The sequence below is a fragment of the Lampetra planeri genome, chromosome 64 (genome assembly GCF_965212315.1).
Source record: "Lampetra planeri chromosome 64, kcLamPlan1.2.h2, whole genome shotgun sequence".
Lineage (NCBI taxonomy): Eukaryota > Metazoa > Chordata > Hyperoartia > Petromyzontiformes > Petromyzontidae > Lampetra > Lampetra planeri.
In genome coordinates this window covers 4,030,897-4,102,985 of record NC_136170.1, presented here as the reverse complement: position 1 = coordinate 4,102,985, position 72,089 = coordinate 4,030,897, and the positions used below count along the sequence as shown (strand labels likewise).

Here is a 72,089-nt window from a genome sequence, read left to right as displayed (position 1 = left end):
CCCTTCCCGCCAAAACTGTATGGAGTGGCGGGAATGACGGGGCGCAATCTTCAACTACGGACGCCGCGTTACAGCAGCGATTACCACCTCTCAAGGAGTTCGTGGGGGAAGACGGTGACTGGGGAGGCTTCCGAAGACGCTTCCTCGCTCACCAAGAAATGGCACAATGGACGGATGACGAGGCGCTACGCGCGCTACCGGCGATGCTCGACAGTGACGCCCTCGCTACCCTCACCTCGGCGCCAAGGGCGAAGCGCGCCATGCTGCAAATGGCGCTTCAACTCCTGTCTGCAGTCTATGGACCACCTTCGGACTGCAGGCAGTTGTTCTACAATCACCAGCGGGGTGCCAAGGAATCGCCTCTGGCATACCGCACAGCTCTCCTGGCCCTAGCGAAGGCGGCTTTTCCTCGGATGGACGAGGAAGGGGTGGATGCCATGGTGGCAGAGAAGATACTGCTGTTGGCGGATGATTTGGACATTGTCGTCTTGGCGCAAGACGACACGGAGATGTGTTCCCTGCGGGCCGCGCGGCACATCCACGCTAACTTGCTGTCCCAGCGTCGCAAGGCCAGCAAGGCGGCGGCCGGGCATACCGTGGCTGCAACCACGCTCCCATCGGAAGAGGTCTGCGCTGTGGATCGCCCGATGGAGTGGAGAGCCGGGGGACGACCGGCTCGGGATGGACCGAGCCGCCAGGATCAGCCCAACACGTCTGGGGCGCTCACGCGCTGCTACAACTGTGGCCTCCGGGGCCATGTGGCTTCGGGATGCCGGGCTCCTCGACAGCGCGGGGCGACGCCTCGGCCGGACGTCGCGCCTCTACCCAAGCCTCACCAGCAAACTCCGGCGAGTCGTGGCACCCCACATGTTTGGCCTACGCACACACCTGTGACACACTCCCGCACTGCAACGAACGGGGGTCAAAAATTGCCTGTCGTCGCGCCGAAACGTGCCACAGTGGGGAGTGCGTTCCAACCGGGCCAGTGGTCCGAGTTGGCCCATCGCGTTGTCGCCGCATCGTCAGGGTCGTCAGTCGTTGTGGGGCATATTGATGGGGTTGAGGTGCGGGTCTTAGTTGATACGGGAGCATCGGCAACTATTGTGTCCGATTTGATTCATAACATTCTCCCCGTTCAAAGCCGCCCTTTGCTCCCCGTTGATGTTCCATGCTACGCTGCTAACGGGGGCTCGCTGGGCATTATCGGACATATCTGCGTGCAAATTTGTATTGGGGACATCAAATTATCCGGCCCAATATTGGTCTCCTCCTCGCTGGGTTTGCATCGAACTCCCATTGGGCTGACGTATGATGTTTTTAATACTCCCCCGCTACTGTCCGTATGGCATTTGCGACGGTACGGGCGCTGGTTGCGAGGACGGTACGCGTACCGCCGGGAGCTCAGATGCTCGTGCCTCTTAGGCTGCGGTGACCATTTGCCCAGGGTGTTGGGGATCGGGGGGTTCTGTTGGGACCATCTAGGGCCGGGGTCAACGGACCCGATTTGATAGCGGCCCAGACCATTGTGAAAGGGGACGGGGACCCCTTTATCGCGGTCCTCAATGTAGGATCGCGAACGGCTGTGGTTCCTCAAGGGACCGTGCTTGCGCACGCGACGCCGGTACCCTGTGAGGAACCGGTCATTGGTCAGGTGAGCGCCGCTCCACCGGCGCGACCTTATTCGGACCGTGATGAGGGGTGGCTGGATGCGCTTTGTGCGGGATCATCGGACCTGTCCGACTCACAGCATGAGAGGCTTCGAATCCTCCTGCGCGAGTTTTCCGACGTTTTTAGTCAAAACAAATACGATATTGGGTGTACTAAATTGCTGCGACACCATATTGACACGGGTGACAGCGCGCCTATCCGCCAAAATTATTTTCGGTTGAGTCCCGCCGAAAAGGATCATGTCAAATCGGCCGTAGACGACATGCTAGCTGCGGATATTATATCCCCTTCTACCAGCCCCTGGGGTGCGCCGATCGTCTTAGTTAAAAAACACGACGGCTCATTGCGGTTTTGTGTCGATTTTCGTCGGCTAAACAAGATTTCTGTAGCCGACGCATACCCGCTTCCTCGGATGGATGAATCGCTTGATGCCCTGGCGGGGGCGCGGTTCTTCTCCACATTGGATTTATTGTCCGGGTTCTGGCAGCTCCCTCTGGATGATGAATCTAAACCGAAAACTGCTTTCCGTACGCCGCACGGCCTTTTCCAATTTAACCGCTTGCCGATGGGGCTGCATTCAGCGCCGGCAACTTTTCAGCGATTAATGGCATTGGTCCTGGCTGGGTTGCAATGGGATTCATGTTTAATTTACTTAGACGATGTCATCGTCTTTAGTAAAACATTCGATGAACACCTCCAGAGGTTGCGTGCCGTTTTTCTCAAAATGCGGGCTGCTAATTTGAAATTCAAGCCCCAGAAGTGTCATTTGCTCCGCGAATCGGTGCGGTATTTGGGTCACATTGTCGGACGTTCAGGTATTGCCACAGATCCCGCCAAAACGCAATGTGTCAGCTCCTGGCCGACTCCCACCTTGGTGGGGGAGGTCAGGAGTTTCATTGGATTCGCGTCATATTACCGACGATTTGTCGCTGATTTCGCTACGATTGCGAAACCGTTACATGCCTTTACATCCAAGGGGGTCAAGTTTCATTGGGGTCAGGAGGAGGAGGCTGCTTTTCGCTCCCTCCGGGACGCCCTAGTGGGGGCTCCGCTATTGAGTTACCCTGACTTTACAAAACCCTTCTTGCTCGATACAGACGCAAGCAACACGGGCATTGGGGGCGTGCTTTCGCAGGTTGTTGGGGGCGTAGAGCATGTGGTTGCGTACGGCAGTCGGGTGTTGTCTCCGGCGGAACAAAGGTACTGTGTTACCCGTCGGGAACTATTGGCAATCGTTTACTTCATTCAGCAATATCGCCCATATCTGTACGGTCAACATTTCACCGTCCGCACAGATCATGCGGCGCTGCAGTACGCCTTGCGGGTTCAACAGCCATCGGGACAATTGTCTCGATGGTTGGAGATTCTCCAAGATTTCGATTTTTAAACTATTTATCGTAAGGGCGTTCGCCACACGAACGCAGATGCTCTGTCGCGTTTGCCGCCCACCTCCGAGTGCGCTTGCCTCCTGGGTTTGGGGCGTTGCAGACCTCCAAATATGATCTCTGATTCGGTCCTTGCGGCCGCCGCTGATGCGCCTTCGATTGCCGGTCCTATTGAGCAAGAAGAGAGGGATTCTTTGCTGGGGTTGTCTGTTGTGGAGTGGGGGCGCCTCCAAATGGAGGACACCTCCCTCCTCGCTTTGCGCTGTCGCATCGGGGGAGTTGGTCAAGGGGCGGACAATGTCGACTCGTGGGGGTTATTTCAGGGTCTTTTGATGCATTAGGACGGGAGATCCCGCCGCCACCGGCTGGTGGTGCCTTCCGCATTGAGGGGTAGAGTGGTGTGGGCTGCGCACGAGCGACTCCTTCACCTGGGGACTCACAAAACCCTTGCCATGCTCCAGCTGGATTTTTCTTGGCCGGGCATGGCAAGGGACGTGGATGAGCTTTTAGGGTCGTGTACTCAGTGCGCGCAACGGAAGCCACCAGCGCGGGGGTCCAACCCACCATTGCAGTCTATCAAAGTTTCCCGGGTTAACGAGCTCGTTGCGCTTGATATTCTGGGCCCATTCCCCGCTACACCTAGGGGAAATAGATACCTATTGACCAGGGTAGAATATTTTACGCGATGGCCTATGGCCTGGCCCCTCGCCAATCAGTCGGCAGCAGCCATCGCGGAGGCCTTTGTCCAGGGCTAGGTCCTCGACAAAGGTGCTCCGAAGCGGCTGCTGACCGACCAGGGTAAAACATTTTCGGGTAAACTTCTTCACGAAGTATGCGAGCTCCTGGGAACGAAAAAAATTCGTACCTCCCCATATCATCCGCAAACTGACGGGATGGTGGAGCGTCTGCATCGGACTATCACGTCCATGCTGTCCCAACAGGTCTCTGAATCCCAGACCGATTGGGACCTTCATATTCCGGGGGTTTTGGCGGCATACAGAATGGCTCCGCATGCGGCGACCGGATTTTCGCCCTTTTCCTAATGTATGGCCGCGAGGCTAACCCACCTGTCGCGACTCAGCTGCAGATCTCCATGCCGCATGCTAAATCTAAATTGACCGACCATGTCAAATTCAACATCGCTAAATTGACAGAGGCGCGGGAGGCGGCCATCCAGAATTCAGAACTTCGCCAAAAGGCGAATGAGAGGCTCAGGCTGGGTCGGGCACATGTGCTCCAGTGGAAACCGGGTGACAAGGCGTGGTTGCATTGTCCCCAAATACCACTGGCGACCTCGTCTAAGCTGGTGCGGCCGTGGCGGGGGCCCGTGGAAGTGGTGCAGGTCTTGCGGCCACAATGCGTGCGTATCCGGTGGGGGAAGCGTCGGTGGTTCGTGCACCCCTCCAGGTTGAAACCGTTCGTTGCGCCCCATGTTCCTACCACACACACGCGTGGCCAAACATGTGAGGGGTCCACCGACTCCCGGAGTCCGACTTTGCTGCTTTCGCCTAACTTGCCACCAACTGTTCCACCTCCAGGTGCACCAGGATTGACGTGCTCACGACCGCCAACCCCTCCCGGGGGGGTCGGGGGTCGCTCAGCAGCGAAGCCAGACACTCTCGCACCCGGACTGTTGACAACCACCACTGGGCCAACCGGGGTTGCCCCTTGTGACGGCCCCGCTGCAAGAACGCGCGCCAAAACGCGCAGACTTTTGTGAGGTCGCCCGCTTGTGCGGCCCTTGCGGGGGGGTCGCGGAGTGGGGGGGGGGGTCCTGGAAATTATATATATGTTGCGCTTTTTACGGGATGCGGTATTTATTCGGGGGGGGGGTGCATCGGGTTATTTTTCTCTTTCTTATTGTTGTTGTTCATTGTTGTTGTTAAATTACGCGAGGCACACACGGATTTGGGGGGATGCATCTTTATTGAGATTTTGTTGCAGCCGGGACGGCTGCGGGCTGTACAGGGGGGGGGGGGGGGTGATGTAGAGGTGTTACAGAGGGCTTAACAAACACACTGGGCGTGGTTATGCCCGTACGCCGAGAGGCGCTTACGTCGACGTCCGCACCGTTCAGCCTGGGGGGCTGACACGGAGCTGGGATCCCCCACGGCCCCACCCCTCAGTGGGGGAGTTGCTATATAAGGCGGTGAGCTGGAGGGCTCGGGGTTCAGTGTTCAGCCTTAACCAGTGAAGCAAGAAGACCTGCTAGATAGGCCCTGAGGCTCCCCTGGATCGCTGTCCTTCTCAGGACCGACCAGTGCAAGCCAGTGGCGTGGGCCCGAGAGCCCAGAGCCGATGCTCTTGTAAGAGCCGGCCTGGGGACTCAGGGTGCCGTAATCCCAGCTTAACCAGGGCTGGGTTAGCTAGCCTCCCCTAGCCTGGTAGTGGAGGACCTAGGAGTAGGCTAGCTGTGACATAGAGTGTTGATCTCCCAGTTAGACGGGTGAAGGGGCCGATACCCCTTCAAGTGTTGTACATCTCGGCCTGTTATGTACTTTGTGCTTAATAAATAAGTGTGCCTCCAACTACGTCGTCCAAGTCTCCTGGAACCTACTACAAATGCAATCCTTCCGAGACGCCATTAACCATGTGGCTGGTTTACACGTGCGGTTATTCATTCACCCTTTCTCTTAAACCCAATTCTACTACTTATAAACCATTCTTGTCTTTGACAATCACATTTGCACATCACTATTCGACTATTACTTTAATCCTAAGCTGTATGTCTATCTATACCATCCACTTACATCGGTATATTAGACCCACTATATGTACTGTATGTGTATAGTATACATACTGTATCTCACCATTGTACAGCTTACTACTTTACATGTGTTCTATTCTCAATAGCATTGCAAGTAGTCATACTATGGATACATGGGCATGGTTATAGACTAAACAGTATTAGAGTTAGAGAATTAAAATGACAGTAAATAATTACAGTGCGTCATCCCTTTACAATGCACAGTGCTAAAACGCCTCTAATTGCATATATCACAAACGAACAATTCAAAGCCAAGCTTAAAGTCTAGAACAAGTCTAGAACAAGTCTAGAACAAGTCTAGAACATTTATATAACGATCAAAAACAACCTTTGGGTCCTTTACCTGTAAAATGCAACAGCGCGAGTTACACGCTGCAATCCTTCCGAGACGCCATTAACCATGTGGCTGGTGTACACGTGCGGTTAACCCTGCCAGCCACCTACAGGCCCGACTCAGTCATCACATGCTGCTGTACACACATGCGTTGATGCACTGCACAGCACATCAGGACCTTCACATAACCACACTTTACTCCCTTGCTGTACAAGGACATATTTAAAAGTGATCTATTCCTAATGTGCCACATGTGCAAACGGTTAAAGTTATTTTTTATTAAGCTAGTTTTGCACAAAATTTCAACATTATCAAAGTCAATTGAATGTCCTTGTTTGCACGCGTGTTCTGCTACTGCTGACAGTTGCATTTGGGAGAATTTTATATTTCTCTGATGTTCTTTTAGTCTCGTGCTGATCATTCGTCCTGTTTGCCAAACATAACATTTTCCACACGTGCAGTTAATCCTGTACACACCTTCTGTTGATAGCTTCGGTAATACATATTTTGTACCAGATATTAATTTCTGTATTTTATGTACCGTGCCAAAACTGACTCAGACGTTTTGTTTTTCAAAACACCTGGCTAGAACGAAACAGGTGGACTTCTCCACAAATCTAGCTGTCGCCTGATGAAGCTAGTTGTAATTACTGGCGAAACGTCGTACTCAGATTGTAAATGTTGTAGCTTGGCTCTCCAACACACTGGTTAGTGCTGTACTGGTGACGAATTGACATGTTCTGTTTACGTCACAAACCTTACGAGTTGGCTGTGTCGGGTGGTGGCGGGTTTTAATGACACATTTATATATTTACGCGAACTAACCCCCTCCCAAACAACCTCTATTATGGATGACATTGGTCGCGAAAGCCTGCGTGTTAAAATCATCTCCCCTGTTGCTATTTGAGGGTGAGGGTGGCGAGGAGGTGGGGGGAAGGGGAGGGTGGGGGGTGAGGGGAGGGTTAATTGGGGGATGTAGCGAGGGGGGTGGCGAGGAGGGGGGGGGAGTTGGAGGAGAGGGAGGAAGGTGACAAAGGGGGAGGGTTCTGGTGACTCACGGTAGAGAGAGAGGGGGGGTCAATCCCTGAGTGACTCACGCGGTGAGGAGGGAGGGGTGAGAGGGGAACCCCAATGAGTGACCTCACGGGGGTGCCGCGCGCCTCGGGCAGTCGTCGTCATTGTCGACGTTGGAGGCCACGACACGCTATGGATTGTCGACAGCTTATTTTGTAAATACGTATTTAATAAATATATTTCCATTCCCAATTTATCGCCGGTGTTCTGTAACTTCCTTAATAATTTCCCTCAATTAACGAGAGGACGTTAAATTATGTTAAAGAATAAGAAGAATAAATTAAATATATAAATGCCCACAAATTTTATTATTACATTACGTAAATGAGCTGCATTTTAATGCGGTGTGAGTTTTTAGGTTGCTTCTGTCGACTTCATAAAAAATACCCAGCTATGTTATATATATAACAATATAAGTAAATCCTACATATATATCCACCATATATATACACTTTGTATAGCGGAGTCACGGTGGCTAGATGTTAACTACTTCGCCTGGTGTATAGGTCGTGGGTTCGATCCCGACCCTGACGCCTGCTGTGTATTTGGAGTTTGCGCGTCTCTATTTCTCTGTGGTCGTGTGGATTTTTCTCCGGGTCCTCTGATTTTTCCCCTCCACATTTAGAATCAACATCACGTATTTAGAGTTATTTAGTTGCTGCTACACATTTCCACACGATGATGATAATGATAAGCCCACTTTGATGAGCTAAAATTTATGGCTACACCACCCAAGTCAGACACTCGTCCACGCACCAAACTCATGCCCTGTATGTGTGTGTATGTTGAACTTCTTTCGCACCGTACCTAGCCAACCGTGCTAAGCGGAGGTGTGGGGGAAGGCAAAAAAACTACACACAACTACAGGCAGCTCTAATGAAATGGGATTCTCGATGGCATCACAACAACAACACCCGCCATTCGCCACTCAGTGGCAGTGACGTCACCACGTCGCCTATGCCAGGCCAGGTGCACTTTGAGGCCTTGCTGCTGATAGTAGGTCACGGGACAGACCCAGCAGGTGCCATGGGTTGCCTGATTGAGATGTCTGGTAGATGTGTAGTGAGTCCAACTGAGTCGCAAACATTGTCTTTAGGAGCAGCACATTTATGAACTGTTAACACAACATATACCTAGGGCGGTGACCACCCGACTAACCCACACTACTGCGTTAACACCCTCTGTTACGCGATCCCGGTCCAGACCACAAGCTGGGTCCCGGACCGTGTGGCTGGAGGCTTCTTCAGCTTGACGTGGAACTCCTTGCCTCTCCAACACGAAGAACCCCTCTCAGGGACCCCCTTATATATGTCCGGGCTGGGTCTAGCTCTGTTTCTCACCCCGCCCACCTTCTCGATCTTTCTCACCATTACCCGAAGGCTCTCGCAAGCTCTTCCCAGACCATGTGACCACCTTTTGGCCCCCTCCATCTGTGCCCCCCCTCCGGTAACGACCCGTCACGTGGCCTAGGCCTCGGCAAGGTAAGGTAAAAACAACGAGCCTACCTTTACCCTACCTTGTAACTTACCCCAATACAATCACTCTACCCTTATCTTTTACCCTTTAGCAAGGTAAGGTAAAAGATAAAAGGTCAAAAGCAACGATCCTACCTTTATCCTATCTTTTACCCTTACCCCATACAAATTACCCGATTACAGGGTAATTACTGGGGTACTACACATGAAAAAGGTTTATAACAGGTAAATGCTAGGTAGAGCGCTCTATTCATATATATATATAAAGGGAAATTTGTGAATATGTGTGTCTGTTCGAAATGTTTAGCATACTTCTCAACATACAACAAACTTGAAATTTGGCATGGGGGCAGCTTCCAGACTGTACACAATGCAAAAAGTATAAAAATAGACTTTCGTATTTTGTGGGGGGGAGGGGGGGCGCAATAATGGATATATTTTGCACGGCAAGTGAGCGGTCACGTCACATCTGTGATGTAATCTGCATGCGGCAGCGTCACGCAGTGTGCCTGCTGACGTCACGCATCCCCCCCACCCTCCGCGTAGGCCGTGTATTATTACAAGACAAGAATCCAAGTCTTGGGCGAAGCCGGGTAGTAAAATTAGTGTAGAATACTCTCGACGATTCCAATTTTAAATGGAGGCCACGGACTGCGCCATGGAGCTTTTAGAGAGCGGTAAACAAGGTATTTACCGGGTAATATTTTGCGCTACCTATACCTTACCAGCTAATTCTTCCACGCTACCTTTACCCTCCTCTTTACCTTATCCCTTGGCATGTCGACACCTTTACCCTTTAACCTTTTACCCGGTAAAAATTGTAAATTACCTTACCTTGCCGAGGCCTAACATGGCCACAGGTCAACAAGAGTAGCATCACCTGATGTTACCCTGGCTGAGCTGATGCTCTCTGGCTCCCTCAAGTGGGAGCCCGCACTTCGCACAGGGCGTGGTGTCATCACGCTAACCAGCGCTCTCCCAAACCCCCACTAAGGTTGGTACTGCACCTCGTGTCTGGGGTGTATGCGATGACGGTGCATCTTCCGCCGTGGCCTCGCAGGCCCGGCACCACACAGTGACCTATCCTGTCACTACAAATGCACCATTTGCCCCCTTCTGTGCCAACTTGCTGTGTTTTAGCCACCCGGCGCTCCGCTCGTTGTTGTGAGCGTCGCTCCACTGCCATCCGTTGTCGTTGCTGGATGGCGACTGCCTCTAACTGCCCAGTAGCGAACATCACGATCCTCCTCCACAGAGGCCGATCTTGACAGCGTTGGTACAGGACACCGGCAAGCTAAATACTCTGGACGCGTGACATTCATTCTGAACGTGGAGGGGAAACAGCGGAGGACTCAGAGAAAAATCCACGTGACCACCAGTGGAGAAAGACGCACACTCCAAATATACAGCAGTCACAACCTCCTGTGTACCAGGCAAGGTAGTTAACATCTCCTAGCCACCGTGATATTCCTCCTCCTGCTGCAGCTGTTGAGGCTCTGGGTTTGCAGCACCACATTTCTGGCTCGTCGTGGATTAAAGAGCCGCGTGTGGTGGATTAAAAAGTCGCGTGTGGTGCATTAAAGAGCCCCATGTGGTGGATAAAAAAAGTCGCGTGTGGTGGATTAAAGCGCCCAATGTGGTGGATTAAATAGTTGCGTGCGGTGAATTAAAGAGCCGCATGGGGTTGATTAAATAGCCCTGTGCAGTGGATTAAAGAGTCGCATGCAGTAGATTAAAAAGTAACGTCTGGTGGATTAAAGAACCGTGTCTGGTGGATTAAAGAGTCACGTGCGGTGGATTAAAAAGTCGAGTGTGATGGATTAAAGAGCCACGTGTGGATTAAAGAGCTGCGTGCGGTGAATTAAAGAGTAGAGTGAAGTGGATTACAGAGCCCCGTGTGCTGGATTAAAGAGTCGAGTCTGGCTGATTAAAGAGCCGAGTCTTGTGGATTAAAGAGCCACTTGCGGTGGATTAAAATGTCGTGTGTGGTGGATTACAAAGCCCTGTGCGGTGGAATAAAGAGCCACATGCACTGGATTGGAGAACCCCGTGTGGTGGATTAAAGAGCCGTGTGCAGTGGATTAAAAAGTCGAGTGTCCTGGATTAAAGAGACGTGTGTGGTGGATTAAAGAGCCGTGTGCAGTGTATTAAAGAGCCGTGTTTGGTGGATTAGAAAGCCGCATGTGGTGGATTAAAAAGTCAAGTGTCGTGGATTAAAGAGCTGTATGTGGTGGATTAAATAGCTGTGTGCGGTGGATTAAAGAGTCACTACTGGTGGATTAAAGAGCCCTGTGCGGTGGAATAAAGCGCCCCATGTGGTGGATTATAGAGTTGAGTGCGGTGAATTAAAGAGCCGCATGGGGTTGATTAAAAAGTCACATCTGTTGGATTAAAGAGCCGCATGCGGTGGATTGGAGAGCCTCACGTGGTGGATTAAAGAGCCCCATGTAGTGTTTTTAAAAGCCCTGTGTGGTGGATTATAGAGTCGAAGGTGTCGAATTAAAGGGTATCGTGCAGTGGATTGCAGAGCCCCTTGTGGTGGATTAAATAGCCCCGTGTGCTGGACTAAAGAGCCGCGTGTGGTGGATTAGAAAGCCGCGTGTGGTGGATTAGAAAGCCGCATGTGGTGGATTAAAGAGTCGAAAGTGGTGGATTAAAGAGCTGTGTCTTTTGATTAAAGAACCACATGTGGTGGATTAGAAAGCCCCATATGGTGGATTAAAGAGTCGAATGCGGTGGATTAAAGAGCCCCATATGGTGGATTAAAGAGTCGCGTGTGATTGATTAATGAGCCCCGGATGGTGGATTAAAGAGCCCCACGTGGTGGATTAAATAGCAATGCTTGGTAGATTAAAAATCCGCATGTGGTGGATTAAAGAGCCCCGCGCGATGGATTAAAGAGTCCCACGAGGTGGATTAAAGAGTCCCACGAGGTGGATTAAAGATACGCAATGTGGTGGATTAAATAGCCACGGGTGGTGGATTAAAGCACCGCATGCGGTGGATTTAAGAATGTTGCGTGGTGCATTATAAAGCCCCATGTGGTGTATTAAAAAGTCGAACGTGGTGAATTAAAGAGCACAGCATGGTGGATTAAAGATCCCCTTGTGGTGGATTAAAAATCCCCGTACGGTGGATTAAAGAGCCACTTGCAGTGGATTGGAGAGCCGCACGTGGTGGATTAAAGAGACACACGCTGTGGTTCAAAGAGCCCCGTATGGTGGATTAAAGAGCCGCTTGCAAGTGGATTAAAGAGTCACGTGTGGTGGATTAAAGAGCTGCTTGCAAGTGGATTAAAGAGTCACGTATGGTGGATTAAAAAGCCCTGCATGATGGATTAAAGAGTCGAGTGCGGTGGGTTACAGAGCCCCGTATGGTGGATTAAAGAGCCGCTTGCAAGTGGATTGAAGAGTCACGTGTGGTGGATTAAAGAGCCCTGCATGGTGGATTAAAGAGCCGCGTGCGGTGAATTAAAGAGCCCCACGTGGTCTATAAAAAACCGCATGAGGTAGATGAAAGAGATGTGTGAGGTGATTTGAAGCATCGCGGGTGGTGGATTACAAAGCCCCATGTGGTTAATTAAATAGCTCCATGCGATAGATTATGAAGTCACGTGTGGTGGATTGAAGAGTCGTTTGCAGTGGATCCAAGAGCCGCATGCGGTGAATGAAAGCGACCCATGTGTCGTAATGAACTGCGTGCTGTGCATTAAAGAGCCGCTTGCAAGTGGATTAAAGAGCTGCGTGTGGTGGATTAAAGAGCCCCGCATGGTGGATTAGAGAGCCTCACATGGTGGATGAAAGAGCCTCACATGGTGGATTAAAGAGCCGCATACGGTGGATTAAAAAGTCGAGTGTGGCGGATTAAAAAGTCGTGTGTGGTGGATTAAAGAACCCCGAGTGATGGATTAAAAGTCCCACGTGGTGGATTAAAGATTTGCAGTGTGGTGGATTAAAAAGCCACGTGCGGTGGATTAAAGCACAGCATGTGGTGGATTTAAGAGTGCTGCATGGTGCATTAAAATCCCCATGTGGTGGATTAAAAAGTCGCGTGTGGTGGATTAATAATCCGTGTGTTGTAGATTAAAGAGCCACGTGCGGTGGATTTAAGAGCCCCGCATGGGGGATTAAAAAGCCACATGCGGTGGATTTAAGAGCCCAGCGTGGTGTATTAAAAAGTCGTGTGTGGTGGATTAAAGAGTTGCGTCTGGTGGATTAAAGAGATGCGTGCGGTGGTTTAAAGTCTCGCGTGTGGTGCATTACAAAGCCTCATGCGGTGGATTAGAAAGCTGCACGTGGTGGATTGAAGAGTCGCTTGCAGTGGATTCAAGAGCCGCATGTGGTGGATTAAAGAACCACGTCTGGTGGATTAAAGAGTCGCGTGCGGTGGATTAGAAAGCTGCACGTGGTGGATTAAAGATTCGTGTGTGGTGGATTAAAGAGCACCTTGTGGTGAACTAAAGAGCCACATGTGTAGTGGGTTCTTTATGACGGCGTAGACGGATCGGTAGAGGCAACGCTATTTATTACACAAGGGGCTAATACAGCACAATGCAGCCGAACACTCTGGACTGGCTCGCCCTATCCCTGGGGCTAGGGTCTCAGAATCCTCCGGCTAAGGGGGGTCCTAGGGGAGGCTAGTCTGACCTGACCTGACCCAGCCAAGGTACAGGTCTCGACCACCGGCCACACGGACCCGGCCCTGATAAGGACGTCGGGCTCCGAGGCTTCCAGGGTCGCACCACTGGCCCACTCTGGCCCGGCCCTGACAAGGATCAGGGTCAGGTGAGTCCCAGGGTCCTGGCTAGCTGGTCTTGTCTTCAGCTGGCTCTTCTCTGGAGCTGGGCAGCACTGCCCGGACCCTCCCAGGGTCCTGGCTAGCTGGTCTTGTCTTCAGCTGGCTCTTCTCTGGAGCTGGGCAGCACTGCCCAGACCCTCCCAGGGTCCAGCCTTCTATCCTGCTCTGTGGCTTGCTCCGCCCTAGCCACGCCTCCCTTCCCGAACCTTCCACCAGGTTCTGGAAAGGTGACATCATTCCCCCACAGCCCCCTACCTGGGGGTTGGGGTCTTCGTTCCAGGATCAGTTTCCCCGGCTGACTGTTGGCCCCTTGGGCCATAGTCCCCTGGTACTGGCTCAGCCCGTTGACTGCCCCCTATTGGTAAGTAGTGGGTACCACCCGGAGACGGTGTACGTTCGCCCAATAACAACCGTTACACATGGATTTAATAAAATATCCGCGGTTGGTGGATTAAAGACCCCCACATGGTGGATTAAAGAGCCCCGCATGATGGATTAAAAAGCCCCATGTGGTAGATTAAAGAGCAATGCGTGGTGGTATAAGAGTCGCACGGGGTGCATTATTGAGCCGCGTGTGGTGAATTAAAGAGCCCTGTGTGCTGTATTAAGGAGTCGCGTGTGATGGATTACAGAGCCCCGTGCAGAGGATTAAAGAGCCCCGCCTGGTTATTAAAGTGCAGCGTGTGTTGGATTAAAGATCCGCGTGTGGTGGATTAAAAAGTCGCGTATGGTATATTAAAGAGCCCTGCATGGTGGATGAAAGAACTGCGTGCTGTGAATTAATGAGCCGAATCCGGTGGAATTAAGAGTCTTGTGCGGTGGATTAAAGAGCCGCTTCTGGTGGGTTAAAGAGCCACGTGCGGTGGATTATAGAGCCCTGTGCGGTGGATTAAAGAGCCCTGCGTGGTTGTTTAAAAGAGCCACGTGCGGTGGATTAGAGAGCCGTGCGTGGTGGATGAAAGGGTCGCACGTAGTGGATTAAAAATCTGCGTGCGGTGAAATAAAGAGCTGCAAGTGGTGGATTAAAGAGTAGTGTGTGGTTGATTAAAGAGCCCCGCGTGTTGTATTATAGAGCCCCGTGTGGTGGATTAAAGAACCGCGTGTGGTGGATTAGAGCCGCGTGCGTCATGACTGGTTTCCCTGTTAGGAATCTGGATCCTCCAAAACTCTGCAACAGGACTCGGCTCAATGTGAAACAAGCTACTTCCACGTGTCACTGAGGCAACTATAATGGCAGGGTGCGCTATGGGGCCGTCCATAAATGACGTCACGCACCTAGGGGGGGGGATCAGACATTTGTCACGATGTGTGACAAGGGGGGGGGGGGGAGCGGATTGAAAAATGTGACGTCACATCAAAATTCGCAATGCGCAACTTTAAATAAATATAGACAACACGTTCTACTTTATTAAATAACTTTTTATAAATGGTTTCTCCTAGTGCAGCGCCACATTAAATACGCACAACAACGACAATAGTTCAAAGCGATTTGAAGCATGTTTTATTTTGGGGGGGGGGGGGGGCAGAGCTTTGTGACGTCATATTTGAGGGGGGGGGGGTCTGACTTTTTGTGAAGCCGTGTGACGAAGGGGGGGGGGTCAAAAATCGTCCAAAATCGCGTGACGTAATTTATGGACGGCCCCTAAGGCAGAAGATGTATTTATTCCTCGCATGCCACTCATACCCACTGATGTCCGTTATGAGTCCAAATGGTTACAGTTTTCCTGTCTGGCTGTCCTTTGTAATATCCATCAACATGGCACAAAGACAGTCGCTACAGGTTGCAGGGGGTAGACCTTCTAACTCCCTCTTTCGCCCATGGGCAGCTTTACATTGCATGCTAAATCGGCTCACATCCAGCGACTCACATTTGAAATCAGAGGATAGACAGCCACATAGAGATTAAAGCTGAGATATTGGAAATGTTGTGGGTTTACTGTCCAACACACACACTGGTTAGTTCTGAACTAGTAAACTAATTGGTCACGTTTTGTGTTACTTTACAAACCCCTTACTCATTGGCTGTGTTGGGTGGTTATGGTGGTGGGTTTAATGACACAACATTTCTCCTTTACGCAATCTATCCCCCACCAAAAATACAACAGAAACCTCTTTTGTGTCAATTCATTTTTTCCTGGGAAGAGGCGTTTCCGGGACTCTCTTAAGTGGGTTGCGACAGAACCGTGATAAATGCCATGATGGATGTGAAGGATGGAGGAGGGGGGGAGAAGGTCCGGGTTGAAACTGGATGGGATGACGAAGGGTCACCACCTATTTCCCAGCATCGGTGCCACGCGTTCTGGGAAGCAGCAGGGAATACCCATGGTGGCGTTTGCATGTGTGTGTGCATGTGTCTGTGTGGATGTGTGTATGTGGCCTGGCACAAGCGTCGTGGTGACGTCACCGCCACTTAGTGGCGAATGGCGGTTGTTATTGTGTGTGTTAGTTCTGAACTAGTAAAAAACAACTCCCTACCTCCTCGTTGGTGCCGGACGGCAACGTTGTGGTGGGCAGTGCCGTAGGGGGAGGGCTCATTTAGATTGGCCTTCCGTTCATGGCGTTTGTAACCACTACAGCAGTCAAATGGGGGCTCTGGACCAGTGCGAGGGGTTGGTAACCCTTCCACCAAACCACGATTTTAAAAAAAACTTAATTAAGTTTGTGCCGGAGGCTCCGGGGTGACAGACGTCTATGACGTCTCCTGGCCAAACCCCATTTGGCAGAGCCAGGAGACTGAATCCTTACCCACGGGGCTCCTCCATAAACAATAAAAAGCCATACTCAATTTGGAGCTTTCGTGACTGCATGAATTACTCTTTGGTTTTTTCGGTAAAGTCACGTATAAAAATAAAATAATAAATTAAATACTAGCATACGACGTTTCGATTGCAACACAAGCAATCATCAGGTATAAATGAAATAGAAACAGAAATCTAGTATGCTTAGAAATGCACGTGTTTGACAGATCGCCTGCCCACACTGAGCCGACATAAGTATGTTGTGAAATATAAACAGGACGGTTAGTCATAGGTTTGTCTGAGTCTGCGTGTGAGTATATGGGTTTCTCTATCAGTATGGGGTTCGGTGTCTGTCTATGGGTCTCTGTGTGTGTTTATGGGCCTCTATGTGAGTCTGTAAGTCTCTGTGTAAGTTTATGGGTCTCTTTGTGAATATATGAGTTTCTGTTAGAGTCTAAGGGGCTTTGTGTGGGTCTCTAGGTCTCTGTGTGAGTGTTTATGGGTCTCTGTCTGAGTCTGTGGCGCTCTGTGTGAGTCTATGGATCTCTGTGTGAGTGTCTATGGGTCTTTCTGTGAGTCTCTGGGCCTCGGTGTGGGTATATAGGCATCTGTGTGAGTCGATGCGTCTTTGTGACTCTATGTGTCTCTGTATGAGTATGAGGGGCTCTGTGTGAGTGTCTATGGGTATCTGTGTGACTCTATGGGTCTCTGTATGAGTATATGGGTTTCTGTGTTCTTCACCTGAGGACGGCTGCTTGCGTTGTGGGCGAAACGTCGTGATAATTGTATTTTATTATGTTTTATTTGTATTATTTTATTATTTCCCTTCTACGTGACTTTACCGAAAGAACCACGAAAGCTTTAAATCCACGTGCATACTGTTTTAACACACAAACACTGTACTGTCGTGGCTCGCACAGAGACCCAGAGGGCACGCATTCTCAGACTTACACCACAAACACGTCCCACGTGTACACATGTAGCAGAGGTCACAAACGGGTTTTGATTCCTTACCCGTACCCGTACCCGGCCGCACCAGGATCGCAAACGGGTACCCTACCCGATACCCGGCCGGGTACGGGTAGCCGGGTTTCGGGTAGGGTACGGGTATCGGGTACCCGATTGCGACCTCTGGGATGAAGCCATGTTGCAGGCGCGGGTGGGTTGATTCTAAGAACTTGAATTGTGAGAAGAGACAAGATGTTGGGAAATGAGTGACAAACGGTGACTCACCAGTGACTCACGGCCTTCTCATTCATTGGTTGGGGTGAGTTACGTCCGGCTACCCGTACCCGGCCGCACCAGGGTCGCAAACGGGTACCCGTACACGGCCGGGTACGGGTAGCCGGGTATCGGGTAGGGTACGGGTATCGGGTACCCGATTGCGACCTCTGACATGTAGTGACGCCGAGACACGTTATTAATTCGCTAAGAGCCTTTACAACGCTGCTGCTAGGCCTGGGCTTCGATTCTTTATACTTGGACTTTGTCTTAATCTCCAAGCGTCCCTTCCCCTCGTGCTCGCCCCTTTCATTTTCCTCGAGGACCCCTTCCTCGAAGGTTTACTCACCCCATTTCCCTCAGCTAATTCTTGTCCTTCTTCTCTAACGGTTGTCAACCGTTAGGGGCCGTCCATAAATGACGTCACGTGATTTCGGACGATTTATTACCCCCCCTCGTCACACGGCGTTACAAAAAGTCAACCCCCCCCCCTCAAATATGACGTCACAAAGCTCTGCCCCCCCCCCAAAAAAAATAAAACATGCTTCAAATCGCTTTAAACTATTGTAATTATAGTGCGTGTTTAATGTGGCGCTGTACTCTGATGTTGTAGGAGAAATATTTTATTAAAAAGTATATTTAATTAAGTAGAACGTGTTGTCTATATTTATTTAAAGTTGCGCATTTTGATGTGACGTCACATTTCTCAACCCCCCCCCCCCCCATCGTCACAAATGTCTGACCCCCCCCCCCACGTGCGTGACGTCATTTATGGACGGCCCCTAAGGCCTCTAATGTTGACATGGACAATTCCAATATACTATCTGTTTTTGAAATCTACGGAGTTAAGGGTGAGTGATGGAGAAGATGTGGCAGTAATGGGACATCTGACGTAATCAATGTTTACGGTGTATTTTGTAATAGAGTGGCTGTCCTTAAAGTCGTTTTCTGACATGTAGTGAGACATGTCAATGAGTAATCTTTACGCTGCAGGTGACCGGTGGAGAGCAACACAGATACTCATAGATGCACACAAACACCCAAAGACCCTACAGATATCCAGACTCACACAGAAACCCACAGACCCTATAGAGACCCATAGATTTACACAGAGACCCATAGACCCCCTCAGAGACCTATAGACCCACACAGAGACCTATAGACTTACATAGAGACCCATAGACCCCCACATAGACCCATAGACCCCCCCCAGAGACCCATAGACCCCCACAGAGACCCATAAACCCCCCCAGAGACCCACAGACTCCCACAGAGACCCATAGACCCACACAGAGACCCATAGACTCCCACAGAGACCCATAGACTCCCACATAGACCCATAGACCCACACAAAGACCTATAGACCCCCCAGAGACCCATAGACTCCCACAGAGACCCATAGACCCACACAGAGACCCATAGACCCCCCCCAGAGACCCATAGACTCCCACAGAGACCCATAGACCCACACAGAGACCCATAGACCCCCACATAGACCCATAGACCCCCCCCCCCCAGAGACCCATAGACCCCCCCCCCAGAGACCCATAGACTCCCACAGAGACCCATAGACCCCCCAGAGACCCATAGACTCCCACAGAGACCCATAGACCCACATAGAGACCCACACAGAGACCTATAGACTCCCACAGAGACCCATAGACCCACACAGAGACCTATAAACACCACCACTCACCACCACGTATGGTGACGGCTCATCCGGGGGGAAGCGTGGGAGAGAGGTCAGAGAGGTCGTCTCTTTCTCCCCCATCGTTCGCCACTCCTCCCTCTCCTCCCTATCGCGTCGTTATCGGCCACTCGAGGCGGATGCACAGTTTCGAACTGCGAGAGACACAATGGACCCGCGCGATGCAGACAACTTTTTTTAGGCAACTCAGCAAGCGACGTGAGTCACGCACTCTGCTATAAATTTATACTCCGTTCTCCCAGTCATGGACCATCATCATCACCATCCTCCTCGTGCAGAGCAGCGCTCCTCGACTCATCGTCGTCATCTGCAGCAGCAGCGACTCTTCCCCGGTTGCCCGCTACCCGTGAGTAACCCCAACGGAGGAAACTCGCGCTTTGGGAAAACTCACTTCTTGAAGAATTACATGTGAGCATGGATTTCTGTGAGTCTATGTGTGACTCTGTGGTTCTAAATGAGTATGGGTTTCTGTGGGTCTCTGTGGGACTCTGTGGTTTTAAATGAGTATGGGTTTCTGTGGGACTCTGTGGGACTCTATGGTTCTAAATGAGTATGGGTTTCTACGGGTCTCTGTGGGACTCTGTCGTTCTAAATGAGCATGGGTTTCTGTGGGTCTCTGTGGGACTATGGTTCTAAATGAGTATGGGTTTCTGTGGGTCTCTGTGGGACTCTGTCGTTCTAAATGAGTATGGGTTTCTGTGGGTCTCTGTGGGACTCTATGGTTCTAAATGAGTATGGGTTTCTGTGGGTCTCTGTGGGACTTTGTCGTTCTAAATGAGTATGGGTTTCTACGGGTCTCTGTGGGACTCTGTCGTTCTAAATGAGTATGGGTTTCTGTGGGTCTCTGTGGGACTCTGTCGTTCTAAATGAGTATGGGTTTCTGTGGGTCTCTGTGGGACTCTATGGTTCTAAATGAGTATGGGTTTCTGTGGGTCTCTGTGGGACTCTGTGGTTCTAAATGAGTATGGGTTTCTGTAGGTTTCTGTGGGACTCTGTCGTTCTAAATGAGTATGGGTTTCTGTGGGTCTCTGTGGGACTCTGTCGTTCTAAATGAGCATGGGTTTCTGTGGGTCTCTGTGGGACTCTATGGTTCTAAATGAGTATGGGTTTCTGTGGGTCTCTGTGGTTCTAAATGAGTATGGGTTTCTGTGGGTCTCTGTGTGACTCTGTGGTTCTAAATGAGCATGGGTTTCTGTGGGTCTCTGTGGGACTCTGTGGTTCTAAATGAGTATGGGTTTCTGTGGGTCTCTGTGGGACTGTGGTTCTAAATGAGTATGGGTTTCTGTGGGTCTCTGTGGTTCTAAATGAGTATGGGTTTCTGTGGGTCTCTGTGGGACTCTGTGGTTCTAAATGAGTATGGGTTTCTGTGGGTTTCTGTGGGACTCTGTCGTTCTAAATGAGCATGGGTTTCTGTGGGTCTCTGTGGGACTCTATGGTTCTAAATGAGTATGGGTTTCTGTGGGTCTCTGTGGGACTGTGTGGTTCTATGTGACCATGGGTTTCTACGGGTCTCTATGAGACTCTATGGTTCTATATGAGTATCTGGATCTCCGTGGGTCTCTACGAATCTCTTCCTTCCGATATTAGGAAGCCACTGGGAGCGATGCTGCACTTTTAAATCATCATCGAGATGACAAACTCATTTCATTACGAACTGCGTGTTGTTGTGTTTGGTTTGTTGTCCTACCCCCCGCACCTCCGATTGGGATGGTTGACTACGTACGGTGTGAAGGAAGTTCAACATACATAATACTGCACGCTACATATATACTACACTATACACTACACTATAAACTACACCACTATACTACAGTGAGAAGTCATTTCTTTAGAACTTGCTTTTTGTGTTTAAATTGTTGACCCCCCCCCCCCGCACCTCCGATTAGCTACGCAGGGTGTGAAGGAAGTTCATACGTACATGCCTGGGGTCATCGGGGGAGCCACGGTGGCTAGGAGATGTTAACTACCTTGCCTGGTATGCAGGAGGGCGTGGCGTCGATCCTGATCCCGACGCCTGCTCCTGCTGTATATTTTGAGTTTGGCCTTGTGGATTTTTCTCCGGGCCCTCCGAGGTTTTTCCCCCTCCACATTTAGCTGATACTATAAATGTCCACGTGATGATAAGCCACTTCGTTGAGGTATCATTTATGATAGGCGGGTCGCCTCTGAAAAAGGGCTGCACAGTTCAATGGGGCTTACCTGGTAAAATAAAAAAAATAGTTTCGTTGAATTTGATGACGATGCTGATGATGTTGCGGATGCTGCTGATGATAATACTGCTGATGATGCTGATGCTGTTGATAATGATGGTGATGATGCTGCTGCTGCGGATGATGATGGTGCGGATGGCGTGCAGACATCATGGAGACCTCCTTGCTGCCCTGGCTGGCTGCTCTGCTGGCGTGCACCGCAGTTTCTATCGCGGCCCCTGCCCGCTGGGGATTTCGGGACCCGAAGACGTGCGGCAAAGTGGCCTACACACGGGAGCACGTGCGGGAGCTCAAGCGCGTCATGGGGAAGCATGTGAGTGTCTATGGGTCTCTGTGTGAGTCTGTGAGTCACTGTGTGAGAGTGTATATGGGTCTCTGTGTGAGTGTCTATGGGTCTTTGTGTGAGTCTCTGGGTCTCTGTGTTAGTCTTTGGGTCTCTACTTTGTACAGAGTCTGTAGGTCTCTACTGTGTAAAGAGTCTATGGGTATCTACTGTGTACAGAGTCTATGGGTCTCAACTGTGTACAGAGTTTATGGGTCTCTACTGTGTACATAGTCTATGGGTCTCGACTGTGTACAGAGTCGATGGGTCTCCACTGTGTACAGAGTCTATGGGTCTCTACTGTGTACAGAGTCTATGGGTCTCTGCTGTGTAGGGAGGCTATGGGTCTCTACTGTGTACATAGTCTATGGGCCTCTACTATGTACAGAGTCTATGGGTCTCCACTGTGTACAGAGTCTATGTGTCTCTGCTGTGTAGGAAGTCTATGGGTCTCTACTATGTACAGAGTCTATGGGTCTCTACTGTGTACAGAGTCTATGGGTCTCTACTGTGTACAGAGTCTATGGGTCTCTACTGTGTACATAGTCTATGTGTCTCTACTGTGTACAGAGTCTATGGGTCTCGACTGTGTACAGAGTCGATAGGTCTCCACTGTGTACAGAGTCTAAGGGTCTCTGCTGTGTAGGGAGTCTATGGGTCTCTACTGTGTACAGACTCTATGGGTCTCTACTATGTACAGAGTCTATGGGTCTCGACTGTGTACAGAGTCTATGTGTCTCTACTGTGTACAGAGTCTATGGGTCTCTACTGTGTACAGAGTATGTGGGTCTCTACTGTGTACAGAGTCTATGGGTCTCTACTGTGTACAGAGTCTGTGGGTCTCTACTGTGTACAGAGTCTATGGGTCTCTACTGTGTACAGAGTCTATGGGTCTCGACTGTGTACAGAGTCTATGGGTCTCTACTGTGTACAGAGTCTGTGGGTCTCTACTGTGTACAGAGTCTATGGGTCTCAACTGTGTGCAGAGTCTATGAGTCTCTACTGTGTATAGAGTCTATGGGTCTTTACTGTGTACAGCATCTATGGGTCTCTGCTGTGTACAGAGTCTATGGGTCTCTACTGTATACAGAGTCTATGCTTCTCTACTGTGTACAGAGTCTCTGGGTCTCTGCTGTTTACAGAGTATATGGGTCTCTACTGTGTACAGAGTCTATGGGTCTCTATTGTTTAATGAGTCTATGTGTCTCTGTTGTGTAGGGAGTCTATGGGTCTCTACTGTGTATAGAATCTATGGGTCTCTACTGTGTACAGCAGGGGTCCTCAAACTTTTTAAACAGGGGGCCAGTTCACTGTCCCTCAGACCGTTGGAGGGCCGGACTATAGTTAAAAAAAACTATGAACAAATTCCTATGCACACTGCATATATCTTATTTTGAAGTGAAGAAACAAAACGGGAACAAATACAATATTTAAAATGAAGAACAAGTAAAGTTAAATCAACAAACTTTCCAGTATTTCAATGGGAACTATGGGCCTGCTTTTGGCTAATGAGATGGTCAATGTCCGGTTCCATATTTGTCACTGCTAGTCGTAACAAGTGATGCAAGTGTGCATCTGTTAGTCTAGATCTGGTTGGAGATTTCAAATGTTTCATTCTGGAAAAAGTCTGTTCACAGACATAAGTGCTGCCAAAGATGGTTGCCATTTTGAGTGCATGGTTCCTGAGATGAGGATATGTCTCAGAGGGGAGAGATGCATAGAAATTATGAAGGCTGCTTGACTTGAATGCGTCTTTCAGAGAGTCACAATTCTGCAGTTCAGCCAGTTCCATTTGGTAAATTGTATCCACATTTTCAATGTCAATAGAAAATGGGTTACGGAAAAGCTGTATGTCCTGTTCATGGAGATGAAGCTCTTTAAATCTAAATTGGAACTCCTTTTGCAATTTTTCCAGTGAATCCACACATGTTTTGTTGGGAATTGCAACCAATGGTTTTTCCGCTAACAGATTTTGAGTTGTGGGGAGATGGCAGAAGTTTTCCTCCTTAACTTGTTTGATGAGGAGGCCTAATTTTACTTTATATGCTTTGACATGTGATTGCATATCACAGAGGAGCTTCCCCTTTCCTTGAAGTTGCACATTGAAACTGTTGAGTAGCTCTGTTACATCTGTCAGAAAGGCAAGGTGCCATTTCCATTCTGCATCATTGAGCTCTGGTACTTCTTTGTTTTTTGAAAGCAGAAAAGCTGTAATCTGTGGAAGTAAGTCATAGAAACGTTTCAAAACTCTCCCTCGACTCAGCCAACGGACTTCTGTGTGGTACAGAACATCTTCATAGTCAACATTTAGTTCAGACAGAAATTCCTGAAATTGTCTGTGGTTTAGTGCATGAGTTATAATGAAGTTAACACAAGATACCACAATTTTCATAACAGAGTTCCACTTCAGTGATTTACTACACAGCGCTTGTTGGTGGATGAGGCAGTGTATGGCTATTGGATGAGAATGGTTATGTTTGTCCATCTCTTGGTTAATGCGAGCAATTACTCCTTTCTTAGACCCCACCATGCTAGGAGCACCATCAATTGTCACACTGGCTAGTTTAGCCCAATTCAGCTCCAAACCATTCACAGTTTGGCAAACCTTTTCATAGATATCCTCTCCTGTAGTTGTTCCTTTGATGCTTTGCAGTGCAGCAAGCTCTTCTGTGACTTCGAAATAGTCATTCATCCCACGAATAAAAATTAGAAGTTGTGCAGAATCACGAACATCATTGCTTTCGTCGAGTGCCAAGGAAAAATAGGAAAGTTTTTTTGTGGAGTTTTGCAAATGCTGATGCAAATTGTCTCCCATTTCTTCAATCCTCCCTGTAATTGTAGGTCCTGAAAGACTCACTGTACTAAATAAATCGGCCTTCTCTGGACACGTCTCTTTGGCAACAGAAAGAAGGCATTCTTTAACAAATTCTCCCTCCACGAATGGTCTGCCAGTGCATGCTATTAGCTTGGCAACTTGAAAACTTGCTCGCAGTGATGACATATTTAGCTGCTTCTGCTTCACAAAAGTATTTTGCTGAGTTGTTAATGTATTTTTCAGTTTTAATATTTTATCTTAACTCATTTCTCCGACCAAACAATCATATTTATCTTTATGTTGAGTTTCATAGTGTCGACGTAAATTGTATTCTTTGAACACAGACACTATATTCTGGCATATCAGACACACAGCTCTTTCCTTGTACTGCATGAAAAAGTAATCATAAGTCCACTGTTTTTTGAATATCCTACACTCCGAGTAATTTTTTCTCTTTCTTGACATCAGTTTCCTAGGGAGTCAAAATTGCTATTAGTAAGATACCAATATATATATACAGCGCTACAAAAACAATATACCAGCAATAACTTTGCCCACACAGAGACATACAGACTGCACTGCCCATCAATGCAGTCTGATTGGGGGAACTCCGCTTTTACCCCAGGCTCACACTGGTGCGGGTGCCATTAAAAAGTTAATTACACCTGCAGTTTTGTTCACAGATCGCAGTACATCCCCAGCACACAGGAATATCACTGGGAGTGGAGCCGAGGGGCAAGTGAGGGAGCTGAGGGAGGGAGAGCCAGTCAAGCGCAGCCAGGGGAGGGCTGGCAGCCTTAGGCCTGGGGGGCAAGTCCAGTCAATTGGCCCATTGAACCATTCACCAGCGCAGCCCAATGAGTGCCCACCGCCGCAGCTCAATCAGTGCCCACCGCCGCAGCTCAATCAGTGCTCGCCACCGCAGCCCAATCAGTGTCCACCACCGCAGCCCAATGAGTGCTCACCAGCGCAGCCCAATTAGTGCTCACCAGCGCAGCCCAATTAGTGCTCACAAGCGTAGCCCAATTAGTGACCATGGGCCGGATAAATGTCCTCGGCGGGCCGCATGTGGCCCGCGGGCCGTAGTTTGAGGACCCCTGGTGTACAGAGTCTATGGGTCTCTACTGTGGGCAGACTCTATGGATCTCTGCTGTGTAGGGAGTCTATGGGTCTCTGCTATGTTCAGAGTATATGGGTCTCTGCTGTGTACAGAGTCTACGGGTCTCTGCTGTGTAGGGAGTCTATGGGTCTCTGCTATGTACAGACTCTATGGGTATCTGCTGTGTAGGGAGTCTATGGGTCTCTGCTATGTACAGACTCTATGAGTCTCTGCTGTGTAGGGAGTCGACGTGAATGACTGTCTCCATTCGTTGTTTCAGGTGGAGAGCCTGAGCCTGGCGGGCGACATGTCGGTTTATGGGAAAAAGATCGTGAGACCAGCGGAGCCGGCGAACCTCACGGCTGCATTGGACGAGTTTAGCGCCGCACTCAGAGAATGCTTCCTGAAATCCCAATGCAGCAGGTACCACGGGCATAGCCCCAGCCCAAAAGATCCATCGCACATCCTGCAATAGTCTGTTCGGGGCAAGTGCTGTTAGCGAGTAGCAGCACCTATGAAAGCCGGCACTGTGGCACACGAAGGGGTGAATGGTCAGCACCATACCGATATTTACTACACACCGAACCAGGTACTCGTTTGAGGCTGAGTTTAACTTTCGGAGGCCCAGGTTCAGATAATCGTCACTGGCTGTGAGCGAGGATCGAACTTGGGTCACAAACGCGTTCGTAATGCTGACCACTGCGCCAAAGACTCAGCACCCCGTACACACATACAACAACAACACGGATCAGGTACATCAGCAGCAACAGCAGCGGCCATGGTCTATCCACCGCTAGACTAAGACTTGTGTTTTTTGTGATTGATCACAAAGCGTTGTATGGCAGATGCGGTGTGCGAGGCATGGAGACGCTCCCAGAGAGCGTTCCACGTTGCTAATTATTCTGGCACATGCATTAATTCATTTTATGAGAACAATAATAATAAAAATGTATTGACTTTATAATACGTGAAATTACTTTTATAATAAATAATAAACTTCGTCAATTTTATAACCAAAAATACAATGTATTGATGCTATAACAAATAATACCATTTATTAACTTCATAATACTTTTAAAAAACATAGAATAAATCACTTTCATAATAATTAACAAAAATTGCATTTATCACACGCGTCCTTATGTATTCACTAATTTGAGAACGGCTCCGTTTGCTTCGTCCAAAGCGCCCGGGGCCGGGAGTGGGAGACACGCGCCATCGTCACCAACATTGACATGGGCCTGGAGGTGTTGGCCTGCGACCTGCGGCACGGCGAGGCCGCAGGTCGCAGGGCCGACGAGGCGGCGCTGAGCTCCCGGATCGTGGACCTCGAGGAGCGGTACGCCGCGGATGGTAACGAGTTCGCTCGCAGCCTCATCGCCTACTCACTGGCAGACCACCTCCAGCGCACCCTGGAGCACATCGGATGCTGAGCTACCACTACCGCCACAACTACAACAACAACCATAATCATCAGGCGACAGCCAGAGTTGCGGAGAAATCCTCAAATGTGAAGCTGTGGCTCTCAGCACCACCACCACCGCCTCTCAGCACCACCACCACCGCCTCTCAGCACCACCACCACCCCCGCCTCTCAGCACCACCACCCCCGCCTCTCAGCACCACCACCACCCCCGCCTCTCAGCACCACCACCCCCGCCTCTCAGTACCACCACCACCGCCTCTCAGCACCACCACCACCGCCTCTCAGCACCACCACCCCCGCCTCTCAGCACCACCACCACCGCCTCTCAGCACCACCACCACCCCCGCCTCTCAGCACCACCACCACCCCCGCCTCTCAGCACCACCACCACCGCCTCTCAGCACCACCACCACCGCCTCTCAGCACCACCACCACCCCCGCCTCTCAGCACCACCACCAAAGCCTCTCAGCACCACCACCCCCGCCTCTCAGCACCACCACCCCCGCCTCTCAGTACCACCACCACCGCCTCTCAGCACCACCACCCCCGCCTCTCAGCACCACCACCACCGCCTCTCAGCACCACCACCACCCCCGCCTCTCAGCACCACCCCCGCCTCTCAGCACCACCGCCTCTCAGCACCACCACCACCTCCTTTCAGCACCACCACCACCGCCTCTCAGCACCACCACCACCGCCTCTCAGCACCACCACCACCGCCTCTCAGCACCACCACCACCCCCGCCTCTCAGCACCACCACCCCCGCCTCTCAGCACCACCACCACCCCCGCCTCTCAGCACCACCACCCCCGCCTCTCAGTACCACCACCACCGCCTCTCAGCACCACCACCACCGCCTCTCAGCACCACCACCCCCGCCTCTCAGCACCACCACCACCGCCTCTCAGCACCACCACCACCCCCGCCTCTCAGCACCACCACCACCCCCGCCTCTCAGCACCACCACCACCGCCTCTCAGCACCACCACCACCGCCTCTCAGCACCACCACCACCCCCGCCTCTCAGCACCACCACCAAAGCCTCTCAGCACCACCACCCCCGCCTCTCAGCACCACCACCCCCGCCTCTCAGTACCACCACCACCGCCTCTCAGCACCACCACCCCCGCCTCTCAGCACCACCACCACCGCCTCTCAGCACCACCACCACCCCCGCCTCTCAGCACCACCCCCGCCTCTCAGCACCACCGCCTCTCAGCACCACCACCACCTCCTTTCAGCACCACCACCACCGCCTCTCAGTACCACCACCACCGCCTCTCAGCACCACCACCACCGCCTCTCAGCACCACCACCCCCGCCTCTCAGCACCACCACCCCCGCCTCTCAGCACCACCACCACCGCCTCTCAGCACCACCACCACCCCCGCCTCTCAGCACCACCACCCCCGCCTCTCAGCACCACCACCACCCCCGCCTCTCAGCACCACCACCCCCGCCTCTCAGCACCACCACCACCGCCTCTCAGCACCACCACCACCCCCGCCTCTCAGCACCACCACCACCCCCGCCTCTCAGCACCACCACCACCGCCTCTCAGCACCACCACCACCGCCTCTCAGCACCACCACCACCCCCGCCTCTCAGCACCACCACCAAAGCCTCTCAGCACCACCACCCCCGCCTCTCAGTACCACCACCACCGCCTCTCAGCACCACCACCCCCGCCTCTCAGCACCACCACCACCGCCTCTCAGCACCACCACCACCCCCGCCTCTCAGCACCACCCCCGCCTCTCAGCACCACCACCACCGCCTCTCAGCACCACCACCACCTCCTTTCAGCACCACCACCACCGCCTCTCAGTACCACCACCACCGCCTCTCAGCACCACCACCACCGCCTCTCAGCACCACCACCCCCGCCTCTCAGCACCACCACCCCCGCCTCTCAGCACCACCACCACCGCCTCTCAGCACCACCACCACCCCCGCCTCTCAGCACCACCACCAAAGCCTCTCAGCACCACCACCCCCGCCTCTCAGCACCACCACCACCGCCTCTCAGCACCACCACCCCCGCCGTTCACCGGCAGCATGGCCTCCTATCACCCGCTGCACACCACCACCAACCTCACCGGTACCCTCTCACCACCACTTCCTCTCAGCCTCACCACATCCATCAGCCACTCACAAAGGAGACTCTCACCCCTTGTCGCAGCGGAGAGGCAATTCCATAAAGCGCGTGCCCCATCTTCTTGGTTCTTTCGGTAAAGTCACGTAGAAGGGAAGTAATAAAATAATAAAAATAAAACATAATAAAATAATTCTCACGACGTTTCGGCCACAACGCAAGCAGCCGTCCTCAGGTGAAAACCAGGTCTGTCGAGGCGACAGCCTCTGAATGAAACAGCACACACGCTTAGAACATATATATAAGCTGGGCGCCTTGGCAAAGGAATTTGCATATCAAGAGGAATTTAGCATATTTATGGGAAATGCAGGAATGTGATTAGTACTACATATGCATGCGCATTATGCAGGATTAACAGTATCAAAGGGAGAGGATATGGGAAATGCAGGTATGTGAATAGTACTAATTAGCATCAAAGGGAGGGGATAGGGGTAGCATTAATAAAGAGAAGGAGTGTTAATAGTATGTAGCTGCAGTAACTAAAACCAACACGTAAACAACTAAAGTATAAACTACATAGTATCATCAGTATACTTACTATACTCTACAATAAGCTGAGTTACTAACAGTAAGTAATACATTACAATTCTACGTAGTAAAAATTATATAATATGCTTCCATCTAAACTTTATTCTCTTACATCACACGAGTCTACACCGTACTATATACTGCCATAGACAAACCCAACATTAAATTATATACTGTATTGCTATAAACCACCCTATACCTTATACATTTTAATATAACACTATGTATTATTCTACCCACCCTAATGTGTATCACACTGCTATATATTTACTATACAATTACGATACTATATATTACTTTGTACATTGTATTACGCATATAAATGTTATACTATGTGTTATTATACACTGTACCATTGACCGTCGTGTCAATGGGTGAGTAGTGGGAGGAAACTTGCAGCGGAGCAAATAATCCATTCCCTGCGGAGAATACAATGCCAGTGAGTGGAACGCGGTCTGAAAGTCACCGTAAACGTGAACACAATCAGTTAAGATCCGAAATGGTTTATTACGTCCTTCCAATGATTGCTAAGCCAGAATCCATCTTCTCGGTTGAAATTGTCTCTGTGTTTGTATATGTGGATCGCCTCATGAACGAATCTCTCATGATAGCCAGATGGCTTGCAGAGAACCTCTGTCTTGGAGAAGTCAATGTCATGTGAGCCCACTGAATTGTAACAGTGATCTGCCACGGCTGAGGTATTTGTCCTACCGTGTTTCAGGTCTGCTTTATGTTCACGGATGCGGTCCCATGTCATTCATAAAGCGCGTGTCTCGTGTCATTCATGAAGCGTGTCTCGTGTCATTCATGAAGCGTGTCTCGTGTCATTCATGAACAGCACGTGTGTCTCATGTCATTAATAAAGTGCGTGTCTTGTGTTATTTATAATGCGTGTCTAGTGTCATTCATAAAGCGCGTGTCTCGTTTCATTCATAAAGTGCGTGTCTCGTGTCATTTATAAAGCGTGTGTCTCATGTCATTCATAAAGCGTGTCTCGTATCATTCATGAAGCGTGTTTCATGTCATTCATAAAGTGCGTGTCTCGTTTCATTCATAAAGCGTGTCTCATGTCATTCATAAAGTGCGTGTCTCGTGTCATTCATGAAGCGCGTGTCTCGTGTCATTTATGAAGCACGTCTCGTGTCATTCATAAAGCGCGTGTCTCGTATCATTCATGAAGCGTGTCTCGTGTCATTCATAATGTGTGTGTCTCGTTTCATTCATAAAGCGCGTGTCTCGTGTCATTCATAAAGCGTGTCTCGTGTCATTCATAAAGCGCGTGTCTCGTGTCATTCATGAAGTGTGTCTCGTGTCATTCATAAAGCGTGTGTCTCATGTCATTAATAAAGTGCGTGTCTTGTATCATTCATGAAGCGTGTGTCTCGTGTCATGAATAAAGTGCGTGTCTCGTGTCTTTCATAAAGCGGGCACGTCTCGTTTCATTCATAAAGGGTGTCTCGTTTCATTCATAAAGTGCGTGTCTCGTGTCATTCATGAAGAGCACGTGTGTCGCGTCCTTCCTGTGAGTGGAGAGTTGAGTGTGGCCCGAGCGGGCAGCGGAGCAAACGAGGCGGTGTAGCCAGCCCAGTGTGAGGGTGGAGTTGGGGTGGAGGGGAGGGGCTAGGTGCATGGGGGATTCGAGGGTGGGGTGTTTGGCGAGGGTGAGGTAAGATAGGATGGTGGCTGGGTTGGTGGGGGGGTTAGGTAGAGAGATGGGGTGGGTAGGTGGGGGTGGGTGGGTTGGAGCTAGGGGGGGAAGTCAGTGGGGGGCAGAGGTGGTGGTGGTGAGAGGTGGTGGTGGTGAGAGTTGGTGGTGGTGACAAGCGGTGTTGGTGAGAGGCGGTGGTGTTTAGTGGTGGTTAGAGGTGGTGAGAGGTGGTGGTGAGATGTGGTGGTTAGAGTTGGTGGTGGTGAGAGGCGATGGTGTTGGTGAGACGTGGAGCGGTGGTGATGAGAGGTGGTGGTGAGAGGTGGTGGTGAGAATCAGAGGAGTGAAGCTGACGAAGCAAAGCTTCTGCTCGAGAATGCGTGGATGTACAGTAAAACTGCTAACTTCGTGAGAGAGCGTTCCAGACGGGCGCATCATCACCACCACCATCACCACCACAACCATCATCATCACCACCATCACCACCACCATCATCACCACCACCATCATCACCATCATCACCATCACCACCACCATCACCACCACCATCACCATCAAGTTAAACTTCTTTCAAGCCACCGTACGTGGCCCAGCCGTATTCATCGGAGGTGCGCTGGGTGGGGGGAGGCGTGAGGACAACACACTGAACACAACAACAAGATGCAACTCGAAAGAAATGAAAAGCATAAACACTTGCGACAAGAAGCAGATGAACAGAGAGGCAGCGGCCACAGCTCAGCACAGCTTCAGCTCCGTCTCCGATCTCGTCGTCGAGATATACATATATCCCTTAGGGTTAAATGGGGATATCCCATAGGGTTACATGGGGGACATGTGAATATCCAATAGGGTTAAATGGGAAAAATATGGATATCCCATAAGGTTAAATGGGGAAAATGTGGATATACCATAAGGTTAAATGGGGGAAATGGGGATGTCCGATAAGGTTACATGGGGGAAACGTGGATATCCCATAGGATTAAATTGGGGGACTGCGGAAATCCCATAGGGTTGAATGGGGAAATTGAAAAATCCCATAGGGTTACATGGGGGAAATGGATATCCCATAGTTTTAAATGGGGGAAATGGGTATCCCATAGGGTTGCAATGGGGGAAATAGAGATATCCATAAAGTTACATAGGGAAATGTAGATATCCCATATAAGGCTTACATGTGTAGTGACTTATGATGTCACTACTCTGTTGAGTCTGTACACACACATTACGTCACTACGTTGGGTATGTATGAATGACGTCACGGCCGGGTCGGGGAGTGTGGAGGCTGTCGGTCAGTGCCACGGGGGTTGTGTCAGGCCGTGGCACTCTGTGTGAACACGGCTGGACACGTGACCGGATCAAGGTGGGGGCCGAGGGTCCCAGGAGGACCTTGGGGGTCACGTGGCCAGGGGCAGAGCCTTCTCGAGGGTTCGAGAAGGTGGGCGTGGCCTGGTGTGGCCTGGCCACGGCGTGGCACATATGTAGTAGGTTCAAATTGGGTGCACACACACGCAGCTTGGAGGCAACACTATTTATTAAACGGAAATAATATAACGCTGTACATGAGGTGGTGACCACCTTCCTCAACTCACTAACACTCTGGAACGCGACACAGACTGGACCAGGCAGGCAACGGCCTGCCTGGCCCAGGACGACGACTCGGGACTTGACGACCGATGATGTCTTCACTTCGGAGTACAGTACAACAGCCGCCTCGCTCTGCGTTCACACCACGCTTATATTTGGTTTCGCGTGGCTGGCTCCGCCCCGGCGTGGCTGGCTCTCTTCAGGCCACGCCTCCCTTCCCAGGACACGCCTCACTTCCCCCACCTCTGGGAGGGTCCGGATCCCTCCACCACGTGACCCCCCAGGCACCCCCTTGGGGCCCCCAGCCTTCGTACGGGCCGACACAGTAGTGACCTTTCTCTGTCACTACATCACCCCCCCCTGTATAAACACACAGCCGTCCCCGGCTGTAACACAACTGTGAAACATCGAAAAGGTGTGCCTCCGAACCAACAACATCAATAAATGACCGGCGACCGATAAGAAATACAATCACGTAATATATACAGAATCGACGAGGGTAAAAGGGAACCGCATAGAAAACGGGGAATTAACAACAATTATACATGAAAACTGGCTAACCCACTTACGCTCCAGCACAGCCCCCCCACCCGTTAGAATCACGCATGCAATGACAGTCACCCGTTAGCACCCCCCCCGCCTTTCCGACGTGGCGACACAACCAGTAGCACGCGTCGGCCATATCGGGGGGGAATTTCCATGTTACCACCCCACCGCCTTTCCGACGCGGCGTCACAACCAGTAGCACGCGTCGGCCATATCGGGGGGGAATTTCCATGTTACCACCCCACCGCCTTTCCGACGCGGCGTCACAACCAGTAACACACGTCGGCCATATCGGGGGGGGAATTTCCATGTTACCACCCCACCGCCTTTCCGACGCGGCGTCACAACCAGCAGCACGCGTCGGCCATATCGGTGGGATTTTAACCCAGTCTCTCTCCAAGACTCGCATCGCAGCATATAGCTGTACCGACCGAGCTGAGACGACCCAGTCTCTCTCCAAGACTCGCATCGCAGCATATAGCTGTACCGACCGAGCTGAGACGAGCCAGTCTCTCTCGAAGACTCGCATCGCAGCATATAACTGTACCGACCGAGCTGAGACGACCCAACGTTCACTCATTGCACAACATGCACCCTAACAACTGAGGGATACAGTCCCAACGTAACAGGACAACTCCACCTGAACCTTACGAATCTCCAGCCCACTGTTTCAACGCACCTCGGAGTGTCTCACTCTCCGGGCCGTCAGGTCAAGCCATCAGACACAGCATGATGGGACCACACTCTCTGAGCCATGTGAGCGCACAGCCCACTTGGCTAGACAAGCCACGGAGTGTCTCGATCTCCGGGCTGTCAGGTCAAGCTGTCAGACAGCATGACGGGACCACACCCTCTGAGCCATGTGAGCGCACAGCCCACTAGGCTAGACAAGCCACGGAGTGTCTCGATCTCCGGGCTGTCAGGTCAAGCTGTCAGACAGCATGACGGGACCACACTCTCTGAGCCATGTGAGCGCACAGCCCACTAGGCTAGACAAGCCACGGAGTGTCTCGATCTCCGGGCTGTCAGGTCAAGCCGTCAGCCATTGCATGACGGGACCACACTCTCAGAGCCATGTGAGCGCACAGCCCACTAGGCTAGACATACCACGGAGTGTTTCAATCTCCGGGCTGTCAGGTCAAGCCGTCAGCCATTGCATGACGGGACCACACTCTGAGCCCTGTGAGCGCACAGCCCACTAGGCTAGACATGCCACGGAGTGTTTCAATCTCCGGGCTGTCAGGTCAAGCCGTCAGCCATTGCATGACGGGACCACACTCTCCGAGCCCTGTGAGCGCACACAGCCCACTAGGCTAGACATACCACGGAGTGTTTCAATCTCCGGGCTGTCAGGTCAAGCCGTCAGCCATTGCATGACGGGACCACAACGTTCATGTTAGACACGCAACACTCACTGGGCCATCCTGGTCAGGACCTGCGCCCCAAGATAGGTGACAGCCAGCAGCACAATTCCAAATCCCTGGCCGCATGTCACCATCGCAATTTAACACCATCACAACACATACAATTTGAATTATGATCCCCCACAGAACTGATCCAATGCCGAACAGGTACGCACAATTTGTGACGATCCCGAATATTCAATGGGTCACAACAATACACCTCACATCCCGTATCCGTACACATCATCTCCGAGACTCGCATTGCAGCATGCAGCTGTACCAACCGAGTGGAGAGCAACGCAATTTGACGGCAATTAACGGAAACGGACCCCCGATCCATGTAGAACACAAGGAGCATTCTCGCACAAAAGACATCATCTGTGCAACAACGGACAGGAACCAACCAGTGAGTTTGAAACGAATCGAACCTGTCATTTCAAAATCTCCTTCAACATTAACCATGGGACTCAGGGCATTCGAATTTTGAGAGCAAAAAAACTATACACAAACCCCAAGAATCGCCAAATTGATTAATACAGTATATGCAGTATATGAAATTCGTACAGTGAATCATTTGGCGCAATGCTCCATCCAGTCCCCACATGGCAACACACACAATCAATACTCCAGACAATCCGTACATAGTAAATAATCACAAGCAAGTACCCAACAGTCCCTACACTGTTAACAATTCCAAGCAAAGCTCCATACGGTCTGTACCTTGGCAACAATGACGATCAAAGTTTCCTACAGTTACACGTGACAATCACGAGCGAAACTCCATACAGTATACACAATAACAATGGCGATTTCGCAACAAAACGATGTAACAACACGAGTCATTATCACGGCAACATACAGGATATCAACGGAGCTCGGGACACTAACAACGAATTAATCATTAACTACACCCAGAAGATACCGATCTCGACGCCGTATTTAACCGTCCGCGAGGAACACAAAACCGGAGAGTCAAACTGAAAAAGTCCCTCCCAGCAGTGTCTCCAACGTCGAAACCCTCTCTTCAATCACGGGCCCCTCTCGCTCTCACCACCGATGCCCTCCCCCGCTCTTCTTACTTCAATGTGGGGAGGGAGGCCCGTAATCACAGGGCTGCAGCGGCGCGCCGCCAGGCCGGCGCAGCACACAAGGCGCAAAAGGCGGGAACGCCAACACGTTGAAATGGCGGGAACCGCCGGCATGGTGCAAATGGCGGGAACGCCGGCGCTGTGAAACTGGCGAGAACGCCGCCGCAGTGAAATGGCAGGAACGCCGGCACCGCCGAAATGGCGCGAACGCCACAGCTCCGTCATCTTGCAATTTCGCCATCACTCACCAACACCCGGCCACTCCCTTGCCACCAGCAGCTGGTCGAGTTGACGAGCGACGTCGCTCCAACTCGCCGTCGATGGCGACCAGCCCGGGCTCGCAGCCTCCTCCCATGCAGGCTGCAGTCGCCCATCCCCCGGGGCACATCACCGGGGCCCCAGACTCCGTGGTCGTCGCAGGGAGAGGCCAGGTGCAACCCACACCGTCCATCCGCACCTCCGGTTGGGTCTTGCACTCCACTGCCAGCTTTTACACCATGGCAGCGAAGGGTACAGCTTCTTCAAATTAATCAGCGAAAGTTCGATGACCACTTCTACACCAAATGTAGTAAGACCGAATTAGGTGCACACACACGCAGCTTGGAGGCAACACTATTTATTAAACGGAAATAATATAACGCTGTACATGAGGTGGTGACCACCTTCCTCAACTCACTAACACTCTGGAACGCGACACAGACTGGACCAGGCAGGCAACGGCCTGCCTGGCCCAGGACGACGACTCGGGACTTGACGACCGATGATGTCTTCACTTCGGAGTACAGTACAACAGCCGCCTCGCTCTGCGTTCACACCACGCTTATATTTGGTTTCGCGTGGCTGGCTCCGCCCCGGCGTGGCTGGCTCTCTTCAGGCCACGCCTCCCTTCCCAGGACACGCCTCACTTCCCCCACCTCTGGGAGGGTCCGGATCCCTCCACCACGTGACCCCCCAGGCACCCCCTTGGGGCCCCCAGCCTTCGTACGGGCCGACACAGTAGTGACCTTTCTCTGTCACTACACATATAAGGGGGCCCCGCACCGCGTGCGTGGCTAATCGGGTCCGAGATGAAGACGCCTCATGAAGAAGTGAAGAGAAGCCTCAAGTCGTCGTGGCCACCTGGCTTGACCACGCCTTTTGTTACCCGAGTGTCGAGTATTAGCGAGGTTAGGTCGGTGGTCACCACCTTATGTGTAGTGTGTTAACAGTTGCGTTATTAAAGTCTTGATTTGAAGCTTTCGTGACTGCAGGAGTTGACACTCTTTGGTTCTTTCAGTAAAGTCACGTAGGTAGAAAATAAAATTAAATAAATCACGACGTTTCTGCCGCAACACAAGCGTCCGTCATCTGATGACGGACGCTTGTATTGCGATATCCCATAAGAAAGAACCAAAGAGTTTTCCGCCAGCGGAGCAGCGCTGCGCGATTCGGGCAGCAGACTCATCGCCGTCCGAGGATCGTCGGGCGGCCAAGGTCCACCTCACCATGCCGCCCGATCGAGCGGCAGCGGTTTTGGCGGGAACGCGCAGCGGGGAGGCTGCCATTTCCCCCCAGCCGCCAGCCGCGCCGCAGGACGTCCCTGCGCCGCATCGCCGGCTCCCGCTTGTGCGCGAATTCACGGCGGCTGGCGGGGATTGGGAGGCGTTTCAATGCCGCTTCTCCACGAGCTGTACGTTGGCGGGGTGGACGCAGGACGAGGCTTTGAAGGCGCTCCCCACCTCTCTCGCTTTGGCGGTATTTTATGCTATCCCGCCAGTGTGGCAGTCCATGCTGTCACTGGCGTTCAAGGAGATGGCTGCTATTCACGACCCGCCGTCCAGTGTTCGAAACCGGTTCATGGAACGACGAACAAGGTTGGTGCGTCTGTACAGGCGCTTGCTACCGACACGGTCACGATTCCCCCAGGAGAGCAGATGTTCGTCCCCCTGCGGTTGCGTAAGCCGCTCGATCGTGAGGCCACCGCGGGGGGGATCGTATTGGCACCATCTAACAAAGCGGCCCTGGGAATGGCGCTTGTGGGAGCGCAGAGGCTAGTGTCAAGGGATCGGCAGCCCTTTATTCAAATGTTAAATGTGGGGCCCGACGTGTTGGTCAGTCAGGCGGGCACGGTGCTCGCTCACACGTCGGCCATGGCAGTTGAGGGTGATGTGATAGGGGGCGTTGAAGTTTCGCATAACGCGGGGTCCGCGCAGGTGGACGATTACAGGTGGGTGGATGTACTTTGTTCCGAGAATCGGGATCTGTCTGGCTCTTAGAGGTCTGCGTTGCATGCAGTTAGTTGCATTCAGGGATGTTTTCAGCCGGGGTAAATTTTATCTTGAGCCACCATATTGATACAAGTGACTTTCCCCCCATCCGGCAAAACCCTTACCGGTTAAGCCCGGCTGAAAAGGAACACGTACGTCTCGCGGTCGACGAAATGTTTGCCGCCGATGTCATCTCCCCTTCCACGAGTCCATGGGGTGCTCCGATCGTGCTAGTAAAGAGGCACGACGGGAGTCTGCGCTTCTGTGTATCGTTAGCGAATCGGGAATTGCGACCGATCCCGATAAAACTGAGTGCGTGCGCACGTGGCCCACCCAGAAGTCAGTGGGTGAAGTTCGCAGTTTTATTGGCTTCGCTTCCTATTACCGTCGCTTCGTGCCCGAGTTCGCCACCATTGCCAAGCCCCTCCGTGCCCTGACGACGAAGGAACAGAAATTTTGGTGGGTAGCGGTGGAGGCTGCTTTTGTTACCCTCCGCGATGGCTTGCTGAGCGCCCCTCCCCTCCGATACCCGGATTTTTCCTTACCGTTCATTTTGGATGCCGATGCTAGCAACACGGGCATCAGTGCTGTTTTATCCCAAGTGGTGAACGGCGTAGAGAGGGTGGCAGCGTACGGCAGTAGAGTGCTCTCGCCGGCCGAGCAACGTTATTGCATAACACGCCGGGAACTGCTCGCCATAGTTTTTGCCGTACAGCAGTATTGGCCCTATTTGTATGGCAGGACGTTCGAGGTGCGCTCCAATCATGCCGCCCTCCAGTACGCCTCGTGTGTTGAGCGTGAGGCCTCAAGAAAATTCTGCCGCACGGCAGTTGGCCAATGAGTGGTTGAGAGGTCGTCGCGAATCGGGCAAGCAGTGGACCCCAGGAGACAGGGCTTGGCTGCACTGTCTGCTGGTGCCTGTCGGCACGTCCCCCAAGCTATACAGGCCCTGGCGGGGTCCGGTCATAGTGGTACAGGCCGACCGGCCTCAGTGTGTCAAGATCCGGTATGGCCGCCGTACTTGGTTCATACATCCGTCGCGACTTAAGCCATTTGATCAACTCCGTTGCATTCACTCATCCACAATCCCCGAGGGCCGAATGTCTGGTGTGCTGGGCGAGCTGGGGGGTGCGCCGGTGGAGATGGTCCCTCAGGGTGGCTCTGTGGTCCCGCCCACAGGATCGGAGCTCGTGAACCCCTCGGCGCCGCCGGCTGCTGCTCCTTTGAACGCCCTGCTGAATGCGGAGCAGCTAACAGCCGACCGCCCACCGTCGACACCGCCGCCCTCGACGGAGAGGCCGCAACCGTCCACCAGCAGTGACATTACCCCCGGACCTTCCAGGGTGCTAAGGCCCACCTCGCCTGGAGGTCCGGCCACACGGACTCGTTCGAGGACCGCACGCTTCTTATACGTTGCGGGTTGTTTCTCCGGTTCTTCCTTGTTCTGTGCGTGTGTGATTTTCTTCCCCCACAGGGTTTGCCGAATGTGGTGGATTGGGTTGCAAGTTGCAGGATTGGGCAAGGTTGTGGTGTCGTTGATTCGCCGTTCACGCTTTTTTTGGTTGGTTGTTGTTGATCGGGGTTCTTCTGCATGTAAATATGTTACTCGCGTTATTTATTGATGGCCGGCGGTTATTTATTAACATTGCTTGTTGGGAGGCACACAGGGTTTTTTAGTATAGTCACAGCCGGGACAGCTGTATACTACAAGGGGGGGGGGGGGTGATGTAGTGACTTATTATGTCATTACCGTGTGAGTCTGTACACACATGACGTCACTATGATGGGTATGTATGAATGACGTCATGGCCGGGTCGGGGAGTGTGGAGGCTGTCGGTCAGTGCCACGGGGGTTGTGTCAGGCCGTGGCACTCTGTGTGAACCCGGCCGGACACGTGACCGGATCAAGGTGGGGGCCGGGGGCCCCAGGGGGACCTTGGGGGTCAAGTGGCCAGGGGCAGAGCCTTCTCGAGGGTTCGAGAAGGTGGGCGTGGCCCGGGTGTGGCCTGGCCACGGTGTGGCACATATAAGGGGGCCCCGAACCTGGTGCGGGGCTGCTCAGGTCCGGGATGAAGACGCCTCATGAAGAAGTGAAGAGAAGCCTCAAGTCATCGTGGCCAAACAGTAGCCCTCCTGGCTTGGCCACGCCAGTTGTTACCCGAGTGTCGAGTGTTCGCGAGGTTAGGTCGGTGGTCACCATTTTATGTGTAGTTAGTTCACAGTTGTGTTAATAAAGTGTTGCCTCTATACGAGTGTGTGCGCCTCTATTGAACTATTACACATGGGTAAACAAGCAAAGTAATTGGCTATGAGATGCAGTACGAAATAGCACATTTCAACGTGACGCATCCGCCCATGCGCCCAGTAAAATATCTGCGCACACTGTGGCGCATTCTCCACACTATGCTTGCTAACAGCACTTGTCCCAACAGTCTGTTAAGGCTATACCGGAGATCTTTGTCTTTATCCTTTGTGTAACTGTGTGGGGAGCAGGATTGTAGCGATTAGCGAGCTGCGCTCCCAACCTGGCGACTCGAATTCGATTCCCACTCACGGCCAACATCAGTGACGATTATCTGAACCGGTCCTGGGCCTCCTCTAGGTCGACTTTGCCTCAAATGAGTACCTGTTGAGGTGTGTAAACATCGCCACTGGGGAGACAAAGGCGGTCGTGCGTGGTGCTGGCCACCCACCCCCTCGTGTGCCGTGCCAGCCTTCACAGGTGCTCGCTAACAGCACTTGCCACAACAGTCTGTTAAGGCTACACGCGGGATCTTTGTCTTTGTTCTCACAACAACGAGCGGAGCACCAGGGGGATAAAACGCAGCAAGTTGGCATCCGCCGGTCACAGTAGCCGGCCAACCCACAGCACCTAGATTTGGAGAAAACGTTCTCGACCGGCGGGCACCAGAGGTTTGGGGCCCGAGCGATTCTTTGGGGATTTTCTTCATCTCCCCACCCCCCCCAGGCGTTTTAAACATCACAAACCCCGATCGCTTTCAACGCAGCAGACGCTCACACGAAGTGGAACCTCCCAGACGCCAGGAACGTGTTTCTCAACCTCGCGCACACTAAATCTCTCGAGCACGGCCAAAACATTTCGCCCACGATTGGTGAGATCAGCGTGGTGCGCTTTATTTCCGTTTGTGCAGTAACCCATTTTGCGCCCGCACCCCACGACCGTCCCTTCTGCCAGACTGCGGGGGGGGGGGGGGGGGAGTGGTGGCGCCGGTGGCTACGCGCGCACTCCGTGATCCGGCACTGTGGAGGTAGCGACGGTATGCTTAAAGACGGTCGCCGCGTCGCATGGCGCTTTCAGGTGCGCTGCTTCGGCGGCCGTCTGGAACGCTCTTCCCTTCCGACATTAAGGAAGCCACTGGGAGCTGTGCACTTTTATTTAAATCGTCTAGACCGACAAACTCATTTCTTAAGAACTGCCTTGTGTTTAGTTTGTCTTCTCCCACACCTCCGGTTAGCACGATTGGCTACGTAGGGTGCGAAAAAAGTTCAACGAACAAACTCCCTCCCCGTTCGAGGGCGTTGAGGGAGGTTGCAATACTCTAGGCTCGCCAGGAGATAGGCAGCACAACAACAACAGTGTGGACTCAAACCGCGGTCCAGTCCGTCTGGGATACGTTTCCCCCTCGCATGCACATCGGGGGCTTCCGGGTTTCCACCCACATGTAAACACTGATTTGGCCGACAACACCTTGATATGTGGAGGACCGCAGAGCATGGGGCAATTTGTTCAATCACTGTACAGTGCTTTGATTAAAGCGCTTTATTTATGTAATTAAGTTAAGTTGGTGGAGGTGGAAAAATCGCGTGGTTGCCTGCCAGCTTCGCCCCGTGGCTCCTCATCACGCCTTCCGAATCGCTCGCTCTCCCTGCCTCCCTCCTCTCCCCCTTCGACTGAGCGAATAACTGTGCGACGCGTGACGAGCTTAAAATTGACGGATGTTCACTCATCCGACCTTTTGTTTGTCCACATCCGTGCGCCCCCTTGCCCCCGGGGGCAAATCGAACACACGATGTCCCACCCTACCCTGCACAAGCCGGAACCAAGAATTCTGCGCCCTGGCAATGCGAGCCAACGGGGGTGCCCACCTGCCCGCTCGCTCCGTGGCACCCCCTCCTTTTGTGCAAGTCCCCTTATCTACTGCGGATGAAGGCCACCTGGAAACCACCGCCGCACGATTAAAAAGACTACAAGCCATGACCGCCGCCGAGATAGCCGTATGATCTATCTGCGAAGGGCTGAGATTAAGGCCACACCAATGGTTGAGTTTTATTGGCGAGTTTAGGAAAAGTTTAGAAGCTTTACTCCCCTACCCACCCTGCCCCATCCCATCGCCCTCAGCCGCACAAACACCGTGCACAGCAAGGCCACCCCCAATAAAAAAATAACAGCGGTACCCTTGTTAAAGCAAGAGTCCAGTTCAAGCACGGGCATGGAACGAATATGAGGACTCACATGAGTTAGAGAAAAAAAATACATTCAGAACAACCAAAGCGTGTGGGCTTGATTTAGAACAGGCGCGAGGGAGCTTAAATGCCACGATTCTTTTTGTTGTCACATTTTTGAAACGTAAACATTGCAGGAAACCGGCAACTCGGAATGGACATCTCGGGAGCGGGTTTCCAGGATTGGATTTGACACTCACTCAGGACAACAGTGGAACTGCGTTTTTCGGAATCAATGTCTTTGAAACTCGGCTCAAAGGGAGACCATCATTTAGATTGAGATCAGCCCCAGGAGACCGGGTTTCAGGATCAGGCTCTTAAGACTTGGATCCAGGAGACCGGGTTTCAGGATCAGAGTCTTCAGACTTAGATCCAGAAGACTGGATGTCAGGATCAGTTTTGAGACTTGGATCCTGGAAACCGGGTTTCAAAGATCAGTGGCTTGAGACTCGGTCCCAGTCTGACCTCTGTGTGGGTGATGGGTGTTACTGACGATGTAGGCGATCGTGAATGATGCTGCAAGTGTGAGCGACACTGCAGGTGTGAGTGGTGGTTAGTGGAGGTGTGAGTGGTGGTTAGTGGAGGTGTGAGTGGTGGTTAGTGGAGGTGTCAGTGGTGGATGGTGGAGTTGAGTGGTGACGTCAGTGTGAGTGGTGGTTAGTGGAGGTGTGAGTGGTGACGTTAGTGTGTGTGGTGGTGAGTGGAGGTGTGAGAGGTGGTTAGTGGAGGTGTGAGTGGTGGTTAGTGGAGGTGTCAGTGGTGGATGGTGGAGTTGAGTGGTGACGTCAGTGTGAGTGGTGTTTAGTGGAGGTGTGAGTGGTGGTTAGTGGAGGTGTGAGTGGTGGTTAGTGGAGGTGTCAGTGGTGGATGGTGGAGTTGAGTGGTGACGTCAGTGTGAGTGGTGGTTAGTGGAGGTGTGAGTGGTGACGTTAGTGTGTGTGGTGGTGAGTGGAGGTGTGAGAGGTGGTTAGTGGAGGTGTGAGTGGTGGTTAGTGGAGGTGTCAGTGGTGGATGGTGGAGTTGAGTGGTGGTTGGTGGAGGTGTGAGTGGTAACGTCAGTGTGTGTGGTGGTGAGTGGTGGTTAGTGGAGGTGTCAGTGGTGGATGGTGGAGTTGAGTGGTGACGTCAGTGTGAGTGGTGGTTCGTGGAGGTGTGAGTGGTGATGTCAGTGTGTGTGATGGTGAGTGGAGGTGTGAGAGGTGGTTAGTGGAGGTGTGAGTGGTGGTTAGTGGAGGTGTCAGTGGTGGATGGTGGAGTTGAGTGGTGACGTCAGTGTGAGTGGTGTTTAGTGGAGGTGTGAGTGGTGGTTAGTGGAGGTTTGCGTGGTGGTTGGTGGAGGTGTGAGTGGTGGTGAGTGGAGGTGTGAGTGGTGTTTAGTGGAGGTGTGAGTGGTGGTTGGTGGAGGTGTGAGTGGTGGTGAGTGGAGGTGTGAGTGGTGTTTAGTGGAGGTGTCAGTGGTGGTTGGTGGAGGTGTGAGTGGCGGTGAGTGGAGGTGTGAGTGGTGGATGGTGGAGTTGAGTGGTGACGTCAGTGTGAGTGGTGGTTCGTGGAGGTGTGAGTGGTGGATGGTGGAGTTGTAAATGGTGGTTAGTGGACGTGTCAGTGGTGACGTCAGTGTGTGTGGTGGCGAGTGGTGGTTAGTGGAGGTGTGAGTGGTGACGTCAGTGTGAGTGGTGGTTAGTGGAGGTGTGAGTGGTGACGTCAGTGTGTGTGGTGGTTAGTGGAGGTGTGTGTGGTGACGTCAGTGTGAGTGGTGGTTAGTGGAGGTGTGTGCTGACGTCAGTGTGAGTGGAGGTGTGAGTGGTGACGTCAGTGTGTGTGGTGGTTAGTGGAGGTGTGTGTGGTGACGTCAGTGTGAGTGGTGGTTAGTGGAGGTGTGAGTGGTGACATCAGTGTGAGAGGTGGTTGGTGGAGGTGAGTGGTGATGTCAGTGTGAGAGGTGGTTAGTGGAGGTGAGTGGTGACGTCAGTGTGAGAGGTGGTGAGAGGAGGTGTGAGTGGTGACGTCAGTGTGAGTGGTGGTTAGTGGAGGTGTGTGTGCTGATTAGTGGAGGTGTGTGCGACGGGGGGTGCGATCTTGAACACGTGGATGCGAAGGTGCGTGGAAATCTGATGGCAAACAGCAACACAGTAGAACAGCAGGTCACTCATGGACAACACCTGAAAGAAAAACAGAAACAGAATCTTCATTAATGCTGGAGGAATCCGATGAGCCCTAAAGCTCTTTGTCACAGATGTTCAGTAGGGGCGAGGGGTCAGAACATCACAACAACAAACACAACAACAAAAACATGATAGGAGTGCAAAGTACATGAAAGTTAAACAAATCACTTAAAATAAAACGAAACTTTTTTACTTTACCAGATGAAGCCCACTGAGTTATTAGCTTCTTTTTCAGAAGCGACCTACTGGATGACTATCACAAATAATAGCTCAACGGAGTGGATTTGCATTGTATGGAAATGCATAGCAGCAAAAATAAGTGTGAACGCCACCGTGATGCCTGAGGAGGCCCCTTGAAGGGTGGAAAAAGGGGTCAGGATGGGTGTGGGGTGGGTTGTTGTGATGGTTGTGGTTGTCGTGGTGATTGTAGGGTGGAGCGGTAGTGTAGTGGTTATTGTGCTGTGCTACGAACCTGGAGGCCCGAGTTCAATTCCCGTTGACGGTCAACACTAGGAACGAAAATTAGAACCGGTCCTGAGCCTCCAGAGGTCGACTCAGCCTCGAATGAGTACCTCGCGCGGCGTGTAAACATCACCACTGGGGAGACAAAGGCGGCCGGGTGTGGTGCTGGCCACCCACCCCCTCGTGTGCCGTGCCGGCCTTCATAAGTACTCGCTAACCGCACTTGCCCCGATAGTCTGTTACAGGCTATATGGGGATCTTTATCTTTGGTGGTGATTGTGGTGGTGGTTGCTTTCGTGACGTTATTTTTTTAAAGCTCCATCTCACGTTACATTACGGTTGTCGAAACATTGAGGTTTTAATACAAATTTGCAAAGTACTAAACTCCTCTCGTTGTTTTCGTTTGCCAGACCCCCCATCCATGTCCATAACAACGACCCTAGAACTAAACAAACCCGAGTCACTTACCAGTGCAATCAAGAGTACCGTAAACTCATCGACAAAGCAGTTGCAGTACTGGTTCAGGAAGAGGAGGCCTGGCCCCAGGAACGCCGTGTCTTGCAAGAACATCTCACTGCGTGTCATGTGAGCCACCTGCCATGTGGAGCAAAAGACAAAGATCCCCCGTGTAGCCTTAACAGACTGTTGGGACAAGTGATGTTAGCGAGTCGCACCCATGAAGGCAAGAACGGCACACGTGCGGGTGGGTGGCTAGCACCCCATCCGGCCGCCTTTGTCTCCCCAGTGGCGTTATTATTGAGTTGATCTGACCCATGCCTTCCAATCACTCCAGCCCAGGTGCCAGCGTCATGACCAACTCGGGCAGAAAAGTCACCCGACAGGATGACTCTATCCCGTGGGGTCACTTTAGCTAGCACCTTTGACAGGAGGTCATAGAAAGTATCTGACTCATCGGCCTTTCTTGCATCCCTCCACTGATATTCATCTTCGGTGGGGGCATGAGCAACCACCACCATTCCTCGCCTCCCGTTAGTGGAGAGGCGAGCCCACAGTAGCCTGGGGCTTACAGCTTCGTACACCTCACTGCCACGCTCCCACGCCCCTTCATTCTTTTGTTCAGAAGAGCCAATCCCGGTTGTTTAGCAGTCTCCTGGCTCGAGTGGAGGATTGTCCATCTCTCATGGTAGCAGGAACCAGAGCCATTCCACTGGACCTCCTGAATACCGCAGAGATCCAGGCGATACCGGTCCAGCTCCCGACAGAGGAGTGGCAGCCTCTCCTCTGCAGCGAGCGTTACCATCCGGAACAGTCAAGGAGATAAGGGGTTGTTTTGCCAAACAACATACATAGAGTTTAACACGTCGGTATCCATACCCACAGAGACCCACAGATTAGCAGTTGGCTACGTACTGTGGGAAAGAAGTTCAACATAGAGACCCACAGACATCCAGACCCATAGAAACCCACAGAGCCCCACAGATGAGCATGGTTGGTTACATATGGTGCGAAATAAGTTCAACACACACATACACACGTACGTACCACGAGCTTGTTGGTGATCTTGGCGGCCACGCAGCCGAACGTGAAGATGTAGAGGCACGGGTTCCGCTCAAAAAGACTCGACGGAGACTTCTTGGCGATCATGGCGGCCAGCACGACCACGGTGCCGATATGGAACGCGGGCGAGATCACACTGGTGCCCTGGGCGGCAAAACACACAAAGACAAAAGATCCCACCCACCGTGTATAGCCTTCGACAGACTGCTGGGAGCACGTTCTGTTAAGCGAACAGCATCCATTAAGAATGGTGTGGTGCACGGGGGGGTTGGAGGCTGACAGCGCGCCCGGCCACCTTTGTCTCCTCCCCCGAAGTCTGTGTGCGTGTATGGGCACCTGTCTGTGCGCGTGCGTCTGTTTGCGCGTGCGTGTGTTTGGGGAGCGGTGGCGCAGTGGTTAGCGCCGCTGCACTACGATCCCAGCGACCCGAGTTTGATTCCCGCTCACGGCCACCAACATCAGTGACCGGTCCTGGGCCACTTCTAGGTCGGCTCAGCATCAAATGAGTACCTGGTGCATTGTGTAATAGGTACTGGCTAACAGAACTTGCCCCAACAGTCTGTTAAGGCTAGACAAGGGATCTTTGTTTTTTGTGCGAGAACCTGTGTCTGTGTGCGTGTGTGGGCACTTTTCTGTGTGTGCATCTGTCTGCGTGTGTGTGAGAGTACCTGTGTCTGTGTACGTCTGAGTGTGTGTACGTCTGCCTGCGTGTGTGTGTGAGTACCTGTGTCTGTGTACGTCTGTGTGTGTGTACGTCTGTCTGTGTGTGTGTGTGCGAGTACCTGTGTCTGTGTACGTCTGTGTGTGTGGGCATCTGTCTGTGCGGGTGTGCGTCTGTCTGAGTGTGTGTGTGGGGAGCGGTAGTGTAGCGGTTAGCGCGCTGCGCTACAAACCTTGCAACTCGAGTTCGATTCCCGCTAATGGCCAACACCTGTGACGATTATCTGAACCGGTCCTGGGCCTCCCCTAGGTCGACTCAGCCTCAAATGAGTACCTGGTGTTGTGTGTAAACATCGCGTGTTGCTGGCTACCCACCCCCTCGTGTGCTGTGCCGGCATACACAGGTGCTCGCTAACAGCACTTGCCCCAACAGTCTGTTAAGGCTACACGGGGGATCATTGTTGTGTGATTGAGTACCTGTGTCTATATAAATGTCTGTGTGTGGACCACAACGCTGTGGTGGGCAGTGCCGTGGAGAGAGGGCCAATGTAGATTGACCATTCTCCTCATGGCGTTTGTAACCACCACAACGGTGAAATGGAGGCTCTGGATGGGGGCGAGGAGCTGGTAACCCCTCCAACCTTCAGTTAATTACCACCAAACCACGATTTTTAAATTTAATTAAGCTTGTGCCAGAGGCCCCGGGGGGGACAGGCGTCTATGACGTCTCCTGGCCAAACTCCATTTGGCAGAGCCAGGAGACTGAATCCTTACCTTCAGGGCTCCTCCAGAAACAACAAAAAAAAACTACGGGTGGCCACGTGGAATGTTCGAATGCTCACTGCAGAGGAGAGGCTGCCACTTCTCTGTCAGGAGCTGGACCAGTACCGCCTGGATCTCTGTAATATTCAGGAGGTCCGGTCGACCATGAGGGGCGGAAAGTCCTCTACTCGGGGCAGGAGACTGCCAAATAACACGGAGTGGCTCTTCTTTTGAACAAAAGAATGAAGGGGGCGTGGGAGCGTGGCGGTGAGGTGTGGGAAGCTGTAAGCCCCAGGCTACTTTGGGCTCGCCTTCCCATCAAGCAGAGGCAAGGAGTGGTGGTCATGGTTACTTATGCCCCCACCGAAGACGAACATCCGTGGAGGGATGCAGGCAAGGACGATGAGTCAGATGCCTTCTATGACCTCCTGTCAACGGTGCTAGCTAAAGTGGCCCCTTGGGATAGAGTCATCTTGTTGGGCGACTTCAATTCCCAAGTTGGTCATGATGCTGGCAGCTGGTCTGGAGTGATTGAAAGGCATGTGCCGGATCAGTTCAATAACAACGGCAGGAGGCTGTTAGATTTCTGTGCAGGCCATGGGCTTGTAATTACCAACACGCTGTTCCGGCATCGGCGCATCCACACAACATCATGGATGCATGCCAGGTCCATGCAAGAACATCTGCTGGACTACATAGTAACGAAACAGCGGATGCGGGCCCATGTCCTTGACACCAGGACCCACCGTGGAGCTGATCTGCCCACTGACCATCGACTTGTCATCTGTAAGATGCGCCTGCCATTCTTCCACTCCGGTGGTGGGTGTACACCCAGGACCCCTTTCAAACGCATAGTGGCATGGTCTCAGCTAGCTGATAAAAGTTGCAAGCAAGAATTTCATCATCACTTGTGGCTGGGGTTGGCATCGTCCGCCACTCCTCCTGATGTCAAGGGGAAATGGGCGAGGTTTAGGACTGTGACTCATGCAGCTGCAATGGCTGCTTTGGGTACGCGGTCCAGACCTCCCCAGAGACCCTGGCTGACAGAGGAGGTGTTCAAGCTGGCTGAGAAAAAGCAACAGGCCCACTCTCATCGGCTACAGCATCCCACGTCGGAGAATGAGGAGGGTTATGGCAGCCTTCGCTCGGGGAGCCGTGAGGGGCTACAATGATGGGTGGTGGTCGCGGGTTGCTGAGTAGATGGAGTCTGCCTCAGTGGCCCGCGATCACAAATCGCTCTTTAATTCCATCAAAAAAGTAACCTGCAGCACCACACCTATTCCCATCATTAGGGGAAAGAACAGTGATCCATTCTCCGACCCCCAGGAACAAATTTGCAGATTTGCTGAGCATTTCTGTGAGGTCATGGGGGAGGGGAAATCGCTCAGCCAGGAAAACAACGTGGCACAAAGTGGGGATGACTCTGCTGAGGCTGCGGTGCCTCAAAAATTGGAGGAGGAAGTCACCCCCTGTGAGTGGCTGGCTGAGGTGCAATCTGTTGAGGAAGTACTGAGGGCAATCCAGAGTCTGAGACCAGGAAAGGCACCGGGCAGAGATGATCTCCCAAGCGAAATGCTGAGGGAGGGTGGCGTTTGTGGACAGACTGCCCTACATGAGATCATAACAACAGTCTGGACCACTGGACGGGTTCCGCAGGATGCCCTGGTGGTCCCTCTCTTTAAGAAGGGGGACTGCAAAGACCGTAACAACTACAGGGGCATCTCACTCCTCAGTGTGCCGGGAAAGGTTCTGGCAAGAATTATTCAACATCGCCTTGCTAGGCACGCTGAGGAGAGGCTTGCGCAGCCCCAATGCGGTTTCAGAAAAGGTCGGTCATGCACAGATGCCATATTTTCTATCCGTTTGCTACAGCAGAGGTGTAGAGAATTCCAACAAGACCTACATCTCTGCTTTATTGACCTGGTCAAGGTCTATGATACCATCAGTAGGCCTGGGCTCTGGGTTGTTATTCGTGCTATCGGAGTCCCTGACCCTCTGCTCACGATCATTAAGGACCTTCATGATGGTGAGCAGGCCCGGGTAAAACTACGTGGCCGGGAGTCAGAGCCATTCCCTGTACACCTTGGGGTGCGACAAAGATGTCCTCTGGCTCCCACATTATATAACATCTATTTTGACCACGTAGTTCGTGAAGCCTTCAATATCTGTACCGGAGGAATTTCCATTTGGTACAGATACAATGGGAGGCTGATCGATGCCCGGGTGCGGTCAAGGGATGGCTCCCTATTGCTCAACCACGTTATGTATGCCGATGATCTGGTAATTGCTGCTCATTCAGAGGAGGAGTTGGAGGCGCTGCTGCTGAACCTGGAGTTTGCCACCAAGAGGCGGGGCCTTACCATCAGCCCCACCAAAACTAAGTACCTGCCTGGGTATTTTGTACTATCGGACACTCCACCCCCACAACTCCCAATTGGTGATAGGGCAGTTGTGGAGAGAGTGGAGAGTTTCCCATACCTTGGCAGTGTGCTCATGACCGGCTCCGGTTTAACAGCAGAGGTCTCACTCCGAATCAGTCGAGCGGCATTATCTTGTCATCGGTTGCGTAACGCTGTGTGGAAGCTACCTGGTCTATCATTCCGCACAAAGCTTCAGGTCTTCTCGGCCACGGTCATTCCCTCCCTTCTCTACGCTTGTGTAATGGGTTCCGGAGACACTTGCAGAGGTAACTTCTTTATTACAATCCAACAATCCAACAGTCCTGATACTCTGTTACAGCCTAGGTACGCAGCCTAGGTACACAGCCTAGATACACTACTCTGGCTTCCTCGGAACTCGCCCTCACAAGGACGTAGAGCCAGGAGTTCCAGAGTCCCACCACTGGCCCTCGCAGCGTCCCAGGGTCCTGAGATGGCTGGTCTTGGGTCTTGATCTACAACTGGCTCTGATCGGCCAGGGAGCTGCCCTTTAATGCCTTGTCCCCAACGAGGTGTGGGGTTGTGTGCGCCCCCAGATATCCCACAGAGCACACACAGCCCCCCCCCCCATTGGTGGTGCCAAGGGGCTTAACTGGCTGGGGTGCCTGGGATCCCAGTGCCTGGCGCCAAGGGGCTTAAGCGTCTGGGTTGCCTGGGATCCTAGCGCCTGGCGCCGATGGCTTATCTGCCTAGGGTCCCAGAGCCCCCAGCAGCCCCTCCCCTCTTATGTCACTACACTTGCAAAACGTGGGCACCCCTAATGGAACATCTTCGCCGGTTAGAAACATTTAGGCTGGCCTGCCTACAATCCATGCTGGGTTTAACCAGGCTGGATTGTGTGAGCTCACAAATCCGTGAAAGATCTGGATAAAGTCCCATCGGTGAGCTCCTCCAAAAGGCAAAGCTACGTTGGCTGGGTCATGTAGCCCGCATGCCCAGCCACCGCATGCCTAAACAGCTTTTGTTCGGCCGGATCGATGGGGGCTAAACGGGAGTGGCATGGGCTAGAGAAGAGATGGAGTGATGTGGAGGAGGCTCGTGAAGGACGCTACTGGGCAGTTGGAAGCAGTCAGCCTCCAACAACAACAGAGGGCGGAGGAGCGACGCTCACAACAACGAGCGGAGCGCCGGGTGGCTAAAGCACAGCAAGTTGGCACAGTAGGGGGCATAGGTGGTGCATCAGCCAGTCGTCTCAGTCAGTCGACCCGTGGCACCTGGGTCTGCCCTGTGACCTCCTGTCAGTGGGCGTTCGACACTTCACGTAGCCTGGTGCACATAGCATGGCACAAGCGTCGTGGTGACGTCACCGCCACTTAGTGGCGAATGGCGATTCTTGTTGTTGTTGTGTCTGTGTGTGAGAGTACCTTGAGTACCTGTGTCTGCGTACATGTCTGTGTGTGCGTGTGTGGGCACCTGTCTGTGCGCATGTGTGTCTGTCTGCGTGTGTGTGTGAGAACCTGCATCTGTGTGCGTGTGCGACGGCTCACCGCGATGGTGGAGCCGTTCTTGCCGACGCCGCCGGTGAAGATAATGCGGAAGTTGGTGACGCAAGTGAAGACAGAGGCGAGCACCTCGAGCAGCACAGGCACCAGCTTGAGACGCATGTCCAGCACGGGCACCTACACACGCACACACATGCACGCACGCACACACACGCACGCACACGCACGCACGCACGCACATGCACGTGCACGCACGCATGCGTGCACATAAAGACAAAGACACCCCGTATAACCTTCACCAGACCGTTGGGGCAAGTGCCGTTCATGACTGACGAAGAAGGCCAGCTCGCCACATGAGGGGAGCGAGCGACTTTGTGAGTGAGCGAGCAACTGGGCGAGTAAGCGAGCAACTGGGCGAGTAAGCGAGCGACTGGGTGAGTGAGCGGGCGACTGGGAGAGTGAGCGGGAGACTGGGAGAGTAAGCAAGCGACTGAGTGAGTGAGCGAGTGACTGTGAGCGAGCAACTGTGTGCGCGAGTGACTGTGTGAGTGACCGAGTGAGAGAGTGACTGTGCGAGTAAGCGAGTGATTGGCTGAGCGCGTGAGAGACTGGGCGAGCGAGCGAACCACTGGGCGAGTGAGCAAGTGACTGGGTGAGTGAGCGAGCGACTGGGTGAGTGAGCAGAAGACTGGGTGAGCGAGTGACTGGGTGAGTGAGTAAGTGACTGGGTGAGTGAGCGAGTGACTGGGTGAGTGAACAGAAGACTGAGTGAGCGAGTGACTGTGTGAGTGACTGGGTGAGTGAACAAGTGACTGGGTGAGTGAACAGAAGACTGGGTGAGCGAGTGACTGTGAGTGACTGGGTGAGTGAGCAAGTGACTGGGTGAGTGAGCGAGCGACTGGGTGAGTGAACAGAAGACTGGGTGAACGAGCGACTGGGTGAGCGAGCGAGTGATTGGGTGAGTGAGCGAGCGACTAGGACGAGCGCCGTACACGGTGGTCCCACACGTCAGGCCCACAAGCGGCCGCCAGGAGGAAGATGCCCACAATGACGAGCTGCACCTCCGTCACATCGATCCTGCATGCGCACACACGGATGTAACAACAACCCCCACACGCATCCTGAAGCCAGAAAGTCAGCATTCAGGACCAGACTCGCAGACTTCCGGCAGTCAAATTCTAAACCCTAACCTCAGTCTGCACAGGTAAACTGCTTCTTGTTGTTGTGTTTAGTTTGTTTCCTTTACCCCCCACCCCCCGCCGCACCTCCCATTAGTGCAGTTGGCTACGTACGGTGCGAAAGAAGTTCAACGTACAAACTACTAAACACTGCAGTATACACTGCTACACTTTACACTGCTGCACACCACACTACTACACATTACTATACATTGCACTGCTACACTATACACTACACTACACCACTCTACTACATTGAGAACTTATTTCTTTAGAACTGCTTTATTCGTTTAGTTTGTTGTCCTTCCCTCCGCACCTCCAATGGGCGTAGTTGGCTACAAGCATATGAGCATGGATCTCTATGGGTCTCTATGGGTCTCCTGTGGGTTTCTGTTGTTGTTGTTTGCATTTGTGCAACTCACCACATCGACGTGGCAGAGCTGCACACTAAACTTAATTAAGCTAAAAACAATGTTTTATTTTACTAAATGTAAGGCCCTACTGAGCGGTGTAGCTCTTTTTCTACACGCTTTTATTTAACTCACTCTGTCTGTTGTTGTTGTCGTTGTTGTCGTATCCTCAAATCTTGTAACTAAATTTTAACCCACTTCCCAATGTGGTATCGACTGCGAACTTGGTATACTTATGTCATACTGATGACAATACAATATTCTATCAAATAAAATAAAAAAACTATTTTAAAGATTCATTTTTACATGTTATGTTTCGGCTTGGGTCTAATTGTCCACGCTTAACTCACGTTGGCTGTAAATGACCTCGGTCCCTTACGTTATGGCAAGCTTTGCGGCCACTTCCTGGAATCGTGGAGTTCTGCCATTACGAGTAGGGTACATTTCATTAAAGCATGTTTAAAAAAAAAAGTATTTTTAAATATTATTTATTCAGAAGCGACCCTGGCTATCACAAATGTGAGCAGCTCAATAAAGTGGGCTCATCATCATCATCGTCACGTGTAAATTTGCAACAGCCAAAAATAATGAACGCACGTTTCTAAGTATGGAGTGAAAAATCGGATGGGCCTGGAGAAAATTCGACATGACCACGGGGAGAGAGAAACACATGCAAACTCCAAATATACAGCTGGCGTCAGGGTCGGGATCGAACCCACGACCTCCTGTACACCAGGCGAGGTAGTTAACATCACATAGCCGTAGGCTTACTGAAGCCAGAACTCAGCATTAAATAGCCTCCTGCAGTCAAATCCTGTCCGCAGAGAGACAGTCGATTGTCGATTATCCGGTGGCTTCGGGGGGAAGGAGGTGCCAGATTTTTTAAAATGCCGGATAATCACTAAATCATCATTCTGTAAAATAGCTTCTTTTTGCACTTTCTTGCATGGCATCATGTTTTAGGTGTTGTGTATATGAGAAGAGGTTTTATCCCCCTTTTATCTGGCAACAAAACAGGTGTTAAGTTGTTAAAACACCAAACTGAAACCTTTTACAAGGAATCATGTCTGCATTAACCACAATACAAAATGCAAACAAAAAACACACTGATAATACATGCATTGTCTTTGAAACTTATTGGTCCACACCAGACTAGAAGCTCTCCCTGAGTACTCATTACTCTGATAGTGCGTTGTCTTTCTGCTGTACGCCTTTTGGCGTCCTCTGGTCTAACACCGTTTGAGACGAGGCTCAAAAGAAAGATGTCACCCAAAGACATTCCGTAGTGTGACACCCCCCCCCCCATGCCATTCCCTATCGTATTTAATCAATTATCTCAACTTTAAATAATGTTTAAGATTTAAAACAATTTTCACGGCTGCGGCCGCAAAGGAGGGAAGCCAAAGAGAGACACACAGAGTTAGACTCACAGAATTACATAGAGACCCACAGAGTTCCAGAGACCCACAGAGTTACAGAGAGACCCACAGAGTTACACAGAGACCCAGAGAGTTACATAGAGATGCACAGAGTTACATAGAGACCCACAGAGTTACATAGAGACCCACATAGTTACATAGAGACCCACATAGTTACATAGAGACCCACAGGGTTACAGAAAGACCCACATAGTTACATAGCGACCCAATGAGCCAATGAGTTATGCTGGAGGAGGGGTGGGGTGGAGGTGGGGTGGGTGGCACGGGGGGGGAGAGCGTCGGCACTCACTTGCCGAAGCGCATGGTGCCGGTGACGTAGGTCTGCCAATGGGCGCAGTAGAACATGAAGACGCCCAGGAAGAAGAGGAGGAAGAGGAGGTCACAGTCGGTGCCCAGTCGCAGCGTCACCACCACACCCATCGCCAGGAGCACTGCGCACAGGAGAGGCGCACAAAGGTCACCCCATGTAGCCCACGCCGCATGCGCTGGCGGGGGCAAAGTGCCGCCACCGTTTACACGGAATAAAAAAGAAGAATAGTGTTTTAACCTTACTTATATATAAAATAAAATGTATTTAATACCTACGTGACTCTACCGAAAGAACCAAAGAGTATAGATCCCTGCAGTCACGAAAACTTAAAATATAGAGTGTTTTAACCTTTTTGGCAATACAACAGGAGTTGTGTTAACATGTTCAAATAGAGACCCTTTTGCAAGGTAAAAACCTTTTCTTATTTTTGATACTTTGATATAAAAAGGCACCCCGTGATATAACTGCTCACCCCGGGCAATAAACGATCTGATACGTGCATTGTGTTTGTGCTGTTCGCCTTTTGGTGTTGTTCTCTGGTCTGACACTGGTGGTGGGACTGGGCCATAAAGAAGGCCGCTGTTATCTCTGGTGTAGGCGAATCAGTTGCACAGACAAAGTGTTTATATTATCACTCTCAGAGCATGTTTGTTTGCATGTTCACCGAGTACTGTGTGTGGTTAATGCAGCAAGTTAATTCCTTGCAAAAGGTGTTTATTTGGTGTTTGAACATCTTAACACCTCCTGTTTAATTGCGAGAAAGGGTCAACCCTATTCTTATTTTTCATACTTTCATACTAGCAAAAGGGGCCCATGAAACTGTTTATACTACCACTATTTATTTATTTTACCAGGTAAGGCACCACTAAGCTGCTTTGTGGCTCTTTTTCAGAAGTGCGACGTGGCCAACACAAATGATAGCTTAACGAAGTGGCCTACAGTGTGGAGATTTAAAGCCGCCAAATAACTCAAAAATGCGTGGTGACGTCAATTCTAATGAGGGGAGAAAAAAACCAGAGGACCTGGAGAAAATTCCACGCGACCACGGGGAGAGATGAGAGAGACACAGAAACTCCAAATATACAGCAAGCGTCAGGGTCTGGACGAACGCATGAAGCCCACGACCTCCTGTATAATACCGGGTGAGGTAGCTAACATCTCCTAGCCACTGCGACGCTACATCGATCTTCATGCAGCAGTGGATAGACCACGATGATGAATGCCTGGATAGACACGTGCTTGATTTTCCGCTGGGAGGCGGAGAGAGGAGTACGTGGATTAGAGACACTCCAAATATACAACAGGCATCAGGGTCGGGATTAAACCCTCGAAACCCATGACCTCCTGTATACCGGGCGAGGTAGTTAACATCTCCCAGGCACCGCGAGCGCCGATGAAGGCCAGCGCCTGTACATGCCGCACTCAGCGCGCATTCTCTCGCCCACGTTCTCCTCCTTCCGTCTCTCCACGTAATTCCACGCGTACGTTGCTCTCCCACACCTCAGGTTTTTTTTGCTCGATATTCTTCGTCAAAGCAACCACGTGACGATGACGCCAATGTTGATGGAGGCTGTGGCCGGTGGCGATCGTGGTACCGGTGTAGATGTTGATGGTTTTGAAGTGTCCTCTGTGCTGACGGTGATGATGAAGCTGCGGCTGCCGGCAATGTCGATGTATGAATTATCGAGGGGACAATCTACTTCATCTGTACCTCTCTGGCCTATGTATTATGCATGTTGAATTTCGTTTGCACCGTACGTAGCCAAAAATGATAATCAAAGTTGCGGGGGAAGTAGAAAACACTAAACCCAAAAAGCTGTTCTAAAGAACTTAGTTTGTTAATCTAGACCAGGGGTGGGGAACCTTTTTCTGACAAGGGCCATTTGGATATTTATAACATCATTCGCGGGCCATACAAAATTATCAACTTATAAATTATCCTGTTATATTTGGTCAAACATTTAATTAACTTACCCCTAACGCGATGGCTGGAACTGCTTCTCCTTGATGAGGCGTGTGATGCTAGCTGGTATTGATGATGTTGCTACTCGCAACTGCTTTTCCAGGTTTGCTCCTAGATCCATTGAATTTCGAGTGCCGCCTGCGGTTGCCTTGGCAGGGCCAGACCAAATGATTTCGCGGGCCTTATATGGCCCGCGGGCCGGACGTTCCCCTCCCCTGATCTCGACCATGATTTAAAAGTGCAGCATAGCTCCAGTGGCTTCTTAATATCAGAAGGAAGAGCGTTCCAGACGGCCGCACAAGCGCATTTGAAAGCGTGAAATGCGGTGAAGGCGCTGCTGTTGACGATGATGATAACAACGGAGCTGCTTCTGGTGCCACTGCTGGTGATGGTAGCGGTGATGTTGATGATGATGATGACGACACTGCTGCTAACTGGTGCCACTGCTCGTGATGGTGGCGGTGGTGATGATGACGTCGCTGCTGCTAACTGGTGCCATTGCTGGCGATGATGGTGGCGACGGTGATGACAGCGGTAGATAATGACGATGACGACGTTCACGCGGCGGTGATGGGTTATAACCGGTGGAGATGGCATCGCAGCCGTGGTCGAAGAGCTCGCCGAGTGGCGAGGAGGAGCCAGTGCGTCGGGCCTGCTTCCCGTCGATGGCGTCCAGGGACTGATAGATAAAGAGGCCGAGCGCGCAGAGCGAGTACACCCAGCGGGGAGCCTGTGGGGGGAGACGCGCGGGGCAAGGGGAGGAGACGCGGGGAGGACAGGCACACAGGGGAGGTGTACGGGGACACACAAGTGGAGACAGAAGGGGATACGGTGAAACAGCGGGAGGTAAGGACACGGGGAGACGCGTAAACACAGAGACACCTCCACCATCTCCACCACCTCAATATCCTACATCACCACCACCCCCTCGATCTTCGACACCTTCACAACCACCACCACATGAACCTTCACCACTACCATCTCCATTTTCTCCACCTTCACCACCACTACATTATCAACCTTGAACACCACCAATACCACCACCACCACCACCACCACCACATCTTCTCAGGTTCCACAACCACCACTGACACAACGTGAACACCATCACCGCATCAATCTTCTACACTGCTCAGGACGTCGCAAGTCTGCTGTCGTTATTATATGAATATATAAGAGGGGAACGGCAACCTAAATAACGAGACATTTTTTTTACGAATTTATAAAAAAATAAAACAATATTTCAAGAAGCACAACGCACTGTGGTGGGGGTGACCACGAGACGGGGATCTAATAAAATATGTCACGAGGAGAGCGGCTTGAGGAGCCGCAGGTTGCCGACCCCTAATCGAGAAGATTCGCTAAACCACCACCACCACAACCACAACCACCACCACAACCAGCACAACCACCACCACAACCACCACAACCACCAGCACAACCACAACAACCACCACCACAACCAGCACAACCACCACCAGCACAACCACCACCACCACAACCACCATAACCACCAGCACAACCAGCACAACCACCACAACCACCAGCACAACAACCACAACCAGCACAACCACCACCACAACCAGCACAACCACCAGCAAAACCACCACCACAACCACCAGCACAACCACAACCACCAGCACAATCACAACCATCAGCACAACCACCACCAGCACAGCCATCACAACCACCAGAACAACCACCACAACAACCACCAACCAATACCAACAAGCGCCATTCGCCACCAAGTGACAGCGACGTCCCCACGGCGCCTGTGCCAGGCCATGTGCACGCTAAGGCCACGGCAAGACAAAGCCCCCCCCCCCCCCCCCCAGGTACAGCCTTCACAGAGACTGCCACGGCTACATCGAGATTTGAGGCTGTTAACGGGCCACGCGAAATGTTGTCGAAGGCCCGACGCTGGCAGGATGCGGCCACGGGCGGACAGCCCCAGTAGGTGCCACCTCCCCCCCCATCACTGCCTCAGCCTGTGGGTCGGCAGGTCGGTCTCTCCCCCATCCCACACCACCCCCTCGTACCGCCTCGGTGGCCGTGGGGCAGAGGGCGGCGAGCAGCAGGGTGGTGGCGGCGTTGCACGCGAGGCCGCTCACGGTGATGAGGTTGGGCGCCACCCAGAGCGGGGTGCGGGACACGAGCCAGCACCACCAGGGGTGCAGGCCGCCCTCCAGCACGGAGCGCCCCGTGGCGCTGTAGCGGTGCTGCTCCAGGCGGCGCAGCTGCTGCTGGCTCAGAGGCTCCAGCGCGGGCCACATTTGTAAGCTCCTGCCGCCGGCGGTGTGTAGTGGTGTGTGGTGTGGGTGGTGTGTGGTGGGGGTGGTGTGTGTTGTGGGTGGTGTGTGGTGTGGTTGGGTGGTGTGTGGTGGTGTGTGGTGTGTGTGGTGTAGTTTTGGTGGTGTGTGGTGTGGGTGGTGGTGTGTGGTGGTGGTGTGTGGTGTGGGTGTGTGGTGTGGGTGTGTGGTGGTGTTGGTGTGTGGTGTGGGTGGTGGTGTGGGTGGTGTGTATGGTGTGGGTGGTGTGGTGTGGGTGGTATGTGGTGTTGGTGGTGTGGGTGGTCTTTGGTGGTGTGGGTGGTCTTTGGTGGTGTGTGTGGTGTGGGTGTGTGTGTGGTGTGGGTGGTGTGGGTGGGTGGTGGTGTGGGTGGTGTGGATGGGGTGTATGGTGTGGGTGGTGTGGTGTGGGTGGGTGGGGTGGGTGGTCTTTGGTGGTGTGTGTGGTGTGGGTGTGTGGTGTGTATGGTGTGTGGGTGGTGTGTGGTTGGTGTGTGGTGTGGGTGGGTGGTGGTGTGTGGTGGGTGTGGGTGGTGTGTGGTGGTGTGTGGTGTAGTTTTGGTGGTGTGTGGTGTGGGTGTGTGGTGTTATGTGGTGTGGGTGTGTGGTGTTGGTGGTGTTATGTGGTGTGGGTGTGTGGTGTGGGTGGTGTGGGTGTGTGGTGTGTGTGTGTGTGTGGGTGGTGTGGGTGTAAGAGCTGCCGTCAATGAAGCTCCTTCACCCGCAACCACCGCTCACCCTTCCCTCCCCTCAGATCGGCTGCGGCGCCACCACCCGCGTCAATCTTCTCCACCTTCACCGCTCGCCACGTTGATCGTGTTGACCAACCACCACCAACCACCACCACCACAAGGTTCAGTCCTCTCGGCCGCCTCAACATTCGTGACCACCACCACCTCAATCTTCACCACCACCTCGCTCAACGCCGGGCATGAGGGGAATCAGCAGGAAAAAATCGATCCAGGGCAGGTCAATTCAGGCATTCGTCGATTCCTCCGCAGGACTAAACGTCAATCGATTCCGCGAGACCAAGTGTGTCGATTGCCGGTTGATCGATTCCTCCCACCCATATTGAAGACAAGTGCAGCAAGCGTAATCGATTAATATTAGCAGCGCGATTTAGGTAGACGTCGATTCCGGATGTGCGTTGCGCGGCGTGAAATCCGGACGGAACGAAGTGTGGCAGAGCTGCGATTGGTTCCGACTCGTCCGGATTATAAGACGCACCCCAGCCCCTTCCCCATGGCGTTACCGTATTGTCTAGACTATAAGACCCCCGAATCTCAATGGCGTTACCGTATTGTCTAGACCAGGGGTCCTCAAACTACACATGCGGCCCGCCGAGGACATTTATCCGGCCCATGGTCACTAATTGGGCTACGCTTGTGAGCACTAATTGGGCTACGCTGGTGAGCACTAATTGGGCTGCGCTGGTGAGCACTCATTGGGCTGCGGTGGTGGACACTGATTGGGCTGCGGTGGCGAGCACTGATTGAGCTGCGGCGGTGGGCACTGATTGAGCTGCGGCGGTGGGCACTCATTGGGCTGCGCTGGTGAATGGTTCAATGGGCCAATTGACTGGACTTGCCCCCCAGGCCTAAGGCTGCCAGCCCTCCCCTGGCTGCGCTTGACTGGCTCTCCCTCCCTCAGCTCCCTCACTTGCCCCTCGGCTCCACTCCCAGTGATATTCCTGTGTGCTGGGGATGTACTGCGATCTGTGAACAAAACTGCAGGTGTAATTAACTTTTTAATGGCACCCGCACCAGTGTGAGCCTGGGGTAAAAGCGGAGTTCCCCCAATTAGACTGCATTGATGGGCAGTGCAGTCTGTATGTCTCTGTGTGGGCAAAGTTATTGCTGGTATATTGTTTTTGTAGCGCTGTATATATATTGGTATCTTACTAATAGCAATTTTGACTCCCTAGGAAACTGATGTCAAGAAAGAGAAAAATTTACTCTGAGTGTAGGATATTCAAAAAAACAGTGGACTTATGATTACTTTTTCATGCAGTACAAGGAAAGAGCTGTGTGTCTGATATGCCAGAATATAGTGTCTGTGTTCAAAGAATACAATTTACGTCGACACTGAAACTCAACATAAAGATAAATATGATTGTTTGGTCGGAGAAATGAGAAAAGATAAAATATTAAAACTGAAAAATACATTAACAACACAGCAAAATACTTTTGCGAAGCAGAAGCAGCTAAATATGTCGTCACTGCGAGCAAGTTTTCAAGTTGCCAAGCTAATAGCGTGCACTGGCAGACCATTCGTGGAGGGAGAATTTGTTAAAGAATGCCTTCTTTCTGTTGCCAAAGAGACGTGTCCAGAGAAGGCCGATTTATTTAGTACAGTGAGTCTTTCAGGACCTACAATTACACGGAGGATTGAAGAAATGGGAGACAATTTGCATCAGCATTTGCAAAACTCTACAAAAAAACTTTCCTATTTTTCCTTGGCACTCGACGAAAGCAATGATGTTCGTGATTCTGCACAACTTCTAATTTTTATTCGTGGGATGAATGACTATTTCGAAGTCACAGAAGAGCTTGCTGCACTGCAAAGCATCAAAGGAACAACTACAGGAGAGGATATCTATGAAAAGGTTTGCCAAACTGTGAATGGTTTGGAGCTGAATTGGGCTAAACTAGCCAGTGTGACAACTGATGGTGCTCCTAGCATGGTGGGGTCTAAGAAAGGAGTAATTGCTCGCATTAACCAAGAGATGGACAAACATAACCATTCTCATCCAATAGCCATACACTGCCTCATCCACCAACAAGCGCTGTGTAGTAAATCACTGAAGTGGAACTCTGTTATGAAAATTGTGGTATCTTGTGTTAACTTCATTATAGCTCATGCACTAAACCACAGACAATTTCAGGAATTTCTGTCTGAACTAAATGTTGACTATGAAGATGTTCTGTACCACACAGAAGTCCGTTGGCTGAGTCGAGGGAGAGTTTTGAAACGTTTCTATGACTTCCACAGATTACAGCTTTTCTGCTTTCAAAAAACAAAGAAGTACCAGAGCTCAATGATGCAGAATGGAAATGGCACCTTGCCTTTCTGACAGATGTAACAGAGCTACTCAACAGTTTCAATGTGCAACTTCAAGGAAAGGGGAAGCTCCTCTGTGATATGCAATCACATGTCAAAGCATTTGAAGTAAAATTAGGCCTCCTCATCAAACAAGTTAAGGAGGAAAACTTCTGCCATCTCCCCACAACTCAAAATCTGTTAGCGGAAAAACCATTGGTTGCAATTCCCAAACAAAACATGTGTGGATTCACTGGAAAAATTGCAAAAGGAGTTCCAATTTAGATTTAAAGAGCTTCATCTCCATGAACAGGACATACAGCTTTTCCGTAACCCATTTTCTATTGACATTGAAAATGTGGATACAATTTACCAAATGGAACTGGCTGAACTGCAGAATTGTGACTCGGAAAGACGCATTCAAGTCAAGCAGCCTTCATAATTTCTATGCATCTCTCCCCTCTGAGACATATCCTCATCTCAGGAACCATGCACTCAAAATGGCAACCATCTTTGGCAGCACTTATGTCTGTGAACAGACTTTTTCCAGAATGAAACATTTGAAATCTCCAACCAGATCTAGACTAACGGATGCACACTTGCATCACTTGTTACGACTAGCAGTGACAAATATGGAACCGGACATTGACCATCTCATTAGCCAAAAGCAGGCCCATAGTTCCCATTGAAATACTGGCAAGTTTGTTGATTTAACTTTACTTGTTCTTCATTTTAAATATTGTATTTGTTCCCGTTTTGTTTCTTCACTTCAAAATAAGATATATGCAGTGTGCATAGGAATTTGTTCATAGTTTTTTTAACTATAGTCCGGCCCTCCAACGGTCTGAGGGACAGTGAACTGGCCCCCTGTTTAAAAAGTTTGAGGACCCCTGGTCTAGACTATAAGACCCCCACTCTCAATGGTGTTACCGTATTGTCTAGACTATAAGACCCCCTCACTCTCAATGGTGTTACCGTATTGTCTAGAGTCTAGACTATAAGACCCCCTCACTCTCAATGGTGTTACCGTATTGTCTAGACTACAAGACCCCCCCACTCTCAATGGTGTTACCGTATTGTCTAGACTATAAGACCACCTGACTCTCAATGGCGTTACCGTATTGTCTAGACTATAAGACCCCCGAATCTCAATGGCGTTACCGTATTGTCTAGACTATAAGACCCCCGAATCTCAATGGCGTTACCGTATTGTCTAGACTATAAGACCCCCACTCTCAATGGTGTTACCGTATTGTCTAGACTATAAGACCCCCTCACTCTCAATGGTGTTACCGTATTGTCTAGACCAGGGGTCGGCAACCTACGACTCCGGAGCCGCATGCGGCTCTTTACGGGCTGCTTCTTGACGATATGTACGTATGTACATAGATGCATTGCGGCTCTTGAAATACTGAATTTTGTACCGAATTGGAAAGAAATGGCTCTTCTTGTTATTTTGGTTGCCGACCCCTGGTCTAGACTATAAGACCCCCTCCCTCTCAATGGCGTTACCGTATTGTCTAGACTATAAGAGCCCTGACTCTCAATGGCGTTACCGTATTGTCTAGACTATAAGACCCGTCACTTTCAAAGGTGTTACCGTATTGTCTAGACTATAAGACCCCTCCCTCTCAATGGCGTTACCGTATTGTCTAGACTATAAGCCCCCTGACTCTCAATGGTGTTACCGTATTGTCTAGACTATAAGACCCCCACTCTCAATGGTGTTACCGTATTGTCTAGACTATAAGACCCCCTCACTCTCAATGGTGTTACCGTATTGTCTAGACCAGGGGTCGGCAACCTACGGCTCCGGAGCCGCATGCGGCTCTTTACGGGCTGCTTCTTGACGATATGTACGTATGTACATAGATGCATTGCGGCTCTTGAAATACTGAATTTTGTACCGAATTGGAAAGAAATGGCTCTTGTTATTTTGGTTGCCGACCCCTGGTCTAGACTATAAGACCCCCTCCCTCTCAATGGCGTTACCGTATTGTCTAGACTATAAGAGCCCTGACTCTCAATGGCGTTACCGTATTGTCTAGACTATAAGACCCGTCACTTTCAAAGGTGTTACCGTATTGTCTAGACTATAAGACCCCCTCCCTCTCAATGGCGTTACCGTATTGTCTAGACTATAAGACCCCTGACTCTCAATGGTGTTACCGTATTGTCTAGACTATAAGACCCCCACTCTCAATGGTGTTACCGTATTGTCTAGACTATATGACCCCCTCACTCTCAATGGTGTTACCGTATTGTCTAGACCAGACATGGGCAAAGTACGGCCCCCGGGGCGTATACGGCCCGTTGGCCTTTTTAATCCGGCCCGCCTAACTTGTCCAAATATTATTATTAAATAAAATTTTACCTTCCTCTTGTAATGCCCCCATTTCCACATTAGATGGCGCACTTTGACTTCAGCACCGTCAGTTTATTACGTTCCTGGAGGAAACTGATGCGGATCATCAGGACTTGCTGTACCACTCTCGTGTCCGCTGGTTACGTTTGGGGAAAGTGTTACAACGAGTGTGGGAGCTGAAAGAGGATATCATCGCATTTTTGGAGTTGATGGGGAAATCTGACGAATTCCCTGAGCTAAGCGACAAGAACTGGCTTAGTGACTTTGCGTTTGCTGTGGACATATTTTCACACATGAATGAGCTGAATGTGAAACGGCAGGGGAAAGATCAGTTTATTCACGACATATACAAACATGTGAAAGCCTTCAAATCCAAGCTCACTTTGTTCTCCGGACAAATTGCGAACAAATCTTTTGCTCATTTCCCCACACTTGCCATGCAGGAAGAGGCACCGCGAAACGCAAAAAAATACAGCAAATCACTTGAGGACCTGCACGGAGAATTCTGCCGTAGGTTCTCTGATTTCGAAAACATTGAACAGTCACTTCAGCTGGTGTCCTGTCCCCTGTTACAAGACCCTGAAACAGCACCACAGGAGCTGCAGTTGGAACTGATAGATCTTCAGTCTGATTCCGTCCTAAAGGAGAAGTTCAACTCTGTTAAACTGAATGACTTTTATGCTTCACTTAACAGAGCCACGTTTCCAAACCTCTGGAGGACTGCACAGAAGATACTGACTTTGTTTGGCTCGACTTGTGTGTGTGTGAGCAGACATTCAGCGTCATGAACGCCAAAGCCCGTCACAGATCAGAGTTAACGGATCAGCACCTCAGATCTATCCTGAGAATTGCCACAACCAAAATAACTCCAGACTTGGATGCACTGGCAAAAATGGGAGATCAACAACACTGTTCCCACTGAAACTGATGATGTGTTGCTGCAGCGAGGTTGGAGCCAAATCTCCGACACACAGCCTGCGTAGCTGCTCTAACCTGTTAATGTCGATAATAAAGAAGTCCAAGTGAGGTAATTGGTTTGGGCGCAGGCCTCAGATGTTTTCATGATGTTTGATCGGTCACGTTACATGTTTTTGTATTGTTCATGTTCGTGCAATGTGTTAAATTGCCTTGCAAATAAATGCTTTGCTACCTGTTAAAGGCCAAATCCTTTAATGAAATGATTTTTACATGTCATTTATATTAGTTCACACAAACACTCCATCCATCTGTTCATGGCCCGGCCCCTCTGTCCAATTTTAGAACCCATTGTGGCCCGCGAGTCAAAAAGTTTTCCCACCCCTGGTCTAGACTATAAGACCCCTTCACTCTCAATGGTGTTACCGTAATGTCTAGACTATAAGACCCCTTCACTCTCAATGGCGTTACCGTAATGTCTAGACCAGTGGTTCTTAACCTGGGTTCGATCGAACCCCAGGGGTTCGGTGAGTCAGTCTCAGGGGTTCGGCGGAGGTTAAGACACACACCCGACTCATGATTCGTTATGACACGTCCGGCTTGGCCATCATTGGCTGCAAGTGATCACGCTACATCGCTTGGCCTATCTGTGCTGCAGGGAATTTGGTGCGCTCGGTAGTCGACTTGTGACTGTCGTGATGGTACGTCGTGTGATTTCTTTCTTAATATTTTAATCCCTTCATACTATGTCGAGCAAAAAAAGAAAGTGGTCGGACGAATATGTACAATATGGATTCACATGTATAACGAAACGTGATGGGAGTTAGCGTCCTAACTGCATGATTTGCAATGCCAAGTTGAGCAATTCCAGTCTAGCACCGGCAAAACTAAGGGAACACTTCCTTAAGCTGCATGGAGATGGGGAATACAAGAACACAACGCTCGCTAAATTCAAGGTGAAGAGAGCCAGATTCGATGAAAAGGCTACTCTGCCTGTTCTCGGCTATGTACCCATCAACAAACCGATCCTCACAGCATCGTACGAAGTTGCTTACCTGATCGCAAAGCAGGGCAAACCACACACCATTGGTGAAACACTCATAAAACAAGCTGTGTTGAAGATGGCGAATATCATGCTGGGAAAAGTGACTGAAGTTACGTTATCCCAAATTCCTCTTTCAAATGACACCATCAGCGACAGAATAGAGGACATGAGCAAAGACATCTTGGCTCAAGTAGTTGCAGATCTGATTTCAAGCCCAGCAAAATTCAGCCTGCAACTCGACGAGACCACAGACGTTTCCAATCTAAGCCAGCTTGCTGTATTCGTGCGCTATGTGAAAGACGACGTGATAAAGGAAGATTTTTTTTTTTATAAACCTCTTACAACAACTAAGGCAGCCGATGTGAAGAAACTTGTGGATGACTTATTCAAAGACAACAATCTTTCGTGAGATATGGTTTCTGCAGTTTGTTCGGACGGAGCTCCAGTCATGCTGGGAAGAAAGTCTGGTTTTGGTGCGCTAGTGAAAGCCGATGCACCACACATCATTGTTACGCATTGTATTCTGCACAGGAATGCGTTGGCAACAAAAACCTTGCCTCCAAAACTGAAAAAAGTATTAAAAATTGTAGTGGAATGCGTGAACTATGTGCGAAATAGTGCTCTGAGGCACCGCATCTTCAGTGAGATGTGTAAAGAAATGGGCTCTGAATTCGAGGTACTTCTGTACCATTCTAACGTTCGGTGGTTATCCCGGGGACAGGTGCTGACTCGTGTTTTTCCCATGCGTGTGGAATTAGCCCTGTTATTGCAAGAGCACCAACATTGTCATGCAGATTGCTTCAAAAATTCTGAGTTCATTCTCATTTTAGCGTACATGACTGATATCTTCGCAGCTCTAAATCAGCAGATGCAGGGCGGTGGAGTCAACATCATTGAAGTGGAAGAAAACCTGAAGGCTTTTCAAAAAAAGCTACCGTTATGGAAACGACGAACAGAGAACGATAACTTCGCAAACGTTCCCCTGCTGGACGACTATGTAAGTAAGATCGAAGATGCATCTGGAATCGGAGACATTTATGTACCAGCGGAACTGAAGCAAACAATTGCAACGCACTTAGATGAGCTTGCAAAGTCTCTCAACGGGTACTTCCCTACAAGAGAGTCATATCCAGCATGGGTGAGACAGCCGTTCACGTTTAGTGTTGAGACAGCAGATGTCAATGATGAACACCTCGACGAAATCATTGAAATTCAGCAGAGCCAGGTTCAACAGCAACTCTTCAGAACAACAACGCTCTCAAAGTTTTGGTGTCAACAAATGGTAACGTACCCTGTTATTGCTAAGAAAACCCTGGAGATTTTCATACCGTTTGTTACAACATATATTTGCGAGAAATCCTTTTCGAGGATGCTGGACATAAAAACGAAGAAAGGAACAGACTTTGTTGCGAAAATGACATGAGAGTGGCACTTGCCAAGGTGAAGCCACGTATTTCTGAACTGGTCTCTGAAAGGCAACAGCAGAAGTCATACTGATTTGCAGTAAGTATTCATTATTTTGTTTTTGTGTGAAAATCATGTTTTGCTGGTTTTGTTCTTTGAACACAGTGATGTTGATGCACGGTTCATTTTGTGCACCAGTAAAACATATACCTATGTTTTGAATTTGAAAAAATCATATTTTATTTTTCCAATTAAGAAGGGTTCGGTGAATGCGCATATGAAACTGGTGGGGTTCAGTACCTCCAACAAGGTTAAGAACCATTGGTCTAGACTATAAGACCCCTCACTCTCAATGGCGTTACCGTATTGTCTAGACTACAAGACCCCCACTCTCAATGGTGTTACCGTAATGTCTAGACTATAAGACCCCTTCACTCTCAATGGTGTTACGGTATTGTCTAGACCAGGGGTCGGCAACCAAAATAACAAGAAGAGCCATTTCTTTCCAATTCGGTACAAAATTCAGTATTTCAAGAGCCGCAATGCATCTATGTACATATACTGTACATACGTACATATCGTCAAGAAGCAGCCCGTAAAGAGCCGCATGCGGCTCCGGAGCCGTAGGTTGCCGACCCCTGGTCTAGACTATAAGACCCCCGAATCTCAATGGTGTTACCATATTGTCTAGACCAGGGGTCGGCAACCAAAATAACAAGAAGAGCCATTTCTTTCCAATTCGGTACAAAATTCAGTATTTCAAGAGCCGCAATGCATCTATGTATACGTACATATCGTCAAGAAGCAGCCCGTAAAGAGCCGCATGCGGCTCCGGAGCCGTAGGTTGCCGACCCCTGGTCTAGACTATAAGACCCTCAATATGGCGTTACCGTATTGTCTAGACTACAAGACCCCCACTCTCAATGGTTACCGTATTGTCTAGACTACAAGATACTCACTCTCAATGGCGTTACTGTATTGTCAAACTAAAGAACCTAAAAGCTGTGGACTTTACTTGGTGAAATAAAATATTTTTAGTGAATCTGACATTTCCTATACTACAGTTTTCGTAACATTTTAACCCCGTGCCCCCTTACTGGACGTCTGCGTAAAGAGCTTCATAGCTCATTGGATTCCTACAATAAGATTCTATTTTAAGATACACAATGCTTCGTTCATTTGTGTGGAAATGGTTAACCGTGTTTTGAAGCCACGGTATTTAAAAATATATATTACGTTAACTGGCAAACGCAGATTGTTGTAAATCCTAAGCGAATTAAAGGAAATGTTAGTACTGTATCCAGTTTGATGTTCTTGCGCGGTCAACAACAATTTCAAAGAACACGCTTTAATGCAGTTATGCAAGTGTAGTGGTGATACGCGCTGGGGGTATATGTCGTGTGCCAGCGCGTATGTACGGGTGTGTGTGTGGTGACGCGCGCTGACGGGGAGGAGCAGGCGTCAGTGCGCGGGTGGGGGTAGTGCTGCTGATTGGCTGTGTGCCGGTGACGCGCCCAGAGGGAGTGATCGGGTAGCAGCGCGGTGTGATTGGTCGGGGAGTGGAAACACGCGCTGAGCGGAACCGGATCGTAGGGATAGCGCGTGGGGATTGGGTAACTGAGGAGCGGTGCCGACGTTGAGGTCCGCATCCGCTCCGTCTCCCGGGAAGAAGAGGTATATAAGGTGATGCACAGAGGAGCAGGGGGCAGAAGTGGAACCATCTAAGAATGAAGACGAAGGTGCAGAGATAGAGCCCGGAGAGGAGAGTAATGGAGAGTAGAGGAGAGTACTGTATAGTGTGTAGCCAGAGAGAGAGAACGGTCTACACGAGCTGAGTAATGTATAGTGTGTAGCCAGAGAGAGAGAACGGTCTACACGAGCTGAGTAATGTATAGTGTGTAGCCAGAGAGAGAGAACGGTCTACACGAGCTGAGTGATGTATAGTGTGTAGCCAGAGAGAGAGAAAGGTCTACACGAGCCGAGTATGCATACGGTGTAGCCAGAGAGAGAGGAAGGTCTACACGAGCCGAGTATGCATACGGTGTAGCCAGAGAGAGAGATGCAAAGTCTACACGAGGCGAGTGGAGAGTGTAGCAGAGGCGCAGAGTCTACACGAGGCGAGAGAAGAGTGTAGCCGAGGCGCGGAGTCTACACGAGGCACAGAGAGCCAGCAGCACAGAATCCAGAGAGTCAAGAGAAGCGTAGGGTGAAGAAGAAGAGGTCACGAGTTGTACCGTTGTATGGTGACCGCATTGTGAAGAAGAGAGGCCACGCGTTGTATTGTTACAAGTCAAGATTTAATAAAAGAAGTGTGTTCCCGTCAAGGAGTTTCCTGCCGTCATTTTCCAATACTTCATCTGGCGTCAGAAGTGAAACGGGCTTCCAAGCATGGAGACAAGGAAGACCCGTAGGACCCACGGGATTGACCGCGAGGAAGACCTGGACGACTCGGGGCCGCTGGTGGCGGGGGGTGAGGAAGAGGACCTGCCCACGCTACAGGGTCCGTCGACGGCGCCGACCGAGCGACCGGGGACCGACGCCGGGCTTCGTGAGGCGCACTCCCGACTGGCGGAGCTGCTGCTCGCCGCCGCGTCCATCTTGGCGGAGATCAGCTCGTCGGGAGGAGCGGGGACGGTGGGGGACATTTTACAAGGTCGCCCCGCAGATTCCCGCCAAAACGAATGGGGGATTCCCGCCATTGCGCCTGGGCCTACTTTTGGCGGGAACGGCGAGCGCCACGTGGTGGTGGGTTCCCAAGCGCGCGCATCGACGTCATCAGCGCGCGAGGGGGTCCGCCATTTTACGTCTGCTGCTGGAGCCGCCATCTTAGACACCGACGGACAGGCGGAGAGGAACCACGAGGCGGATGACTTCATTTTTCAGCAGCGCCTGCCCACGTTGTCAGCCTTCAAGGCGGAAGGCGGAGACTGGGGCCAATTTCAGCGAAGGTTTTTGGCGCATCAAGAGATGTCAGCGTGGTCCGATGCTACGGCGCTGCGGGCATTGCCCGCCATGCTGGACGACGATGCGCTCGCGGCCTTCAGGGCTGCACGGAAGTCGGACTGCTCCACGCTGAAGGATGCGCTGGGTTTGTTGGCCAGGGTCTACGGACCTCCCTCTACGTGCCGCCATCAGTTCTACGCAAGACGGAAAGCGGCCACGGAGACCGCGCTGGCCTATCGCACGGCGTTGCTGGCTCTTGCTGATGCTGCGTTCCCTCGGATGGACGAGGAGGGCCAAGACGCGATGGTTTTGGAGCAGCTGCTCAAGTTGGCGCAGGACCTGGGGGTCCCTATCAACACAGCTGACGAGATTGATATTTCTTCTTTGAGAGTCGCCACGAGTATTCAAGCGCACGAGGCCCTACAACGGAAGCAAGGCGTTGGTTGCAACGCTGCTGTCGTCGCAGCCCCGGGTTTGGTGGTCGCCGAACCCCAAGTCGTCAGCCCACGAGAGGAGGCGTTCGCCACGGGACGACCAGGGGACTGGAGGCCGGGGGCCCGGTCGCCTCTGCGATCGGGCCGAAAGTCGGAGCAACCAAGATCTACTCCGACCCTCGTCACGTGCTATAACTGCGGCCTCCGGGG

General features: G+C 51.3%; 1 protein-coding gene across 1 annotated transcript; it reads right to left on the bottom strand.

Annotated features, from left to right (window-relative positions):
- Positions 1 to 41,352: 41,352 nt before the first annotated feature.
- On the bottom strand, positions 41,353 to 60,448 carry LOC144737096 (choline/ethanolaminephosphotransferase 1-like). The gene is made up of 8 exons (XM_078619769.1): positions 59,486 to 60,448; positions 58,029 to 58,176; positions 55,463 to 55,604; positions 53,139 to 53,223; positions 52,192 to 52,323; positions 46,830 to 46,988; positions 45,795 to 45,920; positions 41,353 to 44,861 (listed from the first exon to the last, which is right to left on the bottom strand). Exons 1-8 carry the CDS (start codon positions 59,717 to 59,719, stop codon positions 44,724 to 44,726), a joined length of 1,164 nt encoding a protein of 387 aa, XP_078475895.1. The 5' UTR covers positions 59,720 to 60,448; the 3' UTR covers positions 41,353 to 44,723.
- Positions 60,449 to 72,089: the final 11,641 nt, after the last annotated feature.

Excerpts from the sequence above, each read along its gene's own strand:
- LOC144737096 (XM_078619769.1), bottom strand. The coding sequence starts at position 59,719 with ATGTGGCCCGCGCTGGAGCCTCTGAGCCAGCAGCAGCTGCGCCGCCTG. Across the intron at positions 58,177-59,485 it reads GCCCCACGGCCACCGAGGCG|GCTCCCCGCTGGGTGTACTC; the intron begins GTACGAGGGGGT and ends CTCCCCCCACAG. Across the intron at positions 53,224-55,462 it reads GGCACCATGCGCTTCGGCAA|GATCGATGTGACGGAGGTGC; the intron begins GTGAGTGCCGAC and ends GTGCGCATGCAG.